The 72089-nt window shown below is 42.6% G+C and overlaps 1 protein-coding gene and 1 long non-coding RNA gene across 3 annotated transcripts in view; one reads left to right on the forward strand and one right to left on the reverse strand.

Moving 5' to 3' along the window:
• Positions 1-24842: 24842 nt before the first annotated feature.
• On the reverse strand, positions 24843-59407 carry LOC142149659 (uncharacterized). Its single transcript, XR_012690866.1, has 3 exons — positions 59331-59407; positions 45937-46094; positions 24843-24925 (listed from the first exon to the last, which is right to left on the reverse strand). It is a non-coding gene; the product is annotated as an uncharacterized LOC142149659 (long non-coding RNA).
• Positions 59408-65127: 5720 nt separating this feature from the next.
• The window catches only part of LOC142150911 (sodium/potassium-transporting ATPase subunit beta-2-like), a 46984-nt gene continuing 40022 nt past the window's right edge, over positions 65128-72089 (forward strand). For both annotated transcript variants that reach the window (XM_075206088.1, XM_075206089.1), the window contains exon 1: positions 65128-65293. In XM_075206088.1, the coding sequence (XP_075062189.1) occupies positions 65182-65293 (112 nt within the window). In that variant the 5' untranslated portion in view covers positions 65128-65181. The remainder of the gene's footprint in view (positions 65294-72089) is intronic.

Below are 72089 nucleotides of genomic sequence, written 5' to 3' on the forward strand. Positions count from 1 at the left end.
AGTAAACCTCGTGCTTTTCGAGCCCCTGTTACTATTGTGATTAACACTGCTGCCCTGTAGAGCTTTCATGTCTCCTCTTGTCCTCACAGTCTGACTTGTATTGGTGTTTCCATACTTGTGGCGGGGAAATTAGATTATAGATACCATTGCAGCAGGGACTGATGAATATAGTTCTCGGGATGTACAGCGCTGTGTAATATGTTTGTGCTACATAAATAATGCCCCATAATAACTTCATAGAATAGATATCATAGAATCTCTTTTTACATTACAATAGATGTTGAAGTTGTGCAAAGTCAGCCAGAATAATTAAGGAATGTCACGATCCAGCACTCACCTGAGCCTGTGTGACGTATGTGTGATAAAGGGTAAATAACAAACAACCACCTGGGGGTAGAATGTATTAAGCATCGGTTTCTGTAACTTAGCGGATATTGACGACTTTGCAGGGGAAATTTAATGCGGCAATGGCTTTCAAGGCAAAACTTGCCTAGTAAGACATTGCCGATTTAAATTTCCCTTGCAAAGTCGCCGATATCTGGCGACTTGCAGAAACTGATTGTGACAGGATGGACCGCCTATGCCACCCTGTCTGTTGTTGTTGTTGGGAACCGGCTGGGCTTACTTTGCCACTGTTCCCTTTTGTTATCCCAAATGCGCCCTTTTATCGCAGTAGGAGGGGCTTACAACTGCTGCCACCACTGGACTCCTTACCGGCATCCAGAACCTACTGGGTAACTGTTGCTGCTAGGGTACCCTTGCTGGTACTCCTGGGCTGGTACCCCTGACCTCTTACTATAGATCAGGGTTGCTGTGGACTGATGCCCATGGCCAATCACACTGGCCAGAGGTGCTGGGTAGTGGGCAGAACGGTGGTACCAGAGAGCTGGGTCCAAACCTCAGACAGTTGGGAACAAATTAGATTTTGGGTCTAATCTGTAGGTCACAGGATTTTCAGCATGGAGAAGTTCTCAAGCAGGTCTTTGAAGCAAATGATGTTTATTTGCTTTCACAATGGTTGAAGGTACCAGTGATCAGGTCAAATATAACATGAATGATACATTCAGTACAAACCAGTGATGTTTTATACAGTTTTGGACACAGCCTTACAGGGTAAGCCAGACACATGAAGTCTGAGTTATCTTTAGTAACAGGATGCAATATGTTTACCCAAACATGGATTCAAATGCAATTTATACTTAACAAAATTTACACTTTTCTGCGATACACTTATTAAAGTAATTGTATCGTTTTCAAATAAGCATTGCATAGGCGATTGTATTGTGTTTCTAACGCACAAAGTGATTTTATTTTAGCAGATGTAAATAGTCAACAATTCAATACATTGTTATATTATGATACAGTACAGTACAGTACAGCCAATACCAAAAGTTAAATACATACCGCTGCTATCGCATGCGCTCGCAGCGCACCCACGGGACCCGGTGGACAGAATATCTGTTAGAATACTGTGATCAGTGAAGACTGAAATCTGGGTGCACAGCTATGATCATATATACACAGTCAGTGTTACAGAGAACAATGCAAATGACGTGGCTTGCTTCTATAGGTCCAGACATCACATGGGTCCAGGCTAAACAGGTCATAGGCTGATTCAATCTAAGGAATCCAAAGGTGGGGGTCGTCTCTCCAGGGGATGAGCTCCTTTCTTCCCTCCAATGATCCAGTTACAATTAGCATTTCATAGCCAACATCTTACAAAGGTTTATTCCCTAATATCAATAACTAAAGTATGCAATGTGCGATCTCTTCGCTGACTGCACCGGACAGCTGCTGATGATTAGGGTTTCAATATGATACTAGGCATGATACCTTTCCCATAACCTGAACCTTGAATATCACTGAAGTGTACATATAATCATTATATATATATATATATATATATATATATATATATATATATAGACTAATAATAAACCAAATACTATCTGCTCATAAATTACAGTGTAACGGAACCAATATGAATATGAATTATATAACTAACTAAATGTTGTCATGCGAGTGTGTGCGTGCGTATTTTACCGTGCGATCGCACCACGCGCTGTGTTAGGTGGCGTACGGATCTGTGTTACGTGGTGTATGGATCGCAATCGCACGGCAAAACAATATTAACCAATATACTTTCGTTCATCCAATTATATGACTTTGACAGTCCACCGTTTGATAGTACAATAAACTATCACTTTAAAGATGTTATATGCAGGATCTCAGCACCACGTTTCATTGTTATGTAATACAAGTCCCCCTTGGGGTATGACTACGCTGTTTGTAGATCTAAACAAGTTATCATAAGAGAGAGTCTTAATCCTCAAAACGATTTCTTCTTTTACTATAGACCGTACATTTCTGGAGCTTGGAGATAACTTTTTGTATGCCCTTCAAGGGAATCAATAAAACACGTAATACATTATTTGGAAAGGTACAAGGTACAATAGAACATGTATCAGCTATACAGAATACTCTACTACAGTTCTTCAAGTTTAACAGGTTCTTCTGTCCAACGCATGTCTTTAAGCTCAGAATACATTTAAACACTTCATGTTCATCAATAGCATCATCCTATGTCTATCAATAATGTCATATACAATCTCCTTCAGCTTGCGTTAATATACACACTTCTAATAATGTCATCAGTTCTTTTCATCAACACTTGTGGGCGGGCTATTGTCTGTTCATTCTTCCCAGTCTCCCGATACTCAGATTTAACAGTGATCGGCTTGCAAAGCATTGGGAGACTTCAGACTAAGGGACCTAGGTGTCCTACTTTTTTCCCTAGTGACCTCCCACCCATAGTTCGGGTACCTCAAGAATATTTAGTGGGAAGAGAACTAGTCCTACTTGATATAATCACTGAGGCACGTGAGAGCACGCCCAGCACTATGTTTGGTCTAAAACCTTACCCTCCCAAGAATGATAATCATTCTCAAGGATGCCTGCACAAGTCCGAATATTACTGGACTGGCATCGCTGGGTGTATTTTTTTTCCTATGGGGTCACCGTACTTACGGACGTAATGCTACTCAGACAATAGCCCCTCGCACTTTCTCCAAGCTCCAAGGTTTCCAAATTTTCCTTTACCCCTCAATTGAATAGAGTAATTGGCTGGACTGATTATGCTACTAACTTCTTCCTCCCCAATACCTCCTTATCATTACCTGAACCAGTCTCTGTCGCCTGCCAATAATTAAAAGAATTGACCGTCCTGAGAAGAGAATGAAATGAGAGAACACAAAACAGGAAAAACTACAACTTCATGCTGGACAACAGTCTTAGCCTTTGGCTCAGGTGCTACTAACTGCATTCGAGGCCTTCCAGAACAGACTCATGAGTGCCCTTGGACCCTTCTCTGAGTGTTGGCCCCTCTGCAGTGGGTGGAATGGGCACCAGTGTGTCTCTGCTGCCCTTGAAGCCGTGATGCTGGTAGCCTACACCTGGTACCTGTCTGTCAAATAACCTGAGCCTAAGAAATTATTGCTCCACTACTTACTCTCCCGATCCAACATCCTGACAGTTAGTGTGACTTTTCAGGAAACAGTGTTTTGGACGTTCTCGGTTGCTGTCTCACTATTTACCTTCTCTCAAAGTCTAACCTAGCCTCCCAGTTACAATCTCATCTCAGGAGGGGTCAAGAACATTTCAAAAACTGACAAGTTAAGAGTCTGCCCAGGAGTGACCTTTTGGAAGCGGGAAAGGACTAGTTGCCGAAGCTATCAGTCACTTCAATCAAGTTCCAACTCTTATTCTATTCAATTCGTTCTACCGAGTACCGTTACTTTATGTTCACACTGGTTTATGGCTAATTGAAAGTATGTGATTTGTTACCACTACTCATACATTATACATCTGTTATTAATAAACATGAATACCCCTATCATCTATTATAACTCTAGGACTATCACATTGAATAACAACAGCTTTGAGTATGACACAGTAATACATTAGACACATTTCAATTCACCTTTACCCAGACATATTTCATTGGTACACCACTGTATACTTGAGAATCCTGCATGGTGGTAATTGGATGACGTGGATTTGTTTCACCTGGAGAAATTCTTCAGGTAACCCAAATCTTCATATATTAACCAATATGTGTATGTGTGCATGCATGTGTGTGTGAGTGAGTGTTCTCATTTTAAAACTAAAACAATACAACGAAAAACAAAACAAAACATAGATTTGTTAGCTGTCACATAAAACCCTGCTGTCTATTTGACAGCTATGTTCGCCCTGGTGTGACAGCCATGTATGGTCGTGTGTGTAAGTGTGGACTTTACTAGCAGCTATTTCAGTTGGTAACTGTGTCACTGTATAAAGTCCTCTATGTAGTGTCCTAATCATGTGCTGGTATTGCTATAAAACTATTTCTCAGTCACCTCAACATCGCCCCCTAGACTAGAAAAATGCTGAAGATCAATGTATATCAATCGATTTTCCCTCTGCCAACTCACATGTCATTCTCAGTACCTCACATTCAGCTACTTGACTATGTGAGAAAGACAAAGGGGTCTATTTCTATAACACTTTCTTCAAATATAACAGTATCCAGTACACGTCTGTCTAACGGTGAAATAAAATATAAAACACGAAAATTCTAAATTTTCTAGGGTTTCACATTATGTCGTATCTTGTGGTAAAAATCCTACTCCAATGTTCTATACAGAGATGCATATCTGTATGCCTATCCTATAGCAATCTCCTGTCCCCACCCTTTGTGCATCCATATAAAGGCACATTTTTGTACAGGAGGCACGAACCAAAACAAAAAAAACAAAACAGATATGCAATCTATAAAACATGAATCATATTTCCACAACAGAACCTTTCTGCTTAAAATCAGCAGTTTCTATACACATGAAAACAAAACCCCTGACTGTTTCTGTAACTCATGTCAATCTAGTGTGTGTATCCCTGAATTTGTCTTATGTAAAAAAAAAAAATATGTCTTATCATTCATGAGACTGTGTCTGTTTTTTATCTCTACCAGAGCAGAGAGAGAGAGAGAGAGAGAGAGAAGGAGGGAAAGAGAGGGGGAGGGAAAGAGAGGGGAAGAGAAAGAGAGAAGGAGAAAAAAAGAAAGATAGAGAGGTACTAGCATAGATGTAAAGAATGAGAAATAAGAAAGCAATGAATAATGGGATTACAAAGATTTGAATACAAACATACATGTAGAAAGGGAGATTTTACAACGCAAATGACAGCTGGATTGGACTCTATGGGAAAATGGCTGTATTCATTCCACTAATTCCCTTAGCTATTTGCTAACTATGACCCCTCCCCATACTTGACTAAGGGGTCTTAACCGTGCAATCCAGTGTCGCCCGTCATTTGTTCATTAAGAACTCGGTATCACATTGACTACATACCTTTTAAATGGACTTTCCTAACTTATTATAGAGAAATGTAAAAATTAACTGTTGATGACTCATCTGAGATACATAAAACGATATTTTGGAGCAAAGTGTGTACATACTTCATTGTTGGATAATGATTCTCAGCCAAACAAATTATCATGAGACACTGCAGCTTAAAACAAAGAGTGTTCCAATTGTCTATTGTTAATTTGTCTTTCAAGAGTGATTTTTTCTATTTCTCTATCCCACCCTTGTAAACACTAAGTCTATATTTCTTTTGTGTACCCTTTATCTGTAAGAGGGAAACAAAATAGTTATCTCAAAACAGCAAACAAAACAAACATTTCCATTCTTTACCATCGGCCAGCGATTAGGAAAACAAGCATTTGACAACATAAAACAAACAAAATCAATAAAGATTACCTTTTAAATCAGTTTTTTTTCTAAACCTGCTCACCAATACTTACCACAGATTAACTCTAGAGTCGGCTATATTTCTCCCCCAAAGTATTAGTTGCTATGGGTTGTGTAATCAATTGTTGGTGAACCTCTGAGACTTGTGTATGCCTCCTTTGTGGGTGTCTATATGATTTCCAACCCAGGTATCCCTTTTTCTCTCTACACAGTTCCTACTCATGTGTCCCTTCTTAAGGCAGTAAAAACCCGTCCTTGTCATGTCTGCACAATCTTTTGCTAGGTGTCCTATTTTATTGCATTGAAAACACTTCCTCAACTCATGTGGTTTCTTTTCCTTAACCCAGGTGTTATTACACTGTGGTTGTGTGTGCAATCCCTCTAATGCTGGGATGCTTACCATCATTACCCTATTACTTAGTGTCTCTTTCTGTTTATTTATATTCTGATCATGTCCTATGGCTGACTCCCTGAGAACATTTACAGTGATTCCTTTCCAGTGTGGTAATGAAATTTGCACCCTTCTTTTCAAGTTTTCTCTGAGGCCATCCATTAGAACTTTAACAGCAACCTCTCTGTAGTGTACATTATCCTTTATGTCTGATACCCCAGTATATTTGGCCATCGCTATCAGAGCCCTGCAAAAATAGTCTGTTGCATTTTCACTATCTTTTTGCTTGATAGTAAAAATTTTACTCCAGTCCACTATCACTGGAAAATATATAGCCAATTGTGTGATTATATGTCTAATATTGTCCTGATTATCATCCTCGGTTAAGGATTCATCCTCCTCCAACATACAATCCTTAATGAACTTTTGTATATCAGTATTGAGAGGAAGACAGGTCTTCAATAATACTCGCCAATCGTTATTAGTTGGCTCGTACACATTACCATAATATGTAATAAACTTCTGACATTTGATCAAATCCTTCCTAGGATCAGGGAAATCAGACAAAATTGAAAATGTTTCAGACCTAGTGCATGGATCATGTGTTGCTACATGTTTTAAAGGAACTTCATCATCTCTGTCCGCCTTCCCATTGGGAACTGCTGTTGTGAGGACAGGATCCAGACTTATGAAATCACTAAATCCTGAACTAGTTGTTGAAATTGCTGCTGCAGTACAATGGATGTCTCCCCCTGTGATAACCTTTACATTATTCTCACCACTTTCAGCCGCTGCCCCTGCTGGTGGAATCGTTCCCTTTTCTTGTCCTGAAACATTACTTTTAACATTACTTAAAACAACATACAAGTTACTAGTTACAGTTTTCACATTTTTGGTATTGACTGTACTATCTGCCCCGACCGAATTTGTCAGAGGCGAGCTTGCGCTCAGTTCTCCACGCTTTGTAACGCACACTTTCGGAACGCACACTTCCGGTACACTCATTTCCGCTGTGCGTGTGCTTTTCACCACACTTACTTCCGCTATGCATACGCTGCTCTGCCACGTGCTACCTTCCATTTGCCACCATTTTAAACAATCATCATGTCTAGTTCTCGTTTTCGTTGATTTGATCAACCGCACTTTATCTCTAACATTATTTAACACCTCTGCCTCGAAACTACCTATGTTTGGGAAAGGTTTCTCACACTCCCGGGTCATCTTGACCCATTTGTCGAAGTATGCCGTTGCATACGCACCATGCTTATTAAACATACGGAACCTCGCCGAATCAATTGGTCCTTCCTTAAGCAGCACAACATCAACCATCTCTAGCGTTTGCTTAGCACCCATTGTGAAAACAACTTATTTCTCAACGCTACACAAAAATACTTTTTACCTGTTCTCCTTTCAAACAGAACCTACTAGAGATTTTTTATCCGTGGACGGTTTCACAGGCTACGCCCACACACCTCCTAACCCAGAAATATTACTATGGACAACAGAAATATCAACTCCTTGATATCCTGGCTCTCCACAAAATCTGTTGAGTATTACTGAACTGGAAGTACCGGAGTTTACCCGTTTGTACCAGCGTAATTCCTCCAGCCGTTCAACCCAAGTCACAAGCACGGTTGCACAATAAACCATGCGGTCCGATATCACCGCTTAGCAATACTAACCATCGCTAAACTTTGCGATTACTCTTGGGGAGAAAGTTTCCAAAAGCTTTTTAACTGTTCTCTTTTCAAACAGGGCTTTTGCTGCCAGTATACCTGCCTTGTATACTACCTCGGTTGTCAAGCCCACCTCGTCAAACGGCAACCGATATCCCTGTCTTTTTTGACAGTAAATCAACTTTCACCTCAAAATCATACAATCACCAAACACATACACCTTAGTTTTCTGCACAGAAAATAACTTTCCCAAACAATGGCACTATCTTTTCAGAGACTTCACCAAGTGCTTACAGTATGCATATATAATAGACCTTATACACAATTGTTTAACCACGTGGCAACAATACCGGAAGTTAGCATATGCTGAGCAGGAAATAGCATACCCTATGCAATGCAATACCTTTTAAAACGCAAAACGACAATAAAAAGAAACATTTTTTTTTCCTGTCCCTAGATTCTAGTTAGCATTCCTTCAGTCTATGCAACAACGGACATTCGGTTTCGCAACACAAAGTGAACCACAGGTCTTAAACACATTGCGTTCTTTCCTGTATGCGACGCGTCCGTCAATCCACCCTTTGTTGAGGAACCGAATACCGTAAGCGTTGCATACCTGCCGATAACGTAACTCACCTTCGAGCCCCCAAATTATTAAAGTAATTTTATTGTTTTCAAAATAGCATTGCATAGGCGATTGTATTGTGTTTCTAATGCACAAAGTGATTTTATTTTAGCAGATGTAAATAGTCAACAATTCAATACATTATTATATTATGATACAGTACAGTACAGCCAATACCAAAAGATAAATACATACCGCTGCTATCGCATGCGCTCGCAGCGCACCCACGGGACCCGGTGGACAGTATATCTGTTATAATACTGTGATCAGTGAAGACTGAAATCTGGGTGCACAGCTATGATCATATATACACAGTCAGTGTTACAGAGAACAATGCAAATGACGTGGCTTGCTTCTATAGGTCCATACATCACATGGGTCCAGGCTAAACAGGTCATAGGCTAATTCAATCTAAGGAATCCAAAGGTGGGGGTCGTCTCTCCAGGGGATGAGCTCCTTTCTTCCCGCCAATGCTCCAGTTACAATTAGCATTTCATAGCCAACATCTTACAAAGGTTTATTCCCTAATATCAATAACTAAAGTATGCAATGTGCGATCTCTTCGCTGACTGCACCGGACAGCTGCTGATGATTAGGGTTTCAATATGATACTAGGCATGATACCTTTCCTATAACCTGAACCTTGAATATCACTGAAGTGTACATATAATCATTATATATATATATATATATAGACTAATAATAAACCAAATACTATCTGCTCATAAATTACAGTGTAAAGGAACCAATATGAATATGAATTATATAACTAACTAAATGTTGTAATGCGAGTGTGTGCGTGCGTATTTTACCGTGCGATCGCACCACGCGCTGTGGTAGGTGACGTACGGATCTGTGTTACGTGGCGTACGCATCGCAATCGCACGGCAAAACAATATTAACCAATATACTTTCGTTCATCCAATTATACGACTTCGACACACTGAATCCCATTTGTCAGGGTGAGAGCATAACTCTGATATGATGAAATAGAGTATTCAATGTCAGGGCCCAAATCAAATATTGCATTGATACATAGAAGTGAACCTGATTTTCCCTTCAGATAAATGTTTGACCAAATGTCTCAAATCTCCCCCTTACAGCATGGAATCTTTAGCTGCTAGACATACTGTCCCTGTTACCTTGATTATACAATAGAATGGATTAACTCAATTAGCTATTTTGGCTGAATACATTAAACATGAGGTTACAATATTACAGCAGGGAATGACACTGCACACTTACGTGAAACAATAAGACTTTTGACACATTGTATCAGCAGTGTCACGCCATCTGAATCTGTGATACATTTTTATACAACAACATTTATATTGATACATATTGATACATTTCCCAATGCTATTTCACCCAATATATTACTGTGGAGGCACATTGCATATCATTTACCAGTTCTAACCTCATTACCTCTCAGATTACCTGTTAACCCAGCTAATTAACTTGGGCTGCCAGCTAGTTAACTCAGACATTGTTCTGATTACAAACCAAATTTAAGTAGCCCCTCATAACAAAGGACATTTGAGACAAATGGTAATTACATTAGCTAACACAAGCAAAATGACTGCTGCTGTACTGTTATATTCACACAATATGGCAATATTCTTTATATTTATACTACATACAATATTACAGGTAATAGCAAGGGCAAAATGTACCTAATAACATGAAATAATAATACACATAATACATCGATGCTCTGGTGTATATACTTAGACTGGGCCAAGGATTAAAAAGTACATTAAACTGTGAAAAATGGGGGAGGAATAAATAAAGTTGAATAAAGTTCTCAGTCCAGTAGTACCTGGTTTCCTCACACCAGGATACAGGGAACGGCGACCTGCTGTGCATTCCAGTGTTGGTCACTCACATTGAATAGACCTATTTAGCATCTATTGCTATCTGCAAACAGACTCCCTCCTCACATATGCCTAATTGAAAATTTCCTCGAGCAAAGTTACAAAACCCCAAACAAGACATTTCCTCTGCCAAAATACACAAAAGACTTCCTCAACAAATGCATATTGCATCAGAAATGAATAACACAGAAATTAATGCATTTCCTCTACAAAGTGCCACACGATATAGTAAAATCAGTACATTGCAATGATATAAATAAGTGCCCTGTGCTATTTCCTTTAAATAAATTTATACCATAAGTTATTTATAAGTGATCCAGTCGCACCGATGCTTAATACATTTACTCTCTGGTCTGTTTAAAAATGATTAAAACTTTCCCCATCAATGCCACTCACTAACTTTGTCTTACCAATTATGCCACCTGTCACAACTATATTGCGTACCTGCTATTGTTGGCGCAACTCAGAGGAAGGTGCGGAATCTAACGTGCCCCTGGTATTCACCAGGAACCCCCGCAAGGAAGTATGGACTCCGCTGCAGGGACACGCAGGTCGCGGTCCTCCCACGAGTCAACAGCGAAATACAAAGAGGTGTCAGACAGGCCGGGTCGGTAACGTTCTGGTAGTACGAGGTACACAAGGATATCCAGAAGAATGGTGAGACAAGCCGGGTCGATAACGTTCAGACAATGCAGTACAAAAGGAGAATCCAAATGGGGTGGTCAAACGGTCCGGGCCAAAAGGTCACAGGCAGCACAAGGATAGTCAGGAACAAATACAGGAGACTGGTACACACAAACGCTGGAGGCAGGAAGACCTGATACTCTGGCACTGGTAGGAGTGCCAGAGGATGTTTTAATAGTGAGGTGCCCCAATCAGAATCAGCGCTGCAGCATTGTCCTTCCCGGCGCCAGGGAGATCCATACATAGCGTCCCGTTGCCTAGCAACGGGGCAGGCTGTACTGAGGTCGGCGGGCGAAGCCGGAAGTGATGCGTCTGGTTGCGCGCCGGGCGGAGACCAGGCGACCGTCCCGGAAGGATCGCGGGACGGCGGCTGACAGTATACCCTCCTCTTCTTCCTCCTCCTCCTCTTTGGAGGAATCTTTTAAGAACTCTAGGAGCGTGAAGGTCTTGCTTGTCCACCCATGATCTCTCCTCTGGGCCGTATCCTTTCCAATGGACAAGATATTGCTGTTTGCCATGAAGAATGCGGGAGGCCAGAATCCGATTGACCTCGAATTCTGTTCCAGAAGAGGTTTGTATTGGTGGGGGAGAACAGGGAGGTCGAAAGAATTTATTGAGTACCAACGGTCGTAGTAATGAGACATGGAAAGTATTATGACATTTCAGAGAAGGAGGAAGTTTCAATTTAAAGCACACAGGATTGATTACTTGCAGGATGGTGTAAGAGCCAATAAATCGTGGAGCCATCTTCATAGAAGGAACAATAAGTTTCAGGTCCTGGGTAGATAGCCATACTTGGTCCCCCACTTTTAGGAGGGGAGTGGCCCTACGATGACGGTCTGCAAAGATCTTGTGATGCTGAGTAGCCTTGAGTAAAGCCGTCTTAGTTTTGGCCCAAATGAGGGCAAACTCCCGATAGAGGGTATCTACGGCTGGAACCGGCGAGGGGACACTGGAAAAGGATCCGGAAAAACTGGATGGCTGGATGGCTTCCATAAAAAACTAAGAATGGGGAGAATCCTGTGGACTCATGAATGTGTTGGTTATGGGAGAACTCTGCCCAAGGAAGGAATTGAGACCATTTATTCTGATTGTCAGAGGTAAAACAGCGAAGAAACGTCTCAAGATCCTGATTAATTTGCTCCATCTGTCCGTTGGTTTGGGGATGATACCCCGAAGAGAATTTTAATTCTATATTCAATTTACCGCAAAAGGTTCTCCAGAACCGGGATGTGAATTGGACTCCACGGTCCGAAACGATCTCCTTAGGGCAACCATGTAAACTGAATATCTCCTTGATAAAGACAAGACAACCGGCCGTGGGCAATCCAGTTAGAGGAATAAAGTGTGCCATCTTCGAAAAGCGATCAATAACCACCCAGATAGTGGTAAACTCTGCACTGTGGTGTAGATCTGTGATAAAATCCATGGCCACACTTTCCCAAGGAGCATTGGGAATAGGGAGTGGACGAAGGAGCTCTGCCGGAGCTCTTCTAGAAGTCTTGTGTTGGGCACAAGTAGTGCAGGAGGCAACGAATTTGCAAACATCGGCAAGTACAGTAGGCCACCAGAAGCGACGACAAAGCAATGCTGTGGTCTTCTTTATTCCAGCATGGCCGGCAATGCGGGATGAATGAGCCCACTGTAGAGCCGGAGATGGGGTTCCACAAATGACCGGCCTGGAGGAGGAGAGGAAGGCTTGGTCCTAGTGAGGGCTACAATATAAGAAGGATCAATAATATGCTGAGGAACCAACGGTTTTAGGCGATCAGAATCGTCAAATGAGCGAGATAATGCATCTGCACGTCCGTTCTTGACACCAGAACAAAATGTGAGCTTCATGTTAAATCGAGCAAAGAAGGATGCCCAGCGGACTTGCCGAGGTTTAAGGCAACGAGCCTTAAACCTAGGTTCCGATGGTCGGTAAAAACAGTAACAGGAAATATAGCCCCCTCCAACAAATGTCGCCATTCTTCCAGGGCAGCCTTGATGGCTAGCAACTCCTTATCCCCAATTACATAATTACATTCATTCGGAAGGAATCGTCTGGTGAAAAACCCACACGGATTGTGAGAGCCAGAAGGAGATTCTTGAAATAGCACCGCTACAATGCCTACAGAGGATGCATCTACTTCTAGGAAGAAGGGTCGTTCCTGGTCAGGCTGGGAAAGAACTGGAGCTGAAGAGAATGCCATCTTTAGTGTTGTGAAGGCAGACATGGCCTCCGGGGACCAGACCCTAGAATTGGAAGTCCTCATGGTTAAAGCTGTGATGGGAGCAATGATGGAGGAGAATCCCCGAATAAATTGACGATAATAGTTTGCGAAGCCAATGAACCTTTGGATCGCTTTAAGACCTTGTGGCTGAGGCCAATCTAGGATGGCTGTCACCTTAGTGGGATTCATACATAGACCTTGACCTGACACAATGAAACCGAGAAAAGGTACCTGAGTGACTTCAAACACGCATTTCTCCAACTTGCATTAGAGGTGGTGTCTCCGGAGTCTACGTAGGACCTCCTTAACTTGTTCCCGATGGGATTTCAAATCTTTAGAAAATATTAAAATATCGTCTAAATACACCAAAACCGAAGTGTATAACAGGTCATGAAAGATATCATTAACGAATGTTTGGAAGATAGCTGGGGCGTTACAAAGGCCGAAGGGCATCACCAGGTACTCGAAGTGCCCATCTCTGGTGTTAAAGGCCGTCTTCCATTCGTCCCCCTTCTTGATGCGGATCAAATTGTAGGCCCCACGGAGGTCTAATTTAGAAAACATTTGAGATCCACTGAGCCTGTCAAAAAGGTCAGAGATGAGAGGTAGTGGATATCAATTATTGATGGTGATGCGATTGAGAGGACGATAATCGATACAAGGCCGAAGAGACCCATCTTTCTTCTTGACGAAAAAGAACCTGCACCAGCTGGGGAACTGGACCTACGAATAAATCCCCGTTTTAGGTTCTCTGTGATGTACACAATCCCTCCCGCCCACTGCGATCGTCCAGCGATCGTCCAACGATCGTCGCCTCTTTTCCCCTCTGATTACCTCCTCTCACGCACGTATCCAAGATTTCTCCCGCGCCGCTCCCCTATATTGGAACAAGCTCCCCCGCTCTATCAGAACTTCCCCTAATCTGTCCTCTTTCAAACGAACATTAAAAACCCACCTTTTCCTTAAAGCCTTCCAGTCTCATGCCTAAACTCCCGCTGGTTGGCTACCTCTCTTTCTCATCCCTTCTTCCCTTCTCCCCCTTCCTCGACTCTGTCTCCGTTTCTCCCGTCTCTCCGTCTCATCCATGTGTCTGTCTGTCTTCCCCTCCCTTTAGATTGTTCGCTTCTTTGAGCAGGGCTCTCCTACCTCCTGTTTCCATCACTTTTAACTGCGCTCTCCAGCTACTCAGCTCACCTCCTCTCGGCCCCTCTGCCCTTTGTCTCCTCTTGCTTCTCTCCGCTCCCCTCAGTGACTCTCAACCTGTCATCTGTGCCCACCCTCTTGGGCCATAGTTACCTGCCTATACTCACTTTTCCCCTCCCTCCCTCTCTTTCATGCTGTGCCTGAGCCCCCAGAGTTATAGTGCTTACTGTTACTTGTACTGTGCTGTTTCACCTTGTACTGTGCCATTGTTTGTCCTTGTACGGCGCTACGGATACTTTGTGGCACCCTATAAATAAAAATTAATAATAATAATGTATTGAGACATGGCTGACGTCTCTGGACGAGATAACGGATAGGTACGTCCTTTGGGAATCGGTTGATCAGGAGACAACACAATAGCGCAATCCCAGGGACGATGAGGAGGCAGGGTCTCTGCTTCAACCTTGCTGAATACATCTTGAAATTCCATATAAGCAGCAGGAGGATTGGTTAACTCGGAATGGGCCATCACTTTTAATTTTGGAGGCAAGACTTTGGATAAACATTTATGATGGTATCCTGAACCCCACGCAATAACTTGAGCGCGGCCCCAATCCATTTGGGGAGAATGCATCCTTAACCACGGTAGCCCCAAGATGAAGGGCTTAATGGACTTAGGCAAAACCAAAAGTTGGATCATCTCGCTCTGAAGTGCTCCTACCATCAACCGAACAGGAGAAGTCACGAAGGAGATGGAGCCGTGAGTGACACGACTACCGTCGACTGCCGTCAGAGATAACAGTTATGGCAAAGGTTTTATGGGTATTTGGAGCTGCGAGGCCAGATCTACCGAAATGAAGTTCCCGGAGGAGCCGGAGTCTACAAAGGCCGTGGTGGAGAAGGTACCTTTAGAGGTGCTCAGGATGACAGTCATGAGAAATTCTGGGGAATTTTTGGAATAGGGAGCAACAGTGGACTCTCCTAAAGCGGCCTCCCCGCCACCGTTTAGGAGGAAGAGTTTCCCGGTCTCTTGGGCCAAACTCTCAGCAGATGTCCTGGGTCACCACAATAAAGACACAGACGTTGTTTGAAGCGTCTCCCTCTTTCTTCTGGGGACAATTTAGAACGTCCTACTTGCATTGGTTTGTCTACTGGCAAGATGGGGTTTTGAAACGGAGGCGCTAGCCGTCGTACGAACCGTTTGCCGGGGGGGGGCGTTCTTGCATGCGCAAGTCCACTTTGATGCACATTGAGATGAGGGAATCTAAGTCAGCCGGGAGTTCTCTGGAAATTAACTCATCTTTAATCCGATCAACCAGACCCTGCCAGAAGGTTGCCACCAGTGCTTCATTGTTCCACTACTGGAGTCCTCTCGCCCCCACCCGCTCCTACTACAGGCCGTGGCCTGGGCCTACCTTCTGGCAGCCTATTCTACCGCTGACCCCTGTCTCCATGCCTGATGCCTCCTTGCTTGCCTGGACACTGACTTCCGCTGCCTTCCCCGTTGCCTGCCCATGACCGCGAACTTCGGCTGCTGGCAGTCACTACAGCCCCCGGCCTGGGCCTTCTCTCTTCTCCTCCGGGCACCCAGCTCCTGCTCCCAGTGTCTCCCGGATTCCTCTGACCGCTCCACCTGATTTATTTCTCCCTCTGGTTGTCTTACTGCACCAGCCCACCACTACTCTTATGCCTTTTCTCCCGCATTGCCACTGGATCCCCCCTGCCACCATTAACCAGCCATTACCTTCTTGTGCGGACCCAACCACGTGGCCTCCTTTGGTTCCACCATCCTGATCAGTTCATCGTTCCCTGCCTCTCCACTACCTCTGTGCTCGATCTCTAGCTGATTTCCCCCTGGACTCACCTAGTGTGTTTTCTCCCCTGGACTCACCTGATGGGTATCCCCCTTGGACTTACCTGGACTCACCTTGATGGGCTTCTCCCCTTGGGCTTACCTGGACTTACCTGTTTTGCCTTCTCCTCTGGTCTCACCTGGACTGGCTTCTCCCCTGGACTCACCTGGCCTCATCTGCACTCCTGTTCCTCTGCCAGTTCCTGCGGACATTCACCCACCGGTATCACCTGCACCTGAACACTCCTATGCTCCCCTGGATTCTTGCACCCCTATTTTTACAGTAACTTGTTTTGCTTTGCATTCTACCTAGCCTAGTATTTTCTCTCTTTCCACTTATTCTCATTTAACTCCCTTTAACTTTATTCTCTATTTCTCTTATTCTTCTGTTCTCTACCTTGCTTCTGTCTTCATTTTTAGCCATTGATCTCATTGCCCTGTGTTTTATGCCTTGCCTCTGATTGCCCTGTGCTCCTGCCTCTTTGTCTTATCTTATCTTCCGCGTCCTTCACTCACACTCTCTACAGCTTGTTCGATCACTGGTGTAATTATTGCGCTTATTGTTGCTCCTCTCCTCCGGCCTCACATTCTGTCTTTCTCTCTCCTCCTCCATGACTCTCCCGTCCTTTTCCTTCTGCACCCTCATTTTTGTCCCTTTTCCTCTCTAGCTTCCACCATGCCACCTCACTCCTGTCCCATACCCATCCTCTCCCCTCGTCCCACTTCCCGCCCCATTCTCATTCCCCCCCTCGCTCCAGTAATCCCGCTAACTTTATCCTTATCTCCCCCTGCCCTCCTTCCCCTTCTCCTATGCCCTCTGGAACTCCAGATCCGTCTGTAATAAACTGCCTGCCATTCACGACCTCTTCATCTCCAACTCTCTTAACCTTCTAGCTATCACGGAAACCTGGCTCTCGTCTACGGACACTGTTTCCCCCGCTGCTCTCTCCCATGGAGGCCTCTCCTTCTCCCACTCCACCAGACCGAAAGACCGTCCGGGAGGTGGCATGGGCCTCCTCCTTTCCCCCAAATGTACCTTTCGGGTCATTCCCACTGTACCTTCCCTCTCCTTCTCCTCTTTTGAAGTTCACGCTATCCGTCTCTTCTCCCCCATCCACCTTCATGTCGCTGTCATTTACCGCCCAGCCTGGCCCTATTTCCGTCTTTGATAACTTTGCAGCCTGGCTTCCCCACTATCTTTTCCTCCGACCTCCCCTCCATTATTCTTGGCGACTTTAACATCCTTATTGATAACCCCACCGATCCCGCCTCCATTAAACTCCTTGCCCAGTCCTCCTCCTTCAGTCTCTTTCAGTGGACTACATCCCCCACCCACTGTCTTGGTCACTGCTTTGATCTTGTTTTCTCTCATCTTTGTGCTCTTTCCGACTTCTCTAACTCCCCCTTTCCGCTCTCTGACCACCACCTCCTCTCCTTTACTCTGTCGTCCTCCCCTGCAACCCCCCTGCCTAAATCCACCCTCACCAAGCGCAACCTTGAGGCTCTGGACCCTACCTCCTTCTCCTCTTCTCTAGACACTCTTCTTGCCCCATTTCCTACCCTGGTCTGCCCTGAGCAGGCGACCTCCCTCTACAACCTCTCCCTTACCACTGCTCTGGATGCCCTTGCCCCTGCCTCTTCTGTCAACTGCCGCCATCGGTTAACCCAACCTTGGCACTCTAAATTTACTCGCTTCCTTCAGAAGTGCACTCGTGCTGCTGAGCGTCTATGGAGGAAATCTCGCTCCCTGGCTGATTTCCTTCACTTTAAGTTTATCCTCTCCTCCTTCAGCTCCTCCCTCTCCCTTGCCAAACAATCTTTCTTTAAGTCTCTCATCTTTTCTCAGTCCTCCAATCCCCGCCGCCTCTCTGCGGCCTTTGACGCCGTGGACCACCCCCTCCTTCTGCAGACCCTTCTCTCTCTCGGCCTCTCCGGCACTGTCCTCACTTGGTTCACCTCATACCTTGCCAACCGCTCCTTCTCTGTCTCCACTCCGGATTCATGCTCTCCCCCTTCCCCCCTCCTCGTTGGGGTCCCTCAGGGCTCTGTTCTCGGCCCTCTTCTTTTCTCAATCTACACCACCTCCCTGGGTGATCTCATCTCCTCCTTTGGTCTCCAGTATCACCTCTATGCTGATGACATTCAACTCTACATCTCCTCTCATGACCTCCCCCCCTCCTCTCTCGTGTTTCTGACTGCCTCTCTGCTATCTCCTCCTGGATGTCTTCACATTTTCTCAAAATCAACATTGCGAAAACTGAACTCATTGTTTTCCCTCCATCTAAATCTTCTACCCACCGTGAACTTTCCATCACTGTTAACAACACCACCATCTCTGCTGTTCCCTAACTCCGCTGCCTGGGTGTCATCCTGGACTCCTCCCTCTCCTTTGCCCCCACATTCAATCTCTAGCCCACTCCTGTCGCTTCCAACTACGGAACATTGCCCGCATTCGGCCCTTCCTCTCCCAGGAGGCTGCCAAAACCATCATCCATGCTCTCATTATTTCCCGATTACTGCAACCTTCTCCTAACTGGCCTCCCCCACTCCCATCTCGCCCCCCTACGCTCTGTACTTAATGCGGCTGCGAGACTTATTTTTCTCTCATGCCGCTCTTCCTCTGCCTCCCCTCTCCTCCTTGCCCTCCACTGGCTCCCTTTCCCCTTCAGAATCCTCTTTAAACTCCTCACTGTCACCTACAAGGCCCTCTCCCACTCCACTGCCCCTTATATTTCCAATCTCCTCTCCATCCGCACTCCTGCCCGTTCCCTGCATTCGGCCAATGATCGTCGTCTTTCCTCTGTACTGATCACCTCATCCCATGCCAGAGTCCGAGACTTCTCCCATGCTGCCCCCCTTCACTGGAACAACCTCCCTTCCTCCATCCGCCTGTCCCCTAATCTTGGCTCCTTCAAGCGGGCTCTCAAAACCCATCTGTTCCTTAAGGCCTTCCAACCTTCCACTTAACCTTATCGTTCTCATCTCCTCCCACATTCCCGTCTACTCTTGTACTTGAACCCCTCTGACTCCCCTTGTGCCTGCTTTCCGTCTCCCCTCCCCTTAGTATGTAAGCTCCTTTGAGCAGGGCCCTCTTCCCTTCTGTCTCAATACCATTTCTTCTTCTCCTACACCACTCTATTTGCTTTGCTTGGAGATATTAAAGTCTTGGTGATACTTGTTCTACTCTGTACTGTCATACCCTTGTATTCCGTCTGTACTGTATATTGTACAGCGCTGCGGACACCTTGTGGCGCCATATAAAGAATAATAATATTATTATTATTATCATTTATTTGTTAGGCGCCACAAGGTTTCCGCAGCGCCGCACATAGTACAAACAGTAGACTATACAGGGTATAACAGTACAGAACAATAAACAAAAGTACCAATACTTCAGAAACTCCAGGCAGGCAGATGCAATAGACACGGAGCAGAAGAACGGGTAAGGAGACAGGAGGGAAGAGGGCCCTGCTCAAGCGAGCTTACATCCTAAGGGAGGGTTAAACAGACCAGGCACAAGAGGAGCCAGTTGAGGGAATGGGAGAGAGCGGAGAATGAGTGGAGGAGATGGGGGTTAAGTGGATGGTTGGTAGGCTTTGAGAAAGAGGTGAGTTTTGAGTGCACGTTTGAAGGAGCACAGAGTAGGAGAGAGGCGGATGGAGCGAGGGAGGTCATTCCAGTGAAGGGGGGCTGCACGGGAAAAGTCCTGGATTCTGGAATGGGAAGAGGTGATCAGAGTGGAGGAGAGGCGGCGGTCATTGGCCGAGCGCAGGGAGCGGGTGGGAGTGTGAATGGAGAGGAGGTTAGAGATATAAGGGGCAGTAGAGTGGGAGAGAGCCTTGTAAGTGGTGGTGAGGAGTTTGAAAAGAATTCTGTAGGGGAAGGGGAGCCAGTGTAGGGCAAGGCAGAGAGGGGAGGCAGAGGAGGAGCGGCGTGAGAGGTAGATGAGTCTTGCGGCCGCATTGAGTATAGAGCGGAGGGGGGAGAGACGGGAGTGGGGGAGGCTGGTGAGGAGGAGGTTGCAGTAATCCAGGCGGGAGATGATGAGTGCGTGTATAATGGTTTTGGTGGCCTCCTGAGAGAGAAAGGGACGTATGCGGGCGATGTTGCGTAGTTGGAAGCGACAGGCTTTGGCAAGAGAATGAATGAATGTGGGGGGCAAAAGAGAGAGAGGAGTCAAGGGTGACACCCAAGCAGCGGAGTTGGGTGACAGAGGAGATGGTGGTGTTGTTAACGACAATGGAGGGGTCATGCTGGGATGGGAGGCTGGGAGGAGGAAAGACAATGAGTTCAGTTTTGGAAATGTTGATTTTGAGAAAGCGCTCCGACATCCAGGAGGAGATGGCGGAGAGGCAGTCAGATACCTGAGCGAGGAGGGTGAAGGAAAGATCAGGTGAAGAGATGTAAAGTTGAATGTCATCAGCATAGAGGTGATACTGAAGGCCAAAGGAGGAGATGAGAGCACCAAGGGAGGAAGTATAGAGCGAAAAGAGTAGAGGGCCGAGAACGGAGCCCTGTGGGACTCCTACAGCGAGAGGGTAGGGGCAGGAGGAAGAACCAGACATGGATACAGAGAAGGAGCGGTAAGCGAGGTATGAGGTGAACCAGGCGTGGACAGAACCAGAGAGGCAGAGAGAGAGAAGAGTTTGCAGCAGGAGGGGGTGATCCACGGTGTCAAAGGCTGCGGAAAGGTCAAGGAGGATGAGTAGGGAGAAATGACCCTTGGATTTGGCCGACAGGAGATCATTAGTTACCTTGGCCAGGGCAGTTTCGGTAGAGTGGAGGAGGCGGTAGCCGGATTGGAGAGGGTCAAGGAGGGAATTGTCCGAGAGGTGCCTGGTTAGGCCTGCTGCAGACAATTCGCTCAAGTAATTTAGCGGCATAGGGGAGAAGAGAGATAGGGCGATAGTTGGCAAGAGATGTGGGGTCGAGATTGGGTTTCTTGAGGATAGGAGAGATGAGAGCATGTTTAAATGAGAGGGGTACTACACCAGAGGAGAGTGATAGGTTGAAAAGGTGTGCGAGGTAAGAGCAGGCAGTGGGAGAAAGAGAGCGAAGGAGGTGAGAGGGGATTGGATCGAGAGGGCAGGTAGAGGGTGGAGAGGAAAGAATGAGAGAGCGAACTTCTTCACCTGTTGTAGGGCCGAAGGAGCACCAGAGTTGGGTGTTGGTCGGAGGTGAAGCGAAGAGGGAGGCGGGAGAAGGGGAGGAGGAGATGTTCAGTCTGATGGCCTCAATTTTGGAAGAGAAAAAGGTGGCAAAGTCAGAAGCGGACAGGGAAGACGGGACAGAAGGGGGTGGGGGGGAGAGTAGGGAGTTGAAGGTGGCAAAGAGGCGGCGGGGATTGGAGGACTGAGAAGAAATGAGGGACTTAAAGAAGGATTGTTTGGCGAGGGAGAGGGCGGAGCAGAAAGAAGAGAGGATGAATTTAAAGTAAAGAAAGTTGGCCAGGGAACGAGATTTCCTCCAGAGGCGTTCAGCACTTTTGGAGGAAGCGGGTGAGTTTCGAGTGCCAGGGCTGGGGAATAATGCGGCGTCTGCTGACAGTAGAGGCCGGGGCGACAGCGTCCAGGGCAGTAGAGAGGGAGAGATTGTAGAGGGAGGACGCCTGGTCAGGACAGACCAGGGAGGGAAGGGGTGATAGGAGAGTTTCAAGAGAGGAGGACAAGGAGGTATGGTCAATAGCGTCAAGGTTGCGCTTGGTGTGGGTGGCTTTGGGCGAGGCAGGAGCAGGGGAGGAGGACAGAGTGAAGGAGAGGAGATGGTGGTCAGAGAGTGGGAAGGGAGAGTTGGAGAAGTCAGAGAGATCACAGAGGTGAGAGAAGACAAGGTCAAGGGAGTGACCAAGACAGTGGGTGGGGGAAGAGGTCCACTGAATGAGGCCTAGGGAGGAGGAGAGGGCGAGAAGTTTGATGGTGGCGGGGTCAGAACAGTTGTCAATAGGAATATTAAAGTCACCAAGTATGATGGAGGGAAGGTCAGAGGAAAGGTAGTGGGGAGCCATGAAGCGAAGTTGTCAAGGAAAAGGGAGGAGGGGCCTGGGGACGTTAGATGACTGAGACACGGAGGTGGATGGGGGAGAAGAGCCGGATGGAGTGTACTTCAAAGGAAGAGAAGGAGAGGGAAGGTAAAGTGGGAATGACCCGAAAAGTGCAGTTGGGGGAAAGGAGGAGACCCACTCCACCTCCTGGACGCTCTTCCGGTCTGGTGGAGTGGGTGAAGGAGAGGCCCCCATAGGAGAGGGCGGCAGGTGAGGCAGTGTCAGAAGAAGTAAGCCAGGTTTCAGTGATGGCAAGAAGATTTAGTGAGTTGGAGATGAAGAGGTCATGGATGGAGGCCAGTTTGTTACGGATGGACCTGGAGTTCCAGAGGGCACATGAGAAGGGGAGGGAGGGAAGAGGGGAGATGCGGATGAGATTGTCAGGGTTGATAGAGTTAGGGGGAGGGTGAGGGGTGGGGCAGCGAAAGATGGGCGAGAGAAGGGGGCTGGGGGAGAGGATGGGTATAGGAAAGGAGCGCGGTGGCATGGTGAGGGACAGGGATGGATGGGGAATAATAGAAGAGGGAAGGGTTATTAACACAGAGGTGAGGGCAGCAAAGGGAGACAGAAATGGACCAGAGCAGATAAAAGGTTTAGTTAGATTAAGGTTAGATTAATAATAATGTGGCGGCGTGCAGTATGTATGCATGTTCTGGCAGGATGCAGTATGTATGTCTGTTCTGGCAAGTAATGATGGGGTGCAGAGTATATGTTCTGAAAGGGAATGGTGGGAGGAAGTATGTATGTATCAATGATCTGGCAGATAGTGGTGGGGTGCAGTATGTATGTATCAATGATCTGGCAGATAGTGGTGGGGTGCAGTATGTATGTATCAATGATCTGACAGATAGTGGTGGGGTGCAGTATGTATGAATGATCTGGCAGGCAGTGGTGGTCTTGAGTCCTTGTTGATGATGGTGCCCAGTGAAAGCAGACAGACTTTTACAGGGATTCTGTCAGAAAAGTCCTCCAAGACAGGAAGTGATGAAACGGGCTGTCAGATTAGCTGTGAGTTAACCCTCCATGGTTTCAGCAGCAGAGTTCTCACACAGCAGTACATTACAACACTGGGAAGAAGCAGTGTGTGTGAAAACACTACATTCTGCTGACGAACCAATGAGTAAAACACAGCCCACAGCAGGCAATGAGAAGTGGGTGTGTTTAGATTATCTGCAGCTTCTCTCCAGTACATGTCACTTGTAAAGAGGGATATGCCAGATACCTCACATCTACTCCCTGCTGTGATCACCACTGAGTGTGATTAGTATAAGTACCACAAAGCACTTTTGAATTTCCGGCATCCAGCTGTGTGCAGTGAATAAATTAACTAATGTCACTGAGGGGCGGGAGGTTTACAATGGATTCACTAACAGCCATCTCTGGCACCACAGGGAGAGATTAAACTCTCAATTGAGAGCAGTGCCTGGGATAATAGTACTACAGGGTGCCCCTCCCATATCCCCAAAACACTAACCAGCCCCCCTGTGGCTAGAAAATGTGAGCAATTTCTTCAGCTCAGAGATGAAAATCTCTTAGCCAGAGACTCAGCCATGTTTGTGCTCTCAAGTGAAGCCAGTCTGAGTACACCCAACACAAACCTCTAACTGACATGCGCAACGTTATGAAATCCCTTATCTTTAAAATGGGGCATATTTTACGAAATTGTAAAAAAACTATAACTTTCTCAACATTTTAAACCATCAAAGGCACTGCTCAGCCCTAATAGCATTCTTATAAAACAAACCCCAAGACTTTAAACGCTTTGTACACTGAGTTACGTTCTCCCCCCAAAAAAAGGAAAACTGTGAATTTTGAACTTTAGATTATTCCTAATTTGTTATTTTTATTCTTTTTTTCTGAAATTTGCCATGCGACACCTATGGATGGTTCTTCATTTGCATGCCAAATTTCAGTTTAATAGCTTTAATACTTTTTAAAATGTAGCCCCTCAAACTCTATGCCCCCCCTCACAGATTTATTATGGCGGAATGTCATTCATTAGATACAACCTTAATATAAGGGCATGACTGTGCCCTTATAATATATATATATATATATATATATATATATATATATATATATATATATATATATGGTGCATCAATGTTATAGTCCCCACACTGCCAATCAGGTATCTTCAAAGGCACCAAACAGAATAATATTTAGGCTTATCTGTATTGTTCCTGGATGTTACTGTGCACCTTAATATTTCTTGATGTCTCCAACAGGAAAAATAAAAACCATATAGTGTAGTATTTTTATAAAACAATGCTTTAATTAAAAACAACATATGGTTTATGCACTCACAAAATAGTTAAAAAATATAGGCTTATCTAAGGTCCTTAGGTGTTACCAGGAACTGTACATATTGCTATATCTGAGTTAATATCAGCGATTTCCAAAGTTGAGAAGTTCACCATACCCATGCTACTAAAACAGGACTGTAGATAGTCACTAGTCTCAAAACTTCATTAGGAGATAATAGCAAGATTTGAATGGTCCTGTTCTTATACATATATTATATATATATATATATATATATATATATATATATATATATCTATAGATATAGATATACTGACATTACTGCATTATCAGGCATTCTTTATTCCTTTTCCAGACATTGTTTCCGGACCTAAATGGTTAAACAAAAAACAAATTCTGAGTGTTTAGCGCTTCACTAAGGTGTGCAGCCTCTCGTATGTAAAAGAAACTCCACCTTAAAATTCCAGAAATGATCTCAAATAGTGAATAAAATATTACATACATGAAGCACTTCCTTCCCTTGCACCTGACGATATTTCACAATAGTTGAATGATGTTCTATTGCAGACAATATCTATACATAAAACATAGCTCCACATAGCGTAATACAGTACTGATGATAATAAAAATATGGAGGATTTCTATGGGGAAGTGTGTGACTTCATATGGGGATACACCATCCAAACCAGTGTTGACACCGCCGTTCCACACCCCAAAGATTTTGCACTTACAAGATGTATAGCTGTTATGCGCCCCAAACAAGGTGTACAGGAGACTTCTGCTACATCGCAAATCCCACGGACCTTTCTTATGTGCAATGGCAGGGTAAAGCTCAATGGATCATAAACCATCCCTCTTCAACGCAACTCCCTTCCACACATGGGATATATGTGCCATATGAAGAAAAAGAAAGCGTTCTTGTGCTTTATATTTTATTGAAAACATGAAACCAATATAAATGCGGAACCGTACCGGAGATCAGAAGAAACAAGCATCGGGTATAAAAGTGGACAAGTCCAGCTCATCACCCACGTCTCGCTTGCTAATGCTTCCTCCACCGACCGACTACAATCAGAATAAAACCAGCGCGTTTCAACTTCCTCTTGAAGTTTTTATCAAGGTAAAATAGTTCAAGTCCTTCTGGTTTCAGGGGAGCTACTATTTACAGTGTGTGGGGAGTGCTATGGGCACCAGGTTCGCCGCGAGTTATGCCAACATTTTCATGGCCAAGTTGGAGAATGAGAGTGTTTGGCTTGGTCATGATTTCGGGGCGAGCCTGGTGTCGTGGTTCCGCTACATAGACGATATCTTTTTATTTGGAGAGGGTCAGAACAAGATTTAGAATCCTTTTTTCTCCATTTGAATTCAAATGTCTATGGGATAGAGCTGACTTTCGCATGGAGTAAATGCAGTGTGGATTTTTTGGACATTACAGTTTATGTAGGGAACTTTCCATAAACCCACAGATACTGACAATAGCAATCATCATAAAAATTGGCTGAAAAGCGTGCCTCTTGGACAGATGAAGAGGGTTAAGCATAATTGCACGGAAGAAAGTGTCCTAGACACACAAGTAAAAGAAATGAAAACAGCATTTATCAGTCAAGGGTACAATAGTGATATGCTAGATAAGGCAGAAAGACAATTGAGTGAGATTAAAAGATCTATTGACAAAAAAAAAATAAAAAAATTAAGACTCCGTCTGAGGGAAAGGCAAAGAAAGAGTGGGCGTTTTTTTCGAGCTATAATAGCAATTTTGTTCAGGTAGAGAAAGTATTCATGAAACATTGGAGGATCCTTAAGGAAGATAGTGTTATTGGAGATATGATTCCAGAGAGACCCCAATTCATAGGTAGAAAAGCGCCCAATCTGAAAGATAAGCTGGTAAGGAGTGATCTACCAGAGAATGTGAGGCATTCTGTGAGAACGCAAGGTTTCCACAGGTGTGGCCTTTGTGTAGCCTGTAAAATTTGTAAGAGTGGGTGTAGCAAGTACACTTAATTGACACTTAATGGGAAAGACTATAAAATCGAGCTATTTGTTACGTGTCATACTAAGAACGTGATTTATGCGATAGAATGTACTTGCAATAAAGTGTATGTAGGGAAACTGACAAGGCCACTGAAAGTAAGATTGACAGAGCATCTTTACAATATTAAAAAAGGTCTTGATACCCACTCACTTTCAAATCACTTTAAGCTTGTACACTCATGTCTAGGGGAACATATGAAAGGTTTTTGGGGTTTGAAAAAAATAGAAGAGAACTGGAAAAATAAAGATCTAACAACTTTGTTAGCAAAGATGGAAATGAAATGTATATATGATATAGATACACTCATCATTATCATCATCAACATTTATTTATGTAGCGCCAGCAAATTCCGTAGCGCTTTACAATTGGGAACAAACATTGATAAGACAATACTGGGTAATACATACAGACAGACAGAGAGGTAAGAGAACCCTGCTCGAAAGCTTACAATCTATAGGACAATGGGAGTTAGAAACACAAGGGCATGTGCTACATCATATTGCACAATGGACCAGCTAGACTGCAAAGGTAAAAGTACTGAGTGGGCTGTGTGTGTTGCAATGTTGGTCAGAGGGTTGTTGTCTTGCGTTAGCTGTGTAGAGGGTGGTAATAGGGTAATCTAGGGAAATTAAGATGATGGTTGAGGAATATCATAACCTTGTCTGAAGAGGTGGGTTTTCAGTGAACGCTTGAAGGTTTGAAGACTAGAGGAAAATCTTACTGTGCGTGGGAGGGAATTCCACAAAGTGGGTGCAGCCCGGAAAAAATCCTGTAACCGAGAATGGGAGGATGTGATGAGAGTGGAGGAGAGACGTAGATCTTGTGCAGAACGGAGGTGTCGAGTAGGGAGATATTTCGAGACAAGTGAGGAAATGTATGTCGGTGCAATTTTGTTGATGGCCTTGTATGTTAGTAGAAGAATTTTATATTGGATTTGTTGAAATACAGGCAGCCAATGTAGACACTGACAGAGTGGCTCAGCAGAGGAATAACAGTTTGTAAGGAAAATCAGTCTAGCCGCTGCGTGCAAAATATGTTGTAGGGGTTCAAGTCTGACTTTGGGAAGACCAGTAAGGAGGTAATTTCAATAGTCGATGCGGGAGATGATGAGTGCATGAATTAATGTTTTTGCGGTGACTTGTGTCAGATATGTGCGTATTCTGGAAATGTTCTTTATGTGTATGTAACATGATTTAGATATAGAGTTGATGTGGGGAATAAACGACAGTTGTGAATCAAGGATTACACCTAGGCAACGAGCTGGTGGGATTTATGGTCATGTTATCAACAGAAATAGAAATGTCAGGCAGGAAGCTTCTGTTTTTGGGTGGGAATATTATTAATTCAGTTTTTAAAAGATTGAGTTTGAGTTGGTGAGAAGACATCCAAGATGAAATGGCAGAAAGACAGTCAGTAACGCGAGACAACACAGATGGTGAAAGATCAGGAGAGGATAGATAAATTTGTGTATCATCCGCATAGAGATACTGAAATCCAAAGGAGCTTATTAGTTTTCCAAGAGAAGTGGTGTAGATAGAGAATAGCAGAAGACCTAGGACTGAGCCTTGTGGTACTCCAACTGATAAAGGAAGCAGAGCAGAGGTGGATCCAGAGAAATGAACACTGAAAGAGCGATTAGATAGGTAGGATGAGAACCAGGATAGGACAGTGCCTTCAAGACCTAAGGATTGTAGCGTTTGTATGAGGAGAGAGTGGTCAACAGTGTCAAATGCAGCAGAGAGATCCAGGAGAATTAGAAGAGAGTAATGGTTATTATTTTTTGCTGTGATCAAATCATTGACAACTTTGGTCAGCGCAGTCTCTGTGGAGTGTTGAGAGCGAAAGCCTGACTGAAGAGGATCCAATAGGTTGTTTGCTGTAAGAAAGTGTGTGAGGTGAGTGTAGGCAATTCTCTCGAGAAGCTTGGAGGGGCATGGGAGATGGGGCGGTAATTTACGAGGGAGTTAGGGTCAAGAATTCTGTTTTTTTAAAATGGGAGTAATCACTTCATGCTTGAATAGTGATGGAAAAATACCAGTAGAAAGAGATAGAGTACAGATTTTAGTTAGAGGGGTAATGATCACAGGAGACAGGGACATACCAATTTGTGGGGGAATGGGATCAAGAGGACAGGAGGTAGAGTAGGAAGATGAGAAAAGAGTAGAAACTTCCTCTTCATTTGTGGGATTAAATGAAGAGAGTGTCAGAGGGTGCTACAAAGGAATTGAGCCGATTGCTTGTCAAGGGAGATGATACCATTTCAAGCCTGATCTTATCAATTTTGTCCTTGAAATAGGAAGCAAGATCTTGTGCACTGATGTTAGTTGGAGGATTTGAAGCAGGAGGATTCAGAAGAGAATTAAATGTGTTAAAGAGGCGTTTGGGATTAGAAGCCTGAGCATAGATGAGAGATTGGTAGTATGCTTGTTTAGCAGTGTCCAGAGCATTTCTATAGGAGTGGTAGATACCAGTATATGTGATGAAATCATTAGAGGCACAATATTTACGCCAGTGACGTTCTGCTTTACGAGAAAGTTTTTGTAGAGTTCGTGTTACTGTAGTGTGCCACGGTTGGCAACGAATTCTACGCGAAGTATGTAGTGTCGCTGGAGCCACTTGACCCAGGGCAGTTGCTAGGGTTTGATGAAAATGGGGTACTGCCCGATCAGGGGAGAAGAATGTGGAAATTGGGGAAAGAAGGTGTTGGAGAGAGGTGGAAAACTGTTGAAAATCAATAGAGTTGATATTCCTGCGGGTACGAGGAGGCTTGGAAGAGTTTGATACCAGGGAGGGTAAAGAACTGGGGGTGAGCGAGTAGCTAATAAGGTGATGATCCGTGAGGGGGAAAGGAGTGTTAAGGAAATGAGAAACTGAGCATAGTCTACAGAAAACAAGATCAAGAGAGTGGCCATCCTGATGAGTAGCAGATTCAATCCACTGGGAGAGGTCAAGTGAGGAGGTTAGAGAGAGTAGTTTGGAAGCAGCATTGGAACGTGGATTAGAAATAGGGATGTTGAAATAACCGATGATGATGGTGGGGATATCAGTAGATAAGAAGTGAGGCAGCCATGCAGAGAAGTGAAAGTGTTGGTGTGGACCAGGGGGGCGATAGATGACAGCAACACGCATAGAGAATGGGTTAAAAATCCGAACAGCGTGTACTTCAAAAGATGTGAATGTGAGTGATGGGACACTTGGTAGAACTGTGAATGTGCACTGTGGGGAAAGAAGTAGTCCAACCCCCCCTCCTTGTCTGCCTCCTGGTCTGGGGGTGTGGGTGAAATGGAGACCACCATGTGAAAGGGCTGCAGGTGAGGCAGTGTCTGAATGCGTGAGCCATGTTTCTGTTATTGCTAGAAGGTTGAGGTTGTTTGAGATGAAGTCATGAATGGAGGTAAGTTTGTTACAAACAGAGCGTGCATTCCAAAGGGCACATTTAAAGGACTTTGGAAGAGAGGGGAGACAGGTGATGTGTTTGAGGTTTGACGGATTTCTGTAGTGTTCAGATATATGTGTGTGGGAGAATCATCATACACTCATCCCCAGAGGCCTTAATGCCGACTTCGAACTTAAATGGTTCTTGTGATTGCATGTTATACTTTTGATCCAGCTGCAATACTTATGATGTATGGAACTGAAGGGACATAAACATAACCATTTATCACTGTGTTACATTATGGGAAGTGTGATAAGTCTGTAAACGAGAATTAGATGTGGTATAAATGCCCTTACATGTGTAGGGTTATGTTAGCCAACAATTCTGTATGTTGACATTTAGGGGCAAAATCCTGAATTGTGATTGATACTGTGCATTAACAGAAGCTGTATTTCTGTTTTATTTCATATTGAGGTACATCCATCTAATAAAGAATTTGTGGAAAAGGAGAACCGTCACTTTTTAGATAGAGAGACACATCTCTGTATTAGCAAGTATTTATAATGGGGCGAGGGTACTTTAAGAAACCAGACCTTGTATTGGATGAGGAGACACTTCCGCGTAGCGGGGAATACCAAGCCTCGTTTTGGATATGTTTTGGGAGTTCACCAATTTGTGGAGGGATATAAAAAAAACCAGAAGGACTTGAACTATTTTTCCTTGATAAAGACTTCATTCCAGAATACGCACATATCTCACACAAGACACTGCAAAAACCTTAATTCATGCACTTATCATCTCCCGCATTGACTATTGCAATTCCCTCCTTAATGGTCTTCCCAAAAACAGACTCAAACCCCTACAATCTTTTTTGCACGCTGCGGCAAAACTGATTTTCCTTGCAAATCGTTATTCCTCTGTTGAATCTCTCTGTATGTCTCTACACTGGCTGCCTGTTTTGTACCGAATCCAATATAAAATACTTTTACTAACCTACAAGGCCATCAACAAAGCTGCACCAACATACATCTCCTCTCTTGTCTCAAAATATTTCCCAACTCGGCAACTCCGTTCTACACAAGATCTGCGTCTCTCATCCACACTCATTACATCCTCCCATTCCCGGTTACAGGACTTTTTTCGGGCTGCACCCACTCTATGGAATTCTCTCCCTCCCACAGTAAGACTCTCCTCTGGTCTACAAACTTTCAAGCGTTCTCTGAAAACCTACCTCTTCAGACAAGCTTATAATATTCCGCAGCCACCCTCTTAACCTCGCTACCTTTAGCCTGTTACACAATTTCACACAAGACAACTACCCCCTGACCAGCATTGTGGTGTGACGGGATCATTTAGCTTATGAGTCACTTTTACCTTTGCAGTCTGGCTGGTCCAAAATGCAAAATGTAGACTTAACCTCATGTGTCAATCTCTTATTGTCCCATAGATTGTAAGCTTGCGAGCAGGGACTTCTCACCTCTTTGTCTGTTTTACCCAGTTTGTTTATTAGTTTATTATGTTTGTTTCCAATTGTAAAGCGCTACGGAATATGTTGGTGCTATATAAATAAATGATGATGATGATGATGACTTCAAGAGGAAGTTGAAACACGTTGGTTTTGTTCTGATTGGAGCCGGTTGGTGGAGGAAGCATTAGCAAGCGATACGTGGGTGGTGAGTGGGACTTGTCCACTTTTATACCCGATGCTTGTTTCTTCTGATCTCCGGTACGGTTCCGCATTTATATTGGTTTCATGTTTTCAATAAAATATAACGCACAAGAACGTGCCATTGCACATAAGAAAGGTCCGTGGGATTTGCGATATAGCAGAAGTCTCCTGTACACCTTGTTTGGGACACATAACAGCTATACATCTTGTAAGTGCAAAATCTTTGGGGTGTGGAACGGCTGTGTCAACACTGGTTTGGATGGTGTATCCCCATATGAAGTCACACACTTCCCCATAGAAATCCTCCATATTCTTATTATCATCAGTACTGTATTACGCTATGTGGAGCTATGTTTTATGTATAGATATTGTCTGCAATAGAACATTATTCAACTATTGTGAAATATCGTCAGGTGCAAGGGAAGGAAGCGCTTCATGTATGTAATATTTTATTCACTATTATTACCGGACCTACCATCCGGCTGATTGAAGCTTGTCAGCCGCTCATGTACAAGAAAGTGATTAGCGGCGTCTAAGGCTGTGACCTAACTTCACGCTGGTAAATCAGATTCTAACTGTCATTTTGTGAATGTACAAAATAAATGATAACTAGAATCTGATTGGTTGCTATAGGCAACATCTCCACTTTTTTAAATGCACAGCTTGATAAATGTACCCACAGATTAATGAAGTTTCTGTTTGCTGGGAGAAGCAAAATAAAGGGACACCATACTTGTCAACTCTCCCAGAATGTCCGGAAGACTCCCGCATTTAGCGTGAGTCTCATGACTCCGGGAGAGTGTGGCAATCTCCCGGATCTGCACACTTCCTAGTGAAGGGGCAAATTTAGGTCCAAAATGCAGCGATTCACCTGGAATCGCGGCATTTGGCCCCGCCCCCGCTGTAAAATGATGTGTTTTGCGTCATTACGTCATGGGGCGGGGCCAAAATGATGCAATTTTTGGCGCCCCGCCCCCTGCACGCCCACCTTCCCTGGAAGGCTTCCGGACCATACTTGCCATAAGTTGGCAAGTATGAGGGACACTCCTCAATATGGCATTGATTCCCCAACAGTGAACACATCCCCAGAGTTACAGGACATTTTTAAACATGCTGCAGGTACCCCAGCAGTTCATGACTACACACAACAGTCAAACATGACTTCAGTAAGTATGATATTTGAGAAAATATCCCCCCCATGATATGACCACGGAATAACCAATAATTTGAGGGGTCTGGTTGGTGCATATCACTGATGAAATCTTCTTATAGGGTTATTTTAAAGGCCTCAGCACTTATGACCATGCCATAAATCTGGTACTGTGCACCTCTTTAGCCACCTATCTGAGGCTCTCTTATCTATGAATACCTCCTGGAGTTAACAGAAGAGTTTAGAAACCATCTTCATCATCATCATCATCACAATTTATTTGTATAGCGCCACTAATTCCACAGCGCTGTAAAGAGAACTCACTCACATCAGTCCCTGCCCCATTGGGGCTTAGAGTCTAAATTCCCTAACACACACACAGACTAGGGTCAGGAGCCAGTTAACCTACCAGTATGTTTTTTGGAGTGTGGGAGGAAACCGGAGCACCCGGAGGAAACCCACGCAAACACGGGGAGAACATACAAACTCCACATGGTCGGGAATTGAACTACTGACCCCAGTGCTGTAAGGCAGAAGTGCTAACCACTAAGCCACTGTGCTGCCCATCAAAGACATATATTAATTTAGCATACCCTCCTTTCAGGGTTTAACCCATGGCTGGACACAGGGCTAAAATAATACACCAAGCTTATATCATGTATGTTCTCCCTGTGTTTGCGTGGGTTTCCTCCGGGTGCTCCGGTTTCCTCCCACACGCCAAAAAAAAAAAAGCATACTGGTAAGTTAATTGGCTGCTATCAAAAATTGACCCTAGTTTCTCCCTCTCTGTCTGTCTCCCTCTCTGTCTGTGTGTGTATGTGAGTCTGTGTCTATTTTAGGGAATAAAGACTGTAAGCTCCAATGGGGCAGGGACTGATGTGAATGAGTTCTCTGTACAGCGCTGCGGAATTAGTGCCGCTATATAAATAAATGATGATGATGATGAGCTAATTCACAAATACATATTTGCAGTTTTATATGACTAGTATTTAGCTAGTATATGACAAGGAATACATGGGGGAGGGGTTTACAAGGGTTTCATGCTATGCTTAGGGAATACACTGAAGTCATTGTTTAGCTTAGCTGGTGTTTTCCACGAAGAGATTTAAGGGTCTTTCTGATAAGTGCTGAGAGTCTAACAGTAATCAGTACTCCAAGGGTTAATCTCCGCACCATTGCCAGTGCAGAAGGTTTATGAGATTACTCTGCTGACATAATTTGGGATTAGTGTCACCGTCTGTCAGCAGCTCCCATGGAGGGTACAGCAATGAATACATTGTAGGACGAGAGACATAGTTACTCATTTACACTGTGACTGGTGTAAGCGTAAGATGGGTACAGTAAGAGAACTGAACACAATTAGATGTTCCCATAGACACTTGGAGGGGTATCTCTTGCGGGTGCTGGAGGGTTGTTGTAAAGATACCATGATGCCCACCAGCAGCACTATACAGCTGTTCCTTATTGGCTGTTTGTGTATGGACCCCGCCAGCTGACAGTATTTCACCCATTAGCATTGCGACTATTTTACGCCAAGTCTATTTGCTTATTTGTCATTTTACTGGACTACTGCAGGAAAGAAGATCAGCCTTAGATTATTGGGGGGTAAACAATGGATGTGGGAGAGGGTTGTATTTAATAACGTTTTATATGGAAAACACAACTTATGAATTTATTGCTGACATTGATACACCATATCTCTACGCTATTGTTAGATGTAGGTATACACACTTGTACACCATATCTCTACGCTATTGTTAGATGTAGGTATACATACTTGTACACTGTATCTCTACACTATCGTTAGATGTAGGTATACACACTTGTACACTGTATCTCTACGCTATCGTTAGATGTAGGTATACACACTTGTACACTGTATCTCTACGCTATCGTTAGATGTAGGTATACACACTTGTACACTGTATCTCTACACTATCGTTAGATGTAGGTATACACACTTGTACACTGTATCTCTACGCTATCGTTAGATGTAGGTATACACACTTGTACACTGTATCTCTACGCTATTGTTAGATGTAGGTATACACACTTGTACACTGTATCTCTACGCTATCGTTAGATGTAGGTATACACACTTGTACACTGTATCTCTACACTATCGTTAGATGTAGGTATACACACTTGTACACCGTATCTCTACGCTATCGTTAGATGTAGGTATACACACTTGTACACTGTATCTCTACGCTATCGTTAGATGTAGGTATACACACTTGTACACTGTATCTCTACACTATCGTTAGATGTAGGTATACACACTTGTACACCGTATCTCTACGCTATTGTTAGATGTAGGTATACACACTTGTACACCATATCTCTACGCTATTGTTAGATGTAGGTATACATACTTGTACACTGTATCTCTACACTATCGTTAGATGTAGGTATACACACTTGTACACTGTATCTCTACGCTATCGTTAGATGTAGGTATACACACTTGTACACTGTATCTCTACGCTATTGTTAGATGTAGGTATACATACTTGTACACTGTATCTCTACACTATCGTTAGATGTAGGTATACACACTTGTACACTGTATCTCTACGCTATCGTTAGATGTAGGTATACACACTTGTACACTGTATCTCTACGCTATCGTTAGATGTAGGTATACACACTTGTACACTGTATCTCTACACTATCGTTAGATGTAGGTATACACACTTGTACACTGTATCTCTACACTATCGTTAGATGTAGGTATACACACTTGTACACCGTATCTCTACTCTATCGTTAGATGTAGGTATACACACTTGTACACCATATCTCTACACTATCGTTAGATGTAGGTATACACACTTGTACACCGTATCTCTACACTATCGTTAGATGAAGGTATACACACTTGTACACTGTATCTCTACGCTATCGTTAGATGTAGGTATACACACTTGTACACTGTATCTCTACACTATCGTTAGATGTAGGTATACACACTTGTACACCATATCTCTACGCTATCGTTAGATGTAGGTATACACACTTGTACACCATATCTCTACGCTATCGTTAGATGTAGGTATACACACTTGTACACCGTATCTCTACTCTATCGTTAGATGTAGGTATACACACTTGTACACCATATCTCTACACTATCGTTAGATGAAGGTATACACACTTGTACACTGTATCTCTACGCTATCGTTAGATGTAGGTATACACACTTTTACACCATATCTCTACGCTATCGTTAGATGTAGGTATACACACTTGTACACCGTATCTCTACGCTATCGTTAGATGTAGGTATACACACTTGTACACCGTATCTCTATGCCATCATTAGATGTAGGTATACACACTTGTACACCGTATCTCTAAGCTATTGTTAGATGTAGGTATACATACTTGTACACTGTATCTCTACGCTATCGTTAGATGTAGGTATACATACTTGTACACTGTATCTCTACGCTATCGTTAGATGTAGGTATACACACTTTTACACTGTATCTCTACGCTATCGTTAGATGTAGGTATACACACTTGTACACCATATCTCTACGCTATCGTTAGATGTAGGTATACACACTTGTACACTGTATCTCTACGCTATTGTTAGATGTAGGTATACACACTTGTACACTGTATCTCTACGCTATCGTTAGATGTAGGTATACACACTTGTACACTGTATCTCTACACTATCGTTAGATGTAGGTATACACACTTGTACACCGTATCTCTACTCTATCGTTAGATGTAGGTATACACACTTGTACACCATATCTCTACACTATCGTTAGATGAAGGTATACACACTTGTACACTGTATCTCTACGCTATCGTTAGATGTAGGTATACACACTTTTACACCATATCTCTACGCTATCGTTAGATGTAGGTATACACACTTGTACACCGTATCTCTACGCTATCGTTAGATGTAGGTATACACACTTGTACACCGTATCTCTATGCCATCATTAGATGTAGGTATACACATGTGTACACCGTATCTCTACGCCATCGTTAGATGTAGGTATACACACTTGTACACCGTATCTCTACGCTATCGTTAGATGTAGGTATACACACTTGTACACCATATCTCTACGCTATCGTTAGATGTAGGTATACACACTTGTACACCATATCTCTACGCTATCGTTAGATGTAGGTATACACACTTGTACACTGTATCTCTACGCTATCGTTAGATGTAGGTATACACACTTGTACACCGTATCTCTACACTATCGTTAGATGAAGGTATACACACTTGTACACTGTATCTCTACGCTATCGTTAGATGTAGGTATACACACTTGTACACTGTATCTCTACACTATCGTTAGATGTAGGTATACACACTTGTACACCATATCTCTACGCTATCGTTAGATGTAGGTATACACACTTGTACACCATATCTCTACGCTATCGTTAGATGTAGGTATACACACTTGTACACCGTATCTCTACACTATCGTTAGATGAAGGTATACACACTTGTACACTGTATCTCTACACTATCGTTAGATGAAGGTATACACACTTGTACACTGTATCTCTACGCTATCGTTAGATGTAGGTATACACACTTGTACACTGTATCTCTACGCTATCGTTAGATGTAGGTATACACACTTGTACACCGTATCTCTACGCTATCGTTAGATGTAGGTATACACACTTGTACACTGTATCTCTACGCTATCGTTAGATGTAGGTATACACACTTTTACACCATATCTCTACGCTATCGTTAGATGTAGGTATACACACTTGTACACCATACCTCTACACTATCGTTAGATGAAGGTATACACACTTGTACACTGTATCTCTACGCTATCGTTAGATGTAGGTATACACACTTTTACACCATATCTCTACGCTATCGTTAGATGTAGGTATACACACTTGTACACCGTATCTCTACGCTATCGTTAGATGTAGGTATACACACTTGTACACCGTATCTCTATGCCATCATTAGATGTAGGTATACACATGTGTACACCGTATCTCTACGCCATCGTTAGATGTAGGTATACACACTTGTACACCGTATCTCTACGCTATCGTTAGATGTAGGTATACACACTTGTACACCATATCTCTACGCTATCGTTAGATGTAGGTATACACACTTGTACACCATATCTCTACGCTATCGTTAGATGTAGGTATACACACTTGTACACTGTATCTCTACGCTATCGTTAGATGTAGGTATACACACTTGTACACCGTATCTCTACACTATCGTTAGATGAAGGTATACACACTTGTACACTGTATCTCTACGCTATCGTTAGATGTAGGTATACACACTTGTACACTGTATCTCTACACTATCGTTAGATGTAGGTATACACACTTGTACACCATATCTCTACGCTATCGTTAGATGTAGGTATACACACTTGTACACCATATCTCTACGCTATCGTTAGATGTAGGTATACACACTTGTACACCGTATCTCTACACTATCGTTAGATGAAGGTATACACACTTGTACACTGTATCTCTACACTATCGTTAGATGAAGGTATACACACTTGTACACTGTATCTCTACGCTATCGTTAGATGTAGGTATACACACTTGTACACTGTATCTCTACGCTATCGTTAGATGTAGGTATACACACTTGTACACCGTATCTCTACGCTATCGTTAGATGTAGGTATACACACTTGTACACTGTATCTCTACGCTATCGTTAGATGTAGGTATACACACTTTTGCACCATATCTCTACGCTATCGTTAGATGTAGGTATACACACTTGTACACCGTATCTCTACGCTATCGTTAGATGTAGGTATACACACTTGTACACCGTATCTCTATGCCATCATTAGATGTAGGTATACACATGTGTACACCGTATCTCTACGCCATCGTTAGATGTAGGTATACACACTTGTACACCGTATCTCTACGCTATCGTTAGATGTAGGTATACACACTTGTACACCATATCTCTACGCTATCGTTAGATGTAGGTATACACACTTGTACACCATATCTCTACGCTATCGTTAGATGTAGGTATACACACTTGTACACTGTATCTCTACGCTATTGTTAGATGTAGGTATACACACTTGTACACCATATCTCTACACTATCGTTAGATGAAGGTATACACACTTGTACACTGTATCTCTACGCTATCGTTAGATGTAGGTATACACACTTGTACACTGTATCTCTACACTATCGTTAGATGTAGGTATACACACTTGTACACCATATCTCTACGCTATCGTTAGATGTAGGTATACACACTTGTACACCATATCTCTACGCTATCGTTAGATGTAGGTATACACACTTGTACACCGTATCTCTACACTATCGTTAGATGAAGGTATACACACTTGTACACTGTATCTCTACACTATCGTTAGATGAAGGTATACACACTTGTACACTGTATCTCTACGCTATCGAAGGATGTAGGTATACACACTTGTACACTGTATCTCTACGCTATCGTTAGATGTAGGTATACACACTTGTACACCGTATCTCTACGCTATCGTTAGATGTAGGTATACACACTTGTACACTGTATCTCTACGCTATCGTTAGATGAAGGTATACACACTTGTACACTGTATCTCTACACTATCGTTAGATGAAGGTATACACACTTGTACACTGTATCTCTACGCTATCGTTAGATGTAGGTATACACACTTGTACACTGTATCTCTACGCTATCGTTAGATGTAGGTATACACACTTGTACACTGTATCTCTACGCTATCGTTAGATGTAGGCAGCCTCGGACTGGCCTGCCGGCCAGCCGGGCTATACACCGGTAGGCCAGGGCGCGATTAAGCCCCGCCCCCTCCGCTGTTGGGGCGGAGCTTACCGGAGGTCAGCTATCATCGTGGGGGGCATAGGGGGCATGTGCTTTGGGCCCCCCTCTCTCCGAGGCTCCCCCCGCTGCCCGCATCAGATGATCTCCTCAGTAGTACAGCAGCTGCGGTGCTGCTGTACTACTGTCAAAAATGTCTGAATTGGAGCTTCTGCGCATGTGCAGCAGAAGCAGATTCAGGAAGCAACAACAAGTGAGCAGGTGAGTGTCAGTTTCACTGGACACATATTTATATAGTTAAAAACAAATCAATCACATATAAATAAATATCAAGAAGGCCCTTCACAGCATAGCATGTTTATTGCTTGATTAAATATGTTACCTATAGCAGTGAGAATATATATATTTTCTTGCTGCTATAGGTGGCTACATTTGACATATTTAATCAAGCAGTCAAGTAATAATCATGATATGAAGGGTCTTCTTAAATATGTATATACATGTTTATTTTTGTTATCAGCTATATCTCAATAAATATACACTGAACATTGATATTAATGTTTCATTAGTAAAGTAATGACATAAGCCAGCCACTTATATTAAAGCTTGAATGAGAATTTAGTGTATGTATATATATATATATATACATACATATATATATATATATATATATATATATATATATATATATATATATATATATAAAGTGTGTGTGTAATCTAATTAAAAGATTTAATATAAGTGGCAGGCTTCAACAATTGCTTTACTATTGATTAATAAAATAGAGGATCCTCTAACATAGTCGCTGCATTATATAAGGGTATACAAACATAGCTACACACATACAGACATATATAGTCAAAATTGGTGTTATGTTATCAATGTTTATTTTTTTTATGTTAGTTTTAATGTGCGGTATCATTGCTAGTTTTAGTGTGCAGTATCATTGCTAGTTTTAGTGTGCGGTATCAGTTGTATTTTTAATGTGCGGTATCATTGCTGGTTTTAATGTGTGGTGTCAATGCCCATTTTAATGTGGGGTTTTGATGATTGTTTTAATGTAAAGTATTTTAGTTTGTGGAAGTAATGACTTTTCTTGTGCAGACAAGCTAGGTGAGCCCTCTGGGAGAGCTGTAAATGTCGTACTAGCGGGCTACAGGTGTCGTAATGCAGGATGTGTCAATGTTTACAGCATTATACCCAATGAAGACGCTCTTAATTTTAGATTATCAGGGGCCCCCTCCCAAAGCCTTAATCCAGCTCTGGGCGGCGGGGCCATTTCCGTCACAAACTCACTACCGCGCAGGTGTAGAGAGCCATGTCTGAGCTCTCTGCATCTGTGCAGTAGTGTGTTTTTCACTTCAGCAGGGGAGGAGTGTGCCATCTTCCTGGTATCACGGCCGCCCAGAGGAGCAGGATGCTGGAGTTTTCCACACAGGTAGGTGAGTGCCATCCCAAGCCAGCCAGCCTGTCATTTTTTTTTTCACCAGAAAGGAGCAGAGAAGCCCTGAGGGAAATGGGGGAATGGAATCAATACACATACTGCAGACCCCATCTAAATGGCACCTTATTATGAATATATATATATATTTACCAGGTGTCCTTGTTCTTTACGTTGTGAGTTGCCCTCCATGGGCTGACCACACCCCCTTGACTGGCCACACCCACTCTTACAGTTGACCACACCCCAATGTAGTGGGCCCCTATCACTACATTCCCCGGTGGGCCCTTCATGCCCCAGTCCGACACTGGATGTAGGTATACACACTTGTACACTGTATCTCTACGCTATCGTTAGATGTAGGTATACACACTTGTACACCGTATCTCTAAGCTATTGTTAGATGTAGGTATACATACTTGTACACTGTATCTCTACGCTATCGTTAGATGTAGGTATACATACTTGTACACTGTATCTCTACGCTATCGTTAGATGTAGGTATACACACTTTTACACTGTATCTCTACGCTATCGTTAGATGTAGGTATACACACTTGTACACCATATCTCTACGCTATCGTTAGATGTAGGTATACACACTTGTACACTGTATCTCTACGCTATCGTTAGATGTAGGTATACACACTTGTACACCGTATCTCTACACTATCGTTAGATGAAGGTATACACACTTGTACACTGTATCTCTACGCTATCGTTAGATGTAGGTATACACACTTGTACACTGTATCTCTACACTATCGTTAGATGTAGGTATACACACTTGTACACCATATCTCTACGCTATCGTTAGATGTAGGTATACACACTTGTACACCATATCTCTACGCTATCGTTAGATGTAGGTATACACACTTGTACACCGTATCTCTACACTATCGTTAGATGAAGGTATACACACTTGTACACTGTATCTCTACACTATCGTTAGATGAAGGTATACACACTTGTACACTGTATCTCTACGCTATCGTTAGATGTAGGTATACACACTTGTACACTGTATCTCTACGCTATCGTTAGATGTAGGTATACACACTTGTACACCGTATCTCTACGCTATCGTTAGATGTAGGTATACACACTTGTACACTGTATCTCTACGCTATCGTTAGATGTAGGTATACACACTTTTACACCATATCTCTACGCTATCGTTAGATGTAGGTATACACACTTGTACACCGTATCTCTACGCTATCGTTAGATGTAGGTATACACACTTGTACACCGTATCTCTATGCCATCATTAGATGTAGGTATACACATGTGTACACCGTATCTCTACGCCATCGTTAGATGTAGGTATACACACTTGTACACCGTATCTCTACGCTATCGTTAGATGTAGGTATACACACTTGTACACCATATCTCTACGCTATCGTTAGATGTAGGTATACACACTTGTACACCATATCTCTACGCTATCGTTAGATGTAGGTATACACACTTGTACACTGTATCTCTACGCTATTGTTAGATGTAGGTATACACACTTGTACACCGTATCTCTACACTATCGTTAGATGAAGGTATACACACTTGTACACTGTATCTCTACGCTATCGTTAGATGTAGGTATACACACTTGTACACTGTATCTCTACGCTATCGTTAGATGTAGGTATACACACTTGTACACCATATCTCTACGCTATCGTTAGATGTAGGTATACACACTTGTACACCATATCTCTACGCTATCGTTAGATGTAGGTATACACACTTGTACACCGTATCTCTACACTATCGTTAGATGAAGGTATACACACTTGTACACTGTATCTCTACACTATCGTTAGATGAAGGTATACACACTTGTACACTGTATCTCTACGCTATCGAAGGATGTAGGTATACACACTTGTACACTGTATCTCTACGCTATCGTTAGATGTAGGTATACACACTTGTACACCGTATCTCTACGCTATCGTTAGATGTAGGTATACACACTTGTACACTGTATCTCTACGCTATCGTTAGATGAAGGTATACACACTTGTACACTGTATCTCTACACTATCGTTAGATGAAGGTATACACACTTGTACACTGTATCTCTACGCTATCGTTAGATGTAGGTATACACACTTGTACACTGTATCTCTACGCTATCGTTAGATGTAGGTATACACACTTGTACACTGTATCTCTACGCTATCGTTAGATGTAGGTATACACACTTGTACACTGTATCTCTACGCTATCGTTAGATGTAGGTATACACACTTGTACACCGTATCTCTAAGCTATTGTTAGATGTAGGTATACATACTTGTACACTGTATCTCTACGCTATCGTTAGATGTAGGTATACATACTTGTACACTGTATCTCTACGCTATCGTTAGATGTAGGTATACACACTTTTACACTGTATCTCTACGCTATCGTTAGATGTAGGTATACACACTTGTACACTGTATCTCTACGTTATCGTTAGATGTAGGTATACACACTTGTACACCGTATCTCTAGGCTATTGTTAGATGTAGGTATACACAATTGTACACTGTATCTCTACGCTATCGTTAGATGTAGGTATACACACTTGTACACTGTATCTCTACGCTATCGTTAGATGTAGGTATACACACTTGTACACTGTATCTCTACACTATCGTTAGATGTAGGTTTACACACTTGTACACCGTATCTCTACACTATCGTTAGATGTAGGTATACACACTTGTACACTGTATCTCTAGGCTATTGTTAGATGTAGGTATACATACTTGTACACTGTATCTCTACACTATCGTTAGATGTAGGTATACACACTTGTACACCGTATCTCTACACTATCGTTAGATGTAGGTATACACACTTGTACACTGTATCTCTAGGCTATTGTTAGATGTAGGTATACATACTTGTACACTGTATCTCTACACTATCGTTAGATGTAGGTATACACAATTGTACACTGTATCTCTACGCTATCGTTAGATGTAGGTATACACACTTGTACACTGTATCTCTACGCTATCGTTAGATGTAGGTATACACACTTGTACACTGTATCTCTACACTATCGTTAGATGTAGGTATACACACTTGTACACCGTATCTCTACACTATCGTTAGATGTAGGTATACACACTTGTACGCTGTATCTCTAGGCTATTGTTAGATGTAGGTATACATACTTGTACACCATATCTCTACGCTATCGTTAGATGTAGGTATACACACTTGTACACCGTAACTTTACACTATCGTTAGATGTAGGCAGGGGCGGATTGGCCATACAACCTACCGAGACTTTTCCCGGTAGGCCGCTGGCCTCAGGAGGCCGCTGCATGTATTTTTTGTCTTTTTAAAAAAAATAAATTGTAAGTCTCCCCCACGGGACAGGTGCTAGCGGAGGGGGTCTGTGTGGTAGTGGATGGCTGCCCCCTCCTTCGGGACCAGCCACCTTCCTGAATGTGGCTGCGGCGCGGATCCCTGTGTCTCGCTGCTTCCTCCTATCAGAGCAATAGACAGGAGTCACATGGGACGCCACCTGTCACGTGATGCACATCCCATGTGACTCCTATCTATAGCACCTATAGGAGGAAGCAGCCAGACATGCAGAGCGGCAGGAGAGGCTGTCTATATCTCTCAGACAGTGGAAGTTACAAGGTAAGTGTAAGTGGGAGGGGAGAGGAGAGGTATGTTAATACAGTGTGTGATTGGGGGGGCTTTTAGTATATAGATAGTGTGTGAGGGAAGGAGGGTTATGTTAATATAGTGTGTGAGTGTGATGGGGGGCTTTTAAAAAATAAAATAAAAATAAATATATATATATAGTGTGAAGGGGGATTCTTAATATTAAGTGCAAGGGATGGAAGGGAGGGGGGTTCTTAAAAGAGAGTGTGAGGGGTTTTCTTAATATCATTTATGTGGGAGGTAGGCTATTAAATTAATGGTGGTGTTTAGGTGGGGGCTAATTATTTAATGGGTAATATCTTATTTGTGGGATGATGGTGTGGCAATTTCATTTATTGGTGGGGCCTATTAATTTAAGATGGGGAAGCTTGGGGTCTATTGAATGTGGTGCTGAGTTTGGGGAGAGGATGGCTATTTAGTAAATGTATATGCTATTGATTTAATGCCGGGGATGGTTGGAGTTTTCTAAATTTCATGTACCCATTTTTTTTCCAAATAGGTTCTCCAACATTCCAGACAAGCAGCAACTGAGCTAAAGACACCAGCAGCTACAGGAGGTGAAAATGACAAGAACAGGACACACGTATACAGGTACACACACTGGGCACACATACTCTGGGCAGACACACTGGGTGCACACACATACTGAGCCCCGCCTACAATTGATTTGGCCCCTCCCACATGAGGCCACTTTCAGACTTTTTTCCAGGGCCACTTTAAGTTCCCAATCCGCCCCTGGATGTAGGTATACACACTTGTACACTGTATCTCTACGCTAACGTTAGATGTAGGTATACACACTTGTACACCGTATCTCTAGGCTATCATTAGATGTAGGTATACACACGTGTACACTGTATCTCTACGCTATCGTTAGACGTAGGTATACACACTTGTACACCATATCTCTACGCTATCGCTAGACGTAGGTACATACACTTGTACACCGTATCTCTACGCTATTGTTAGACGTAGGTGTACAGACTGATACACAGCATCTCTACGCGATCAGTGGGCTGGGCGACCCCCTGCCCACATGTGTGTCAGAAAAAGTATATAAAGAGCTATGTTTTACCATGAAAAGTATTATTCCGTCTGTAACTTCTGGAGATCACTAGTACCTCAAACTAGTGTGTAACTGTCCTTGTAAGAACTACTTGAGCTACAAAAATATCACTGTTTCAAGATCCTGCTTTGACACCTACTTACCTACTATAATTCCTGTGACCTACAGCTTAGACCAATCTAATCCGTTATCCGACTGTTCTGAGGTTGGGACCCAGTATCCAGTACGAACGCTCTGCCTGCTATGCTGCAGCATTGGGGAATGTGATTGGCCAGGGGGAACCATCCACAGCAACCCTGATCTGAAGGAAATGGTAGTAGTAGTTACCACAAACAGATTGAAATAATTATAGCCAAACACTGGCAGATTCAATCACTATTACTACCGTCTAAATCTTATTTTATTTATAGATGCTCAACTAAATTAAAATATAAATTAGTTAGGGATGCTTTGGTTGAAAACTCTACTGCCGGAAGGATCACATCTAAAGGATGTCATAGACGTGGGACTTCAGCATGTAGAATAGATAATACAAGTAAGAGTCAAAAGTTCACAGTTCATAATCAGCTGGATAAAATTAACCTTTCTTGCAACTCTCTTAGGGGCATATTCAATTGATGGCGGGATCGCCGAAAATCCCACGCTCTAAAAATATTACCGTTAATATGGTAATATCTCGCTGGATCCAGCGAGTAAATTACCATATTAATGGTTTTCCCGCCCAGGATTACCGTAATCACGGTAATATTTTCATAACAAAACATACAAAGTAAGTTGCACAAATAAGTTTCAGAAATAAAATAGGAAATAAAGTCAGAGTCACTAATTTACTAGTTTAAGACTTGGGGCTAGATTTACTAAGCTGCAGGTTCGAAAAAGTGGGGATGTTGCCTATAGCAACCAATCAGATTCTAGCTGTCATTTTGTAGGAGGTACTAAATAAATGAAAGCTAGAATCTGATTGGTTGCTATAGGCAACATCCCCACTTTTTCAAACCCGCAGCTTAGTAAATCTAGCCCTTGGTGTGGGAGGAGTACACTTTGGGAAAGATGGCACATTCTAACCTAGATACAGGTCTCCTCATAGAATGAACAATATTACTGGGCCAGGCAATGGATTTTAACTTCTCACACTGCTCCCACCCCTATCTTTGGAAATTAACTTCTAAACTGCCTCACACTACTCCCACCCCCACCTTTGGAAATGAACTCTCTCAATGTCAGGGCAGATTGATTCCCAGAATGACACAGGGCTTTTGGAAATGAGTTATCGGTGTCCTGAGATAGGACTGGAATTTCAAAGGGCAGAACTTCTCACCTCTGCTTGTCCTGCCTGGCTGGCCAGGTTGTTTTACACATCCCCTATAAATCCCCAGAGATGCTATCTGTCCCTGGACCTGGTTACTTTCAAAGACTCTTGTCAATTGCACAAGTCACTTATGTCAGTCAGCAAAGCACTTTGACATTACATTACAAGGTTACATACGATATACACATTGTCATACATGAATATTCAGGGGAAAGTAATAATCAGTGATTAGGTGAAATACATAATTGCCACACTGTATTTTTTGAGCAGTAGATATATGTAGTGACATTGTGAGTTTTATTTTATAATGAGAATCATAAATAATTGGGATTGTTACTCAGCTGACTTTATTGATCATGTGACCTATGTTTTGGACTATAAATATGTGTCTGAATGCATTGAGCTTACACCTACCTTGATAAAGTCCCCTCTCTTGGGTCGAAACGCGTTGGTAGGTGTAAGCTGAGTGTGACAGAGAAACCTACCTGAAATTGCCATCTAGATGGAAGTGTTGCTATAATACATCCCGGGACAATATTAACATCTCTATTACATGATTATCTCCTTCATTTATTCGGTCGGAGTACCTGTAGCCCTCTTTTGCTTTAATGGACATTATTTGTTTTATGTAAGTGACGTTGTCTAGTGTAACAATAAAATCTTTATGTATTGATTTAAAAAAAGTATTGTAATAGATTTTTTTCCCCTTTTTCAAAAAAATCTACATATTATAGTGAGAGAATGAAGGGACTTCATCTGTGATTACGTTTCCCTCTCAAGGTGACCGTTGAGGAATTTACTAAAGATTGTTATATAAGAGAGCTTCACGAATAATTCTAGTAAGTCTGTTCTTCACAGGAGGTCACATAATTATATGTTTTAATGCACAGACACAAGTTTGCTTTCTGTAAGTTTATTCACGAGGGGGTCACAGCCTCTATGGATATGTGGATCATAATAAAATGTATCTAAACCTGGAATTTGGCCAATTTAAACTTTGTTGAATATATACAGTGTTGCACTATTATTCTCTTCCTTTTGTTTTCTTTTTTTGCAATATGATTGGATCACGTTGCTGAAACATCACAGAGAATATCTATGCACCAGATATCAAATGTAAGTATTATTTATTCAATTAATTAATCAATATTTATATAAGTCTATGAGGGAAAAACAGTGCTTAAATATTTCATGATACCTTGACTATCATTCTCATTTCAACAACCTGTGTATAGTTGATACAAGATTACATTAAGCTGCAATTGATAATGAAGTGTTTTTAAATACCCACCTCTATATTTACACCATTTAATAAAAAGGCCTATTTCCCCACAAGCCCCAAAATCAAACTAATACCTTACAAATTTCCCCCACATTTAATAGCCTATTATTGCAAATAAAGGCATCATTTTCTTTTGAATATATAGCTGAATTATTTTTTATAATTATATTTAAATACTTCTGTTTTGTAGCATTTATGTGGCATATATTTATGGCAAACAAAGAAAAGCCTCCCTTCTGTCTAACCCCCTATTTTTTCCAGCCAACCCCCCCCTGTTTACTCCATTCCCCCCCAACTTCTCTCCATCCCCCTCTCCCCCATCTTCCTCTTTCCCCATTGTCTCCAGCTCCCTCTTTCCCCATTGTCTCCAGCTCCCTCTTTCCCCATTGTCTCCAGCTCCCAATTTCCCCATTGTCTCCAGCTCCCTCTTTCCCCATTGTCTCCAGCTCCTAATTTCCCCATTGTCTCCAGCTCTCTCTTTCCCCATCGTCTCCAGCTCCCTCTTTCCTCATTGACTCCATCCCCCTCTCCCCCTGTTCCCTCTTTCCCCATTGTCTCCAGCTCCCTCTTTCCCCATCATCTCCAGCTCCCTCTTTCCTCATTGACTCCAGCCACCTTTCCCCCTGTTTTCTCCACCCCCCCCCCAACTTCTCTCCATCCCCTCTCCCCCTGTTCCCTCTTTCCCCATCGTCTCCAGCTCCCTCTTTCCTCATTGACTCCAGTCACCTCTCCCCCCTGTTTTCTCCATCCCCCCTAACTTCTCTCCATCCCCCTCTCCCCCTGTTCCCTCTTTCCCCATTGTCTCCAGCTCCCTCTTTCCCCATCATCTCCAGCTCCCTCTTTCCGCATTGACTCCAGCCACCTTTCACCCTGTTTTCTCCATCCCCCCAACTTCTCTCCATCCCCCTCTCCCCCTGTTCCCTCTTTCCCCATCGTCTCCAGCTCCCTCTTTCCTCATTGACTCCAGTCACCTCTCCCCCCTGTTTTCTCCATCCCCCCTAACTTCTCTCCATCCCCCTCTCCCCCTGTTCCCTCTTTCCCCATTGTCTCCAGCTCCCTCTTTCTCCATCATCTCCAGCTCCCTCTTTCCTCATTGACTCCAGCCACCTTTCCCCCTGTTTTCTCCATCCCCCCCAACTTCTCTCCATCCCCCTCTCCCCCTGTTCCCTCTTTCCCCATCGTCTCCAGCTCCCTCTTTCCTCATTGACTCCAGTCACCTCTCCCCCCTGTTTTCTCCATCCCCCCCAACTTCTCTCCATCCCCCTCTCCCCCAGCTCCCTCTTTCCCCACTGACTCCAGCCACCTCTCCCCGTTTTCTCCATTCCCCCCCAACTTCTCTCCATCCCCCTCTCCCCCAGCTCCCTCTTTCCCCATTGACTCCAGCCACCTCTCCCCCTGTTTTCTCCATCCCCCTCTCCCCCAGCTCCCTCTTTCCCCATTGTCTCCATCCACCTCTAACCCCTGTTTTCTAGAATAGAACTTTGAGTTACAGTGGAGGCCATTGTCTCTCCAATACCCTGTTATCCAGGTCACTAAAGAGTATATTATTATACTCCCCACTTTTAGACTCAATCAAACATGACATTGCAACTTGGAGCCTTCTTTATATCTCTTGGTTTGGTCAGATTAGTGTGACTAAAATGAATGTCCTGCTCCATTTACTGTACTTGTTTCAGATTTTATCTGTGTTGGTATCAGGAACTTCCTTGCCACTTTGCAGCAGATTTATTTGGAATGGCAGGAAACCCAGAAATAAGCGGTCCTGCCACCAAATCTGGGGGTTTTGGACTGCCCATTTCCACGCAATATTATCATGCGGTTAATCTCATCCACCTCATTCTGGCAGTCTGCCCCTGGTATTGAACGTTGGGTGAATATTGAAAACGCTCTCTCCCTGACATATGCTTTGAAATATATCCCGTGGCTTGCCAGAAATCATAGGCCATCCTCAGCCTATTCTTCTTCTACCACATGATTTACCCTTGATATATAGGACAAGGTACTTAAGATTAATAAATTCGCAGAATATCCTTCTCATATTACACTGCTTTGGCAACATCCGATATTCCCAGTGGGAAACTCCGGAAAATGTGCCTCACCCTGAAAACAGGTGGGTATCACTCAATTTGCACACATCGCTTGGGAATTTGCTCCCCAGTCGTTTCTGGATCTCTGTAAGAAAACAAAGCTTTCTCATTCTTTACATTTCTAATATTTACAAATAAAAGGTTTCATACAGGCACAGCTTAGATCTGTTAAATGACGTAGACAGACATTTTTCCAATGACAGTGCATATATCAGATTGGACAAGAGGGACTTGTCTCTCAAATGTACCACACCACTCTGTTTCACATCTGATATTCAGAGGACCTTGAACCAGGAAGGATGGTCACTTATTAAACACTGCATTGCTAAAACGTCTATAAACATATCATTAAAGGAAAATGCATATAAACTCTATACTAGTTGGTAAATGGTGCCCTCCATACCTAACAGACTTTATCCAGGGACCTCTAACAGGTGCTGGAGGGATCTTTTTATCACATATGGTGGCAATGTGCCCTTGTTTCCAATTTTTGTGCCCAGGTTGCTGACCAAATCGCCCTGATTATTGACACTCGAGTGGCTCTAGATCCCCTGGTCATGCTGTTTTTCTACCCAGTGAAAAAGCTTTTCATCTCCAGATAGCTAAGAATTGGAAGCTCCCCAAATATTGCAGCTGTAGTGTCCCACACTTTGTATATAACCTCTATGGAATACATTACATGTTTGTTCCATGACAGAATTGTTAACTAACACAAGGTCTGGGATCCATGGAACACGTTTTACCAATCCTCTTTACCGGATCTCAGTAACCATGACTTTTTATTTCTCTCACTTCTTCTTTTCTCTTTTTTTATTTCATTTCTATATATTTTTCTTCTCTCAGCTCTCTTTCTCACACAGGATATGCGTGAGTTAGCGACACTCTCCTCTCTCCCCCAGTTCATCTCCCTGCCTCCTTCTCTAAATACTTTTTCGGGCAGGTCAGATGGAGGTTTAGATTCCCCCTCCTGCATAGAAAGATCCCCCCAGTGTGCTGGGGGATTTTTTTCTATATATTTGTTCCTTTGAAATAAACTCACCCTTTCAAGCCTCTGCCATGAACCTATAAATTGATTGTACAACTTCCACTTCTGTTTTGTTTGCTAGAGAGGCATGCTCTGGTGTCAGTAGCTGATGGGGATGCAGGTGCTGTATTGCTATTTGTGGGTACTTCTTGGTAAGTTGGCTCTCAATTTTAAAACACATATATGTATAGCCCAAAAATAGGGACTGTCATTTAGAGTTAGGACCACCCTATTAGCAGAGGTTCCTTGATGAGGCGGGTGGCTTACCATACAATTGCAAATGTGTGCAACTGAGATTTCTGTATTTTTATGCACAAATATAAATAGCAGCTCCTTCGCAAATGCCTTCCCTTCAAGCAGAGAACTACATATCCCAGCATGCAGTGGGGGAGGATTTTGTGAAGGAGCAGTTACAAATGGCAGTTGGAATTCTGAGGGGGACTGAGGGAGACAGACATCCTGAGCGAGTCCTCTGCAGCAAGACAACTGGAGAGATGAGCAGACATCTGAGTGATGGTGAGACCCCAGAGAGGGAGAGACGTAGGGGAGAGTGGGAAAGGTTTACCAGTAAAAGGGATTATCCATACTTACCTACTTTCTTCAGCTCCCTTCCGGGAGCCAGCCAGTGGAGGGGGGCGTGAAGGGGCGGGGTGGCCGAAATCGCGTCATTTCGGCCCCGCCCCCTGTGACGTCATGACGCAAATTGCGTCATTTGACAGCGGGGGCGGGGCCAAACGCCGCGATTCACCGGGAATCGCGGCGTTTGGGATCTAATTCTGCCCACTTCACTAGGAAGTGGGGCACTTCCTAGTGAAGTGGGCAGAATTCGGGAGATTGCCACACTCGCCCGGGAGTCCGGGAGACTCTCACAAAATGCGGGAGTCTCCCGGACATTCCGGGAGAGTTGGCAAGTATGGGATTATCAGACACCTGAACAGAGAGAAACCATCATGGATGCAGATTCTGGAGAACAGTGGGGATAAGTAACCCATGTTACATTATTATTGCTTGGACTGAGTATTGTATTATTAGTCAGTTAGGGAACAGGTGGGGAGACCTGAAGAATATTGTATAATACCCCTTTTGTGGACTGTGATATAATAACAGTGGTGACTTGTAGGGACAGATAGTTATGAGGACTGTGATATAATAACAGTGGTGACATGTAGGGACAGATAGTTATGTGGACTGTGATATAATAACAGTGGTGACATGTAGGGACAGATAGTTATGTGGACTGTGATATAATAACAGTGGTGACATGTAGGGACAGATAGTTATGTGGACTGTGATATAATAACAGTGGTGACATGTAGGGACAGATAGTTATGTGGACTGTGATATAATAACAGTGGTGACTTGTAGGGACAGATAGTTATGTGGACTGTGATATAATAACAGTGGTGACTTGTAGGGACAGATAGTTATGTGGACTGTGATATAATAACAGTGGTGACTTGTAGGGACAGATAGTTATGTGGACTGTGATATAATAACAGTGGTGACATGTAGGGACAGATCGTTATGTGGACTGTGATATAATAACAGTGGTGACTTGTAGGGACAGATAGTTATGTGGACTGTGATATAATAACAGTGGTGACATGTAGGGACAGATAGTTATGTGGACTGTGATATAATAACAGTGGTGACATGTAGGGACAGATAGTTATGTGGACTGTGATATAATAACAGTGGTGACATGTAGGGACAGATAGTTATGTGGACTGTGATATAATAACAGTGGTGACATGTAGGGACAGATAGTTATGTGGACTGTGATATAATAACAGTGGTGACATGTAGGGACAGATAGTTATGTGGACTGTGATATAATAACAGTGCTGACATGTAGGGACAGATAGTTTTGTGGACTGTGATATAATAACAGTGGTGACATGTAGGGACAGATAGTTATGTGGACTGTGATATAATAACAGTGGTGACATGTAGGGACAGATAGTTATGTGGACTGTGATATAATAACAGTGGTGACATGTAGGGACAGATAGTTATGTGGACTGTGATATAATAACAGTGGTGACATGTAGGGACAGATAGTTATGTGGACTGTGATATAATAACAGTGGTGACATGTAGGGACAGATAGTTATGTGGACTGATATAATAACAGTGGTGACATGTAGGGACAGATAGTTCGGGAAGAGAGACTTAGTGTAAAACTGAGAAAAACTGCACCAAAATCTTTGGCATTATCTGCTATCTGTGGAAGAGCCTATAAATGTATTTGAACGACCAATTAACAAAGACTGCATCATTACATTTATTTATATAAAATCTACAAAAAACACGCCTCACTAATAAACGTGCCGGTATGGGCCTTCTAAAGACCAATCTGGTGTATATTATTTGTGTGTGCCTGTGGTCCAGAGCAGGGGGCAGAGGGTTTCTTAGTCTCCCTCTGGTGTTGCTACAGCCTAGAAACTTCCCAACGAAGACCCTATGATATCTAGACCAAGGTGGAGATGCTGCGCGATACAAAATACAAGGTAAAAGATTAATTCGCAGACAGGACACACAAACTAATACATACACAATATATATATATATATATATATATATATATATATATTAGTGATGCTCACTCTCGGTTACCAAGAACCGAACACACCCAAACCTAGCAGATCCGAGTACCGAGCCGGCTCTGTACTTTTGCGCATCCTCGGAATTGAAAACGAAGCAAAACATCATCATTACGTCGTCGGATCTCGCAAGTTTTGGATTCTATAAGTACTGCCCTCCATGACGATCCAGTGCTATTTCACTGAGGGACAGAGAAGGGGTAGCACAGTTCTTGGCAGTCTCTAGAGCAGTTGGGCAAATGAAAGAGGAGGGGTAGCAGTGTTCTTCAAAGTCTCCAGTGACATTCAGGAGAGATCAATTGCTCCATTGCTAATTGTCATTGCTGAAATACAAATAATAGGGCTGGCAGGCTTTGTGTAAATCTGCAGTCACATTGTACTGTGTTATACAGGTTACACATAAAGAGGAGAGCTCTATTGCTTCATTGCCAATTGTCATTGCTGAAATAGAAATACTAGGGTTGGCAGGCTTGGTCTTCTGAATTTGCAGTCAAATTGTACAGTGTTATATAGGTTACACACAAAGAGGAGAGCTCCATTGCTAATTGTCATTGCTGAAATACAAATAATAGGGCTGGCAGGCTTTGTGTAAATCTGCAGTCACATTGTACTGTGTTATACAGGTTACACATAAAGAGGAGAGCTCTATTGCTTCATTGCCAATTGTCATTGCTGAAATAGAAATACTAGGGTTGGCAGGCTTGGTCTTCTGAATTTGCAGTCAAATTGTACAGTGTTATATAGGTTACACACAAAGAGGAGAGCTCCATTGCTAATTGTCATTGCTGAAATACAAATAATAGGGCTGGCAGTCTTGGTGTAAATCTGCAGTCACATTGTACTGTGTTATACAGGCTACACACAAAGAGAAGAGCTCTATTGCTTCATTGCCAATTGTCATTGCTGAAATAGAAATACTAGGGTTGGCAGGCTTGGTCTTCTGAATTTGTAGTCAAATTGTACAGTGTTATATAGGTTACACACAAAGAGGAGAGCTCCATTGCTAATTGTCATTGCTGAAATACAAATAATAGGGCTGGCAGGCTTTGTGTAAATCTGCAGTCACATTGTACTGTGTTATACAGGTTACACATAAAGAGGAGAGCTCTATTGCTTCATTGCCAATTGTCATTGCTGAAATAGAAATACTAGGGTTGGCAGGCTTGGTCTTCTGAATTTGCAGTCAAATTGTACAGTGTTATATAGGTTACACACAAAGAGGAGAGCTCCATTGCTAATTGTCATTGCTGAAATACAAATAATAGGGCTGGCAGGCTTTGTGTAAATCTGCAGTCACATTGTACTGTGTTATACAGGTTACACATAAAGAGGAGAGCTCTATTGCTTCATTGCCAATTGTCATTGCTGAAATAGAAATACTAGGGTTGGCAGGCTTGGTCTTCTGAATTTGCAGTCAAATTGTACAGTGTTATATAGGTTACACACAAAGAGGAGAGCTCCATTGCTAATTGTCATTGCTGAAATACAAATAATAGGGCTGGCAGTCTTGGTGTAAATCTGCAGTCACATTGTACTGTGTTATACAGGCTACACACAAAGAGAAGAGCTCTATTGCTTCATTGCCAATTGTCATTGCTGAAATAGAAATACTAGGGTTGGCAGGCTTGGTCTTCTGAATTTGTAGTCAAATTGTACAGTGTTATATAGGTTACACACAAAGAGGAGAGCTCCATTGCTAATTGTCATTGCTGAAATACAAATAATAGGGCTGGCAGTCTTGGTGTAAATCTGCAGTCACATTGTACTGTGTTATACAGGCTACACACAAAGAGAAGAGCTCTATTGCTTCATTGCCAATTGTCATTGCTGAAATAGAAATACTAGGGTTGGCAGGCTTGGTCTTCTGAATTTGTAGTCAAATTGTACAGTGTTATATAGGTTACACACAAAGAGGAGAGCTCCATTGCTAATTGTCATTGCTGAAATAGAAATACTAGTCTAAATCTGCAGTTGCATTTTACTGTATCATAGCTCACTCAGAAACAGGAGAGGTGGTCAGGGAAACAAAAATGTAAATAAAAAGCTTGTAACTTTGTAAACAAAAAAAAACACCTCTCTATTAAAGATGAAAGTTTATTGTAGAAAATCATAAAATTGTCAGCATGTCATTCTACCCAAAATATTACCAAGCATACCAGCATCAGCTAGCTCCCTTCTCTCAGCTAGATCTCAGCACCTGCAATCTACACTGTCATCCTATTCACCCTCATCAGGGTGTACATCATCCTCAAACAATACTTATTCATCCCCGCTGGAATCCACCATCACAGAAGTCTGTGTACTTTGATGTAAGTGCCGGTAATGGCCTTCCTTATGGAATTTGTAGTTCATTTTACGGAAGAGCCGTCATGATTTTTGGGCAATTCTTTTAGACCAAATGTGAAAATGTTGTGCAGACTCATCTGCATCACCGCTGGGTGTCTTGGGAAAGCACAGTTTTTTCCTAGCAGCAATTTCCAGAGAAACTGAAGGAGGAGACGTCATTGTGTCATGTACCACTTGAGCTGTCAGCTTGCTGACCAGGAGCTCATTGCATCTCTTGAGATCTGGGTCAGTTGGAAAGAAAGAAAAGACATAGCTCTTAAAACTAGGATCAAGCACAGTTGCCAAAATGTAATGATCCGATTTCAAGATGTTGATAACTCTTGGATCCTGGCGAAGTGAATAAAGTACTTAATCTACAAGTCCAGCATAATTAGTGGAATTGCTTTGTTTCATTTCCTCCTTCAATTTCTCTAGCTGCTTTTCAAAAAGTCTAATTAGGGGAATCACTTGACTCAAGCTAACAGTGTCTGCACTCTCTTCATAGGTGAATACTTTGAGTGGTTTCAGCACCTTGCACAACACGAAAAGTATTCTCCTCTGTGCTGGACTAAAGTACATTCCCCCTAAATTATATTCTACTTGCAGCTGCTGCATTCTCCTACATGCTGTTGCAGAATCCAGAATCCCGAAAATGACCCTAAATATTTCGGAATACAGACAGCATCTCCTGCTAGTCATTGTCATTTTCTTAAAAAGTTCTGTACCACCAAGTTGATTGCGTTTGCAAAACAGGGAATATTGGTGGCGTTATCAGAAATTGCATATCCTCAGGAGAGTCCAAGTAGGATAAGCCATGTTGCAATGACCAATGACATCCCTTAGTTTTTAAAACAGGTTGTCAGCGGTATTACCTCTGACCTGCGCCCTGTCTCGTGTCTGATAACCACCTCTCACTCCTGTCTTCAGGACTTCTCCCGTGCCGTTCCCCACTTATGGAATTTCCTACAACGCTCAATCAGACTTTCCCACAGTCTTTAAACCTTTAGATGCTCTTTGAAAACCCATCTCTTTATTAGAAGAGACCTTATCCTCGATAACACTATTCACACTAATGCACCCTCACAACTATCCCAATCTCCACTCTGAGCCATACTCGCTCTTCTTGTTTCAGCTGTGCCTTCTTCCCTTTAGAATGTAAGCTCTCTGATGAGCAGGGTCCTCCATACCCTTTGTTTTCATGTCTCCATTAATTTTGTCTGCCTTTTCTGTTCTTGTTTTACGTATGTCCTTGTATACTGTACGGCTCTGTGGAGCATTGTGTTGCCTTACAAATCTACGATAATAATAATAATAATAATAATTACATGCCTCTTACTGAAGCAGATGAAACACAGAGTAGCTGCCTCTGAAAAATGTGACGTACTTGGGTACATGCTGCTGCTGTCCCTGCTGGTGAAGGTGAATCACCAACCCAGTGGGCTGTCACAGTCATATAATCTTTAGTTTGCCCAGTTCAGCTTGTCCACATATCTGTGGTTAAGTGTACAGTGGGTAGAATGGCATTTTGTAGCCCAATAATTACATTTTTACGAACCTTCTGGTAGAGGTGAGGAATAACTTTTCTAGTAAAATGGTGTCGTGATGGAATTTGGTAACAGGGACAGAAGACCTCAAGTTTGACTCAGATCTAATACAAGCATAGTCGCCATGGCGTCTGTGATCTGCTTTGCGACTGGGTGACAGCTTTCATACTTGCTTCCTCTTGCAAAGGATTGTTTAACAGTCAATTGTTGTAAACTACTAGCAGCCTTCTTCTTGGTCTGCTTCTGGGATGAAGATCCACCCCCAGCAGCAGCAGCAGCAGCGACAGCAGTGGGAATAACGTTCAAGAATTCTTCTGAGGAATCCAGGATAGGGGAGGAGTCATCTAGTCTTAGCAACTTGAATGCAGGACTAACTCTGATCACTACTGAGGATATTGATGATGAAGGTGTTGGGGGTGTAGATTGCAGGTGCTGGGATGTAGATGAGAGAAGGGAGGTAGATGCTGCTGGACTGCTTGTTGTTATTTTTTTAGCATAAGTTTCTGATTTTCCGAACACCTTGTCATGAACGTTCTTCAAATGCCGTAACATGGATGAGGTTCCTAGATGGTTAAGGTCCTTACCTCTACTGACTGTGGCTTTACAATGCTACAAATGGCTACACAACTGTTGTCAGGCCTTCGTCCAGGCATGACAATGTCTTTATTTGAAAGTGTATGTAAATAATATTGTGATCTGTGAGGTGATCAAAATTGATTGCAAATGACTTCAAATGAATGTTATTAAGGTTAATAATAATGTATTGGGAGAAAAAGCAAAAATATGTGAATTTAGCAAAAAAAATAGTGATTTTAGAAAAAATTCAGGATCCAAAATCAAAACCAGAACACGGGGGTCAGTGAACATCCCTAATACATAAATATATATATATATATATATACATATCTAAAATGTAAAGCAGAAGGGAAAGGCGCCTATGGTGTAGCATTGTTAGAAATTGTGATTCCAAAACCAAGGTATGTGCATATCCTTAACAGATAAATGCTTGAGAAACTGCTCATCAGTATACAAATCCTGGGTACTTCAGTACAGTCTTATAATCCACACCAATGCCCTGTAAAATGGCTTATTGCAGCTGGAAGAATCTCTTATTGAGTTCACTCCATCACAGGTTCAGGACAGGTTCCCATATAGTGTAGTATTATAGTGTAGTATATTGAATAGGATAGAATTTATTCATGGCATAAGAATCACACTCACAATGTAAATATAAAATCAGGCTTATCTGTATCTCAGGTACAATCCTGATCTCCAATCTAGATGGGTCCAGATGTCATAAGGTTCAGCTAGTAGATTGCTAGAAACAGATGCCAGATAGAGGGAAACAATAAACTCTCAATACCTCAATGCATTTCGTCTATAACAGACTTCATCAGGAGGGTTTGCAGCCTGTCTCTCTGTGGAGTTTATTTATAGCAGTAGACGCCGGCATTTTGCGCATGGGCACTGCGCTAAGCTTACTAGGCATGTACAGCTACCGCAACTTGCGATTCAGCGGCAGTAATACATCGTTATCCGATGATAGTATTACCATTAGAATTGTTGACAATAGGGATGTTATGAGCCTAAAGAATAGCCCAGTCACTATATATTATAAGTCATTCCAGAGTTACATTCGGCAGCCATCTTTGTAAAGGGATAACTAGATATATAAATGGGTAACGGCCATCTTTGTAAAGGGATAACTAGATATATAAATGGGTAACGGCCATCTTAGTAAAGGGAGGGAGAAGCTGCTCCTCACACATTGATATATGATTATTACCATAAATAGATAACTTGTGGCAGAGGCCATATTGCAAACTAAGATCTAAATTCCCAGGCAGCCATATACAGGAAACATATCATACACGTTATGTAATGTATATAAGGGGCCATGTATAACAGTATAAATACAAATAACAAAAATTCAACCAGTTATAATCTTAGGTTGAAATCAATAAATGACATGAGACATAAAGAATATAAAAGGTAAGCCATCTACATAACTTAAATATATATAACATAATATAAAATACATATACAAGACCTACAAGGATAAAAGATAATAGTACTAAATATAAAAATACACAGCTAGGAAAAACTGAATTCATAACTAGGGGGCTAATTCATACCCCTCATTAAAACCAGATGGGGCGAGAGTATTACGTTGGAATATCCAAAATATCTCTCTCTTGCTTCATTTAGTTTGGATATCTCCCCCTCTAGGTCCCAAAGACACATGTTCAATCCCCTTAAAAGTAATGTGGCTGGGGTCCGCATTATGTTTATGTATAAAGTGTTTAGAGATGGAGGGGATTTCCACTCTATTTTTAATATTCCAAATATGTTCTTGTATCCTTAAAGCAATATCCTTGCCACGTATTTGAGTCTGCAGGAACATTCTAACAAGTAGATCACAGAGGATATTTGGCAAGTCATACATTGATAGTATACTTAGTGCTATTGTTATAATTATAAAACACTTATCTATCTAAACTCACATATTTACAGATATTGTAGTGATTACACTTAATGAAGCCACTGAAATCAAGAAACGTTTTGTTAGTATCGTTACATATTTCAGGAAGTATGCTGGGGCCAAGATATCTTTTAGGTTCTTATTCTTTCTGAACACAATATCTGGTTTATCCGGTAAGATGTTTACTAATATAGGAACCATTCTTAAAATCTCCCAGTGGTTAGTGATTGTAGATCTGATTCTGTTCTCACAACAATTATACTTAGTAATAAAAGGAACAATATCTTTTTTCTTTTCTTTTCTTTGTACCTCAAAAGGTCTGATCTATTTACCCCCTCAATTTTCTTTATAGCATCCGAAATCAGATTATCAGGGTAACCTCTGCTCCGAACGTTGGGCCTACAAAGAGACTTGTAACCTACACTGGTTTTCAGTACTGTAGTTTCCTCTTAATCCTATAAAATTGTGATATTATTGAGAATACCAATACACAGCAAGAACAATCAGTGACAATAATCCTGGCGCTTAATTCAAGATTGTATCGGTAATAGTCCAATGTAAGGTCACACCCAGACACCTCCTTCTATCTTCAGCAGTGTGGCACAGCAATGGGGACTATTTTTGCGCTAAGTTTCACGAATCTGGTGATGGGTAGCTGGGAACAGGAATCATCTTCAACCCCAATCCCATAGATTGTAAACTTTGGAGCAGGGTTCTCTTACCTCTCTGTCTTTATGTATTACCCAGTATTGTCTTATTAATGTTTGTTCCCAATTGTAAAGCGCTACGGAATTTGCTGGCACTATATAAATTAATGTTGATGATGATGATGAATCCCTTCTCTAAATATATAAAAATTTACAAAATATATATAGATGACATATTGATAGTATGGGAAGGAGATGTGGATTTAATTAATGCATTCCTTAATTATGCTAGTGATAATGACTACAATCTTACGTTTACTGCAAAGCACAACCAGAATGATATTGAATATTTGGATTTAGTGCTTCTGGAGTGGAGGGCAAGGTAGTGTCCAAGAATTATATAAAATCAGTTGACACTAATAGTTACCTACATTGTAACAGTGGACAAAATGGAAAAACAACATCCCCTACTCATAATCCTGGATCTTACTGCTGCATTTGACACTGTTGACCACTCTCTCCTCATACAAACGCTACAATCCCTAGGTCTTGAAGGCACTGTCCTATCCTGGTTCTCATCCTACCTATCTAATCGCTCTTTCATTGTTAATTTCTCTGGATCCACCTCTGCTCCGCTTCCTTTATCAGTTGGAGACCACAAGGCTCAGTCCTAGGTCCTCTGCTATTCTCTATCTACACCACTTCTCTTGAAAAACTAAAAAGCTCCTTTGGATTTCAGTATCATTTCTAAGAGGCTGAAACACAAATTTATCTATCCTCTCCTGATCTCTCACCATCTGTGCTGTCCCGCGTTACTGACTGTCTTTCTGCTATTTCATCTTGGATGTCCTCTCGCCAACTCAAACTCAATCTATCTAAAACAGAATTAATAATATTCCCAACCAAAATCAGGAATTGCCTACCTGAAATTTCTTTTTCTGTTGATAACAAGACCATAAATCCCACACCGCAAGCTCGTTGCCTAGGTGTAATCCTTGACTTAGAACTATCCCTTATTCACCACATCAACTATATATCTAATCATGTTACATACATCTAAAAAACATTTCCAGAATACGTCCTTCCCCTGCTCAGCCACTCTGTCAGTCTCTACATTGGTTGCCTGTATTTCAACAAATCCAATATAAAATTGCTCTAATAACATACAAGGCCATGAACAAAACTGCACCAACAAACATCTCCTCACTTGTCTCAAAATATCTCCCAACTCGGCACCTCCCTTCTGCACAAGATCTGCGTCTCTCATCCACTCTCATCACATCCTCCCATTTTCGGTTAAAGGAATTTTTCCGGGCTGCACCCACTTTATGGAATTCCCTCCCTCGCACAGTAAGACTTTCCTCTAGTCTTCAAACCTTCAAGCGTTCACTGAAAACCCAACTCTTCAGACAAGGTTATGATATTTCTCTACCACCCTCTTCATCTCCTTAGGTTACCTTATTACCACCCTCTACATATTTAACACAAGACAACAACCCTCTGGCCAACATAGTTGTGTGACTGAGCATACAGCCTACTAAATACTTTATAACCTTTGCATTCTAGCTGGACAAATATTCAATATGATGTAGCACTTACCCTTGTGTATCAAACCATTGTCCCATAGATTGTAAGCTTACGAGCAGGGTCCTCTTACCTCTATGTATGTATTACCCAGTACTGTGTGTTCTTAAAGCGCTACGGAATCTGCTGGTGCTATATAAATAAATGTTGATAATGATGATCTGTGATGATGAAATGTTGATGATGATGATGTAGGTCTGTCTGTGTCTGTGCTTATGTCAGGGAACTTAGACTGTAAGCCCCAGTGGGACTGGTGTGAGTGAGTTCTCTGTACAGCGCTGCGGAATTAGTGGCGCTATATAAATAAATGGTGATGATGATGATGAGGAGGAGGAGTGTAATACAAGAGATAGCAATAACATCTGCTGAAGAAAATGTGTAGGAGGAAAAAGTATTTAAATTGTGAATATTCTTGCACCGTTATGTTTTTCAGCGCTGGAGGAAGAGAAGTTTAAATAAAGTTTAGTGTTTGTTTTTGTAACTGAGATGGTCCTGCGCCCATTTTCATTTGCACTGCACCAGAGACCAGAGTCTGGCGATTGCGACTGTGTTAAACACTTGTGTACTCGGGGTGTCCTCTGGTTGCCTGTAGCCACCAGCAAGCTGGGGCAAAAAAGTACCACCTGTAATAGCAGCTAAGGCCACTAGGGGCACACTTCCCTATTGAATTCTCTCCCTATTTGCTCACATTCAGCTACATTCTCTCCAGCCACACCCACATTAGCATCTCTTATCATTGCATCCAACCTGATCTCTTCCATACATACAGAGCCATCTTAACAACATTAAGGGCCCCCGGGTAAAGCAGTGCACTGGGGCCCTTACCTACACAACCACTCACGGGAATAAAAATGAAAATTATCGATAAAATTAAGTTTAGATTTATTGTTACCTGTAAAAAAAGTCAGTGTTTAAAGATTAAAAAAACATGCTGTACTACAGAGGTGAATCCACATACATAATGTTTACCATATCTTGCAAGTGAACATGAAAATATCCAACAATGCTAAAATGTTCACAATAATCACCAAATTAGTACAACTCTTACCTTGCTGCTGTATCCAGAGGAGGGTTCAAAGAGCTACATATAGTCTTTACAATCGCTGTGGAGGGAACTACATACCCATCACACCCTCCACATGCCATCAAACCCAGCTAAATGCCTCTTCCATGCCCATCAGATCTCTCCATATGCCCCTTACATCCAAATCAGCTGCTTCTGTCTCCCTTCATGTCTCCCCAATTTCACACACTGTGCCCTCTATTATGCTCCTGTTTGTCCTCCTTCATCATGCTTCTGGTCTGCCCCTGTATCACACACTGTGCCCAGGGCCATCTCTTCCATTGGGCACGATGGGCAGGTGCCCGTGGGGCCCTGCGGGCAAGGGGGCCCGTCCGAGGCAGTGCTGAAAATAAAAATCCTGCAAAAAATAAATAAAAAATACTTACCTTGCGGTCACGTCAGCTGGCGATCCGGCTCTCTCCCTGGTCCCCTCCTCCGTGCTGCGCTCCTCACTGAGTGCCGGGTGTGATGACGTCACAATGTGAGCGCAACACGGAGGAGGGGAGCAGGGCGGGAGCCAGATCGCTACCGTACAACCGCATAAAGGTAAGGTTCTTTTACAAAGCTTACTTCGGATCCCTGCCTATGGGGCCCCCTTGCCTGAGGGGCCCCTGGGAAAAACGGCCCTGCATACATATACCTCTATATAGTGTCCAGACATGGCTCCATTGCAGAAGAAACAGAAAAAAATAATGAGCTTTAAAAAAAAAGGTTATTTAAATGTAGAATTTTTTTTTAATTATATTAAATTAAAATCTGCAATACGTTAACAACAAACTGCAATGTTATCAAATAAAATATGAGATGTCAATCCTTATAAATCCTTGTGAATACTTTCCAGTACATTGTGGAAATAGTGGCCGATCTCTCTGTGATGTTCAAGCCGTAGACAATTCTCTACTTTACTACTGAGACGAGTGAATAAAAAAGAAATAAATATGTCTGTATCAGTAGCGCAGGTTGTCATAGAGGCGATAACTAACCATAAAAATGTTGCTGTTTTGCTTTTATTGTATATAAACTTTTTTAAACATTTTTCAACTTCCTAAATATTAGAAACACCAATTGTTTTATTATTTATTTATTCTATTGGTCTCCTTATGTTTTACATATTTATTCACCCCCATCAGAGGTGCAAGAAACAGGTAAAATCACTGTTACCATCTCCTCGTTAATGCGACAGGTTGTTGAATTGCAGGATTATGATATCACGTTAGTTCCTTGAAAACAACATTAAAAAATTGAGTTCTCCCCTATTAATTCTACTTGTGTGGATCTGACCCCGTGACCTCAGAGATTATTATGCAGAGATAGCAGGGAAGGAGCCTATATGAATATTCATGAAGGGGTGGAGTATGTGTGAGAATAAATAGACAGGTTGTTGTATGGCTGGGACCAGTGGCTGAGGAATAACACATTGATCAGAGCTGTAGGGAGAATGGCTGCGGTCACTCAGAAGAAGACATGTGGCCAAATGATGGATGAGTGGAAGGAATTTATGTGGAACCCTAGGACCCGGGAGTTCATGGGCAGGACTGGGAGCAGCTGGGGTAAGGATGGCATGATACCCAGATAGCTGGTGTAATCCACCCCTCTCACACGTATGTCTCTGTCTCTCTCTCTCTGTCTCTCTCTCTGTCTCTCTCTCCTGTCCCTCTGTCTCCTGTCCTTCTCTGTCCCTCTCTCTCTCTCTGTCTACTGTCCTTCTCTGTGTGTGTCTCTCTCTCTCTCTCTCTCTCTCCTGTCCCTCTGTCTCCTGTCCCTCTCTCTCTCTTATCTCCTCTCTCATATGTCTCTGCCTACTGTCCTTCTCTGTCTCCTCTCTCTCCTCTCTCTGTCTCCTGTCTGTCTCTCTCTCTCTCTGTCTCTCTCTCTCTCTCTGTCTCTTGTCTCTGTCTCCTCTCTCATATGTTTCTGTCTACTGTCCTTGTCTGTCTCTCTCTGTCTCTTGTCTCTGTCTCCTCTCTCATATGTCTCTGTCTACTGTCCTTCTCTGTCCTTCTCTGTCTCTCTCTCTCTGTCTCCTCTCTCATATGTCTCTGTCTCCTGTTTCTCTCTCTCTCATTAATATGGCCGGATTAGGAGAGAGCAGGAACAGGGAATATTGGGATTTAAATAAAACGTTTCAGATTAGTAATAGTCAGGTGATTATTGGAACAGTCTCCCAGGAGATGTCTGTACTTGTGTATATATATATATATATATATATATATATATATATATATCTTCTATATACATGTTATATGTGACTATATAATATACAGGTAATATACATCCGTCATGTCCTATATAGTATTATTAGTACAGATTAGTGATAACCAGGAGATGTCTGTACTAATATATATCTTCTATATACATGTTATATGTGACTATATTATGGCTGTGAGTAAAAGCTGGAAACATAGAAAATGCTTTGAAATATTCACACAAGAGCCAGATAGATACACACAGATATACACAGAAATACACACACAGATATACACACACAGATATACACACATATATACACACAGATATACACACAGATACACACATATATACACACATATATACACACATATATACACACACAGATATACACACAGATACACACAGATACACACATATATACACACATATATACACACATATATACACACAGATACACACAGATATACACACAGATATACACACACAGATATACACACAGATATACACAGATACACACAGATACACACATATATACACACATATATACACACATATATACACACATATATACACACAGATACACACAGATATACACACAGATATACACACAGATATACACAGATACACACAGATATTCACAGATACACACAGATATTCACAGATACACACAGATATACACACACACACACCTCGCAGATCTTGTGCAGAACGGAGTTGCAGAGTTCGGAGATATTTTGAGACAAGAGAGGAGATGTATGTTGGTGCAGCTTTGTATGTATGATGGCCTTGTAGGTTAGTAAAAGTATTTTAGATTGGATTCGGTAGAAAACAGGCAGCCAGTGTAGAGACTGACAGAGTGATTCAGCAGAGGAATAATGATTTGCAAGGAAAATCAATCTTACCGCTGTGTGCAAAATAGATTGTAGGGGTTTGAGTCTGTTTTGGGGAAGACCAGTAAGGAGGGAATTGCAATAGCCAATCCGGGAGATAAGTGCATGAATTAAGGTTTTTGCAGTGTCTTGTTGAAGATATGTGCGTATTCTTCAAATGTTTTTAGATGTATGCAACATGATTTAGATATAGAGTCGATGTGAGAAACAAACGACAGTTCTGAGTCAAGGATTACACCTAGGCAGCGAGCTTGTGGGTGGGATTTATGGTCATGTTATCAACAAAGATAGAAATGTCAGGTATGCTCTTGTTGGTGGGTGGGAATATTATTAATTCTGTTTTAGAAAGATTGAGTTTGAGTTGGCGAGAAGACATCCAAGATTAAATGGCAGAAAGACAGTCAGTTACACGGGACAACACAGATGGTGAGAGATCAGGAGAGGATAGATAGATTTGTGCATCATCCGCATAGAGATGACACTGAAATACAAAGGAGCTTATTAGATTTCCAAGAGAAGTGGTGTAGATAGAGAACAGCAGAGGACCTAGGACTGAGCCTTGTGGTCTCCAACTGATAAAGGAAGCGGAGCATAGGTTGATCCAGAGAAATTAACAGTGAAAGAGCGATTAGAAAGGTAGGATGAGAACCAGGATAGAACAGTGTCTTAAAGACCTAGGGATTGTAGCGTTTGTATGAGAAGAGAGTGGTCAACGGTGTCTTATGGTATTAGGAGAGAGTAATGGCGTTTAGTTTTAGCAGTGATCAGATCATTGACAACCTTAGTCAACGCAGTCTCTGTGGAGTGTTGAGAACAAAAGGCAGACTGAAGAGGTTGTTTGCGGAAAGGAAGCGTCTGAGGCGAGTGTAGGCAAGTCTCTCTAGGAGCTTGGAGCGGCACAGGAGCTGAGAGATGGGACGGTAATTTGAGAGAAAGTTTGGGTTGGAATCTTGTTGTTTCAGAATAGGAGTAATCACTGCATGCTTGTATAGTGATGGAAAGATGCCAGTAGAGAGCGAGCGATTACAGATTTTAGTTAGAGGGGAAATGAGCACAGGAGACAGGATTCTACCAATTTGCAGAGGGAATAGGATCAAGAGGACAGGAGGTAGAGTAGGAAGATAAGAGAGTAGAAATTTCCTCTTCATTTGTGGGGTCAAATGAAGAGAGGGTGTCAGAGGGTGGTGGGAAGGAATTGAGCTGATTGCTTGTCGAGGAAGAGGATACCATTTCTAGTCTGATCTTATCAATCTTGTCCTTGAAGTAGGAAGTAAGATCCTGGGCACTGATAGTAGATGGAGGGTTTGGGGTGGGAGGTTTTAGAAGAGATTTAAATGTGTTAAAAAGGCGTTTGGGGTTAGAAGCCTGAGCATAGATAAGAGATTGGAAGTATGTTTGTTTTGCAGTGTCCAGAGCATTTTGAGCGGTAGTTAAACGTATATATGAAGAAGTCATTAGAGGTAAGAAATTTACGCCAGTGACATTCAGCTTTACGGGAAAGTTTTTGAAGATTTTGCATTACTCTAGTGTGCCACGGCTGACATCAAAGTCAACGTGTAGTATGAAGAGTTGCTGGAGAAAACTTGATCAAGGGCTGTTGCTAAGGTTTGGTGAAAATGAGGTACTGCCCTCGCAGTGTAGGAGAATGTAGAGATAGGGGAGAGAAGGTGTTCGAGAGAGGTGGAAAATTGTTGAAGATTAATAGAGTTATGATTTCTGCAGGTATCAGGAGGCTTGGCAGAGTTAGTCAGTAGAGAGGTTAGAGCAGTGGGGGTAATCATGTAGCTGATAAGGTGATTATCTGAGAGGGGGACGGGTGTGTTAAAAAAATTAGAAACTGAGCATAGTCTAGAGAAAACAAGATCAAGGCAATGGCCATCCTGATGAGTAGATGATTCAATCCACTGGGAGAGATCAAATGAGGAGGTTAGAGAGAATAGTTTGGAAGCAACTTTGGAAGGTGGGTTATCAATGGGGATGTTGGGGATGTCTGAAGATAAGAAGTGAGGGAGCCACGCAGAGAAATCCTCAATAAATTGTTGGTGTGCTCCAGGGGGACGATAGATCACCGCAACACGTAGGGAGAATGGATTAAAAATGTGAATAGCATGTACTTCAAAAGATGTGAGCGTGAGTGATGGGACACTTGATAGAACTCTAAACGTGCACTGTGGGGAGAGAAGTAGTCCAACCCCACCTCCTTGTCTGCCTTCAGATCTGGGGGTGTGGGTGAGATGGAGATCACCATGTGAAAGGGCTGCAGATGAGGCAGTGTCTGATTGCATGAGCCATGTTTCTGTTATTGATAGAAGGTTGAGGTTTTTTGAGAGGAAGAGATCATGAATGGAGGTAAGTTTGTTACAAACAGAGCGTGCATTCCAAAGGGCACATCTAAAGGACTTTGGAAGAGAGGGGAGACAGGCGATGTGTTTGAGGTTTGCTATAGAGCGGTAGTGCTCTGATGTATGTGTGTGTGAGGAGTGAGGGGGACCTGGATTAGGTGATATATCACCGGCTAATAGAAGCAGAGAGAGAGAGAGATAGGTGAGGGGATTGTAAGATGTGTGACCTTTTATTTTCTGGCGACAGGTGAAGGCTGTACTTGTTAGAGATAATAAATAGGACAACAGTTCACGGGTGTTAACTAGAGGTGAGTGGAGTAATGAAGGTGCAATGTGGACAGAGGTGTGTGTTGGGGGAGGGGTGAAAGATGACACAGTCCTAAAGATAATGCCATGAAAAGAGACCAAGAAAAGCAATTTTTAAACATTGTGATTCAAGAATGACAGCCACAAAGTTAGGGCATTTAATAGAATTGCCTATTTGCAGTGTTCTGTGTAGATAGAAATAGGCTGTGGCAGATGTAGCTTATTCTTGGAAGAAATCAAATGTTATCCAATGTTTGTTCAACTGTGTTGACTATCTCTGCATTTTCATACACTTTGTGAGCAAACTCAGTGCAGAAAACACACATACGTCTCACCCCATAGACTGGAGCTTATATGTAGTCAGGCTAATTTAGGAATACACTACAGATGTGATAATTGGGCAGCTAATCAAAGTAAAAGAAAAACATTTGTCGAATAGGCTAGAGGAGGCAGATACCCATCATAAATTAGGCATCAATAAAAGACTCGGCCAACATAAGTTAGAACAATAGATAACACATTCCTATTACATACTTTTTAGACACACAGTTGCAGGGATGAGATACACTAATTAATAAAGTTCAATATAGCAGAGGATGAACATACTTGAAGATGAAATGAGAAAAGGAGGATGATGGTTAGTTGCTGTGTTGTCTAACTGTGCGTTTTCATACACTTTGTGAGAAAACTCACATACATCTCACCCCACATATGTCTCACCCCACATACGTCTCACCCCACATACGTCGCCCCACAGTCAGTTTTAATTTTGTAGCACTTTTTATAGTAATTTTTTGCATCTTTGTGGAGATTTTCGATGGCACATGTAATTACCCATGTTACTCCAGGTATACTGAACACATTTCCAGTTATAGTTTCTGTTGGAACATCCCATAAATGAATCATCATCATCATCATCAACATTTATTTATATAGCGCCAGCAAATTCCGTAGCGCTTTACAATTGGGAACAAACATTGATAAAACAATACTGGGTAATATATACAGACAGAGAGGTAAGAAACCCTGCTCGCAAGCTTACAATCTATAGGACAATGGGAGTTAGAAACACAAGGGCATTTGCTACATCATATTGCACAATGGACCAGCTAGAACATAAAGGTAAAAGTATTGTGTGCTGTGTGTGTGGCAATGTTGGTCAGAAGGTTGTTGTCTTGCGTTAGCTGTGTAGAGGATGGTAATAGGGTAATCTAGGGAAATTAAGATGGTGGTTGAGGAATATCATAACCTTGTCTGAAAAGGTGGGTTTTCTGTGAACGCTTGAAGGTTTGAAGACTAGAGGAAAGTCTTACTGTGCGTGGGAGGGAATTCCACAAAGTGGGTGCAGCCTGGAAAAAATCCTGTAACCGAGAATGGGAGGATGTGATGAGAGTGGAGGAGAGACGTAGATCTTGTGCAGAACCTAGGTGTCGAGTGGGGAGAATGTAAGTAAACATGACCTCCACTGTGTCTAACAGTCAGGGAGGTACATACCTTTTTTCAAGATCTGGGTGTGTTAATATTTCATAGGCTTCTTCTATTGTAATGTTTGAGTTTCTTTTACAGTAAAGTGTCATTCACCAAGGTCCTTATAGTTTTCAAAGCGGCACTCAGGGAAAGAGGAGTGACTTTGTGGCCGTATCTGGACGATATTATAATTTCGGCAAAGTCAGAGAAAGGAGCCTTGGAGGTTACATCCCAAATAATCCAGTTTCTGCAAAGGCACGGTTGATTATTCAATGTATCAAAAAGCCATCTGACACTGTCACAACAGCTTGTATTTCTTGGAGTACAAATAAATACAAGAACAGACAAAGTCTGCCTCTCTCAGGAAAGGGCAGACAAAATCCAGTCCTTAGCGCACCAAGTTCAGATTCAACCTCACATGTCAGTGGGAACAAGTCTTCGCCTCCTAGGAATATTTTCCTCTACAATAGGAATTCTCACGTCTGCAAGATGGCATATGAGAGATCTTCAAGCAAACCTCTTTGCAAAATGGGATCGTACAGTGGGATCTCTAGACTCCAAAATCAACCTCTCAAGGCCGACAAGGCAGTCCTTACGTTGGTTGTGACTCTCTTGGTACCAGACTGGTGTGTCCTGACCACAGACGCCAGTTCAGTAGGCTGGGGTGCTCACATGCAAGCTATAGTCGCGCAGGGCGCTTGGCGAGAACAAGAGAAGAAGAGAGATTTCTTAAAGGGAAAGTCTTGGAGATGAGAGCGGTCTAGCATGCGGTCCAGTACTTCCAGCCCTATCTACGAGCCAAGCATCTACGAGTGTTCTCCGACAACAGGACTGTGGTAGCCTTTATAAACAAGCAAGGTAGTACCAAGAGCAGGGCAATGTTGGCCGAAATAACCACATTAATGGAATGGGCAGAGGCTAACCTGAGATCTCTCTCAGCCCTTCATGTAGCAGGCAAAGACAACATAGTGGCGGACTACTTAAGCAAGCACCAAGTCCATCCAGGGGAATGGGAGCTGCACGAAGAATTCTTTCAACTTATACAACACAGATTAGGAATGCCAGAGATAGACCTGATGGCCACAGAAAGCAATGCCAAGATACCCCTCTTCTACCCCCGTCACAGAGACAACAGGGCCCTAGGGATAGAT

The sequence above is a fragment of the Mixophyes fleayi genome, chromosome 4 (genome assembly GCF_038048845.1).
Source record: "Mixophyes fleayi isolate aMixFle1 chromosome 4, aMixFle1.hap1, whole genome shotgun sequence".
Lineage (NCBI taxonomy): Eukaryota > Metazoa > Chordata > Amphibia > Anura > Limnodynastidae > Mixophyes > Mixophyes fleayi.